This window comes from Tyto alba, unplaced genomic scaffold (assembly GCF_018691265.1).
Source record: "Tyto alba isolate M040663 unplaced genomic scaffold, T.alba_DEE_v4.0 Super-Scaffold_6, whole genome shotgun sequence".
Lineage (NCBI taxonomy): Eukaryota > Metazoa > Chordata > Aves > Strigiformes > Tytonidae > Tyto > Tyto alba.
The window spans coordinates 25,905,438-25,977,526 of NW_024881327.1; the positions used below are offsets into that span (position 1 = coordinate 25,905,438).

The 72,089-nt window shown below is 39.4% G+C and overlaps 1 protein-coding gene across 1 annotated transcript; it reads left to right on the forward strand.

The window, feature by feature from the left end:
* The first annotated feature begins 7,768 nt into the window (after positions 1 to 7,768).
* On the forward strand, positions 7,769 to 39,508 carry CHIC2 (cysteine rich hydrophobic domain 2). Its single transcript, XM_042807778.1, has 6 exons — positions 7,769 to 8,070; positions 15,432 to 15,486; positions 15,635 to 15,790; positions 29,208 to 29,264; positions 29,431 to 29,490; positions 32,310 to 39,508. Exons 1-6 carry the CDS (start codon positions 7,952 to 7,954, stop codon positions 32,358 to 32,360), a joined length of 498 nt encoding a protein of 165 aa, XP_042663712.1. The 5' UTR covers positions 7,769 to 7,951; the 3' UTR covers positions 32,361 to 39,508.
* Positions 39,509 to 72,089: the final 32,581 nt, after the last annotated feature.

The following is a 72,089-nucleotide window of genomic DNA, read 5'->3' on the forward strand; positions in this document are numbered from 1 at the left end:
CAAAGAACTATTACTCCTATTAAAACACCTATATGTCTAGAATACAATTAACACTACAGTCTACAAGAGGTATGACTGTCTGCACTTTCAGACATACTGAGACAAACTTGTTACAAGTTAGAAGACTGAAAGGTTTGGGTAAAATACTACTCTCAGTTACGGAGCTGTAAGACAGAGTTACACGGCAGCTATTCTGAATGGTGCAGTGGGAGTAGAATTTGGCCTGGTGTTTTCAAAGGTTAGTTAAACAAAATATGACCTCTTTCAGGCTAGGGGAACAAAAGAGGTCAGCTCATTCTCCAGAGCTACAAAAGGTCTTTCAAGGGTACCAAAGAAATAAAAATAAAAGCCATGATCGCACTTCCTAGATGCACACATAGAAACAACACTTGTATGTTAAGGTATCACCCAGTGGGAAAGACCCTGGGAGCTTCCCAGTCAATGAGAGTCCTGCCAGTAATTCACCCACTATGGGAAAGGTGTACAGATTCAAAGAATTACTTTTGTCCAGGGTCCTAGAGCAAGATAGTTGTGGAACTGGGATTTGACCCAAAGTCTCCTATCTTTCAGCATCTTATAATAAATAAAAGGGCTTCATGAGGGATCTTGCAGAATTGCAGAGTCTGCTGAATCTGATTGCACTTAATTAACTCCCAGGGCAAAGGAAACCTAATGCAGCTTCCCCACTCCTTTGTGGGAAAGAGTTTATACAGTTTATTCTCCTGCTTGCAAGGACATTCTGGTACAAGTTGTCCACTGTGTACAAACACATCAGTTACCCAAACTTCACTGATTTCATTCTCTGCTGGAGGTTGGAATTGTTACTCCAGTGTATTCAAGGAGAGAAAACAACTCTTCTCCAATGTCTTAACAAATCTGCAGTGAGATTTACAAACCTCATCACCAAGTGCCTTTGAATCATGTGTGCAATCCTTTCCTCTGCTGCTTCTTCACGTCAAGAAATTGTAGCATTCATAGGGTGATGGGATAAAGCACAGATTTTCACTCTGCTATGTCAGGCCTGATGCTTACAGCAAGGCTGCTAGCAGCCAAAAATGAACCCAAGGAAGAAATGGATCCTGAAGAGACATAATTCCCTTCCAATCTCTCTCTTGCTTTGAAAGGAAAGTAAGTTTCTTTTCAGGTTGCAGATGACTTCCATCTCTCATGCTGTACCACAGAAGTTGGAATTGTTATTTGTTCTTTACCTTCCTTGAAGACCTCATGTGCTAGAAATTTAATATATTCCACTATATGTGCTTTTGTCACACTTTAAACAACTTCTTATAACAAGAACATCTATTTTTTTTTTTTATTTTTTTGTGCTTTGTGCCTTATACTATCAGAGAGAAAAATATCTACTTGGAAGCAGAGATGATGTTATTTTAAAGATGTTCAAAATAAGGAAATAAAATTGTCATATCTGAAAGAGACAGGTGCAAGAAATCTGTTTATACACAATAGGAATGAACATGTTAGCATGCCCAAATATTAATGAATGTTAAAGTGTTCAGAGGAAATCTCAATTGCTCATGTTTTGATGATTATAAATGAAAGACATCCTTCCCTGTTCTCTTTAGATCAACATTTGTCACAGTAATTAATGAGGAAGTAATTATAATGTAATTTGTCAGAATAATCTGACAGGCAAAGAATTATGTTCTCAATCCTAAAGGAATACATAGTTCTAGTTTTTCCACAGATTGGGTACATGTGGGTGGCATAGCAGAGGGTATTTGCCTTTAAGTAGGATAAAAACTTTGGCACTTCCTGTTCTCAAGCAAAAATGGACAGAGGCATCGTCTAATTCTCTAAAATATGTTACATGAAAGCATTTTATCTTAACAACAGATTAGTCAATCTGATTTTAACAGTTTCTTGATATAAAAGCTACTTCTTTTTATAGTGACTTTGAGATCTGAAGTTCAGTTGCAGTAGTTAAGCAGCCACTCACTGTTTCTTTAAGGTGGTGAGTAAACAACTTAGTCATTCAGTCATATTTACCAAGAGAAAAATGACTGTCCTCAAAATAAATATAAACTATGAGATGATGCATTAAAGGATGGAAACACAAAGAAACAAGGAAAAATAAAGACATTAAATTAAAATCCCTGCTCATGTTCAGGGCGGTCTGATTGTTCACTCCAATAGCAGCTAGAAGAGCCCCATAGTTGTCACTGGATTTTTTTGCTTGTTTTGTTTGATTTTTTTTTTTTTTTAAGGATAGAAGTTGACCACAGCTTTACCCAACTAACAGCATTTGTACCTGTAACAGCTACAGCAGAAGATTCAGCCCACAGTGTTCCCTGATACTTGTTTTCAGCACTTCCAACAGGTATTGTTCTTAGGGGTGATCTGAAGAAAAGTTTGATATTGTACATTTGCCATTTTAAAAATGTCTTAAAAACCTAGAACTTGCTGTTCCACTTGTATGTTTATGTCACTTTGTTTATGTCTGGTTTTAGTGGTCTTTATGCTTTTGTACTTGTGGCATTGAAAATCCCCATTGATTTCAGTGCTACATCCGTCTCACATAAAATGAAAACCAGAGGGGTTTTGTGTGTTTCTGTTTAATTGATGTGATTATAGAACAACAACAACAACAAGCAGCAGGGATTCTGCTATATAATATTCTTATATTGATGAGAAGGGACAAAACAAGTGACCATACATATTTCCTATATGAGTGAGTCCTACAAGGAAAAAACTCCAATGTCATGGCTAAAACCTGCCAAGAGTTCTTCTTGCCTTTAGGTTACATGGAACACAAGTAGGTCTTTAAATCAAGCACATCAGAAATTCTTTTTGTATTAGCAGATTCTGCCTTCAGTAACATGTTGTCATGTGCTCCTTGGAAGAGCAGGACTATCCAACTGCACCCGTCCACATTTTCAACTGACTTGAAACTACAAGGACTCTAGTCTTCATTTTGTTATATGCTAAGGAAATTCTGAAAACGAAGTATCTGCTTTTCTCTGTACATGAGATCTATGCCTTCTCTACTTTACTTATGACTTATAAAGAGTCTCATTCATAAATACTATCAAGAGGTATCTCTTGATCTCTCGTCATTAACCTCGTATAAATGCAATATAGGGAGCTGGACCAAAAGGAAAACAAAATAAAATGCTTGACAGGAGGAAAAAACGCTAATAAAAATTGAAGTGAATTGGAATTATTCAACATATCTTTCTACTCTAAGAGCTCACTCAATTCCACGTCATAAAGTAAGCAACACAACTCTGAGTTACTTTAATGGTTTGGTGTCAAGACTTCTTTTTGCTTTTCACACAGAAAACCTTGCTTAGTTTACCTGTGGTTTTACAGATCACTCAATCAGCAAGAAACAACGCAATACTGGTCAGAGAAACAAATGCAATCCTGTGGCTCTAACAGTAAGTTCTGCTGTGTTATTTGTAGCTACCTACCTGTTCCTGACTTTGCCTTTCCATATTTCTGCAATACCATAACTAAACCATAATTTTTAGGTTTTGTTTTGTTTTATTTTGTTTTGTTTTGTTGAAACTCCAGAGGGGGTGGTGGTGACTGATGCGATTAGCAGGAACATTTACATTATCAGTAGCACTTCAGCCAGGCTTCCCGAGAGCAATGGGACATCTAAGCAAGACAGAGGAGCCAACCCAGAGATGAGAGGCTCTGTGCCAATGGAAGGGACTGATGTGAGAGGAGGTCTTGGGACAGAAAAAGCCAAGTGCAGCCTGTTGTGAGTATCCTCGATGTTTGCTACAGTTCTGAAGCTTTGCTAAACTCCCTCTGTGGTCAATGAATGTGTGTTACAGTCTATTATTTCTATCTTCTTCTCTCTGGCTTCTGTGCCCTCCCATCCTCCCCTGCTTGCCCTTTTCCCTTGCTATCACCACCCACTCCCGTTTCCTTCTTACTACCTCTCTTCTCTTAATTAATCAGGGAAAGAAAAAGAGAAGCTGTTCCTGCCAGCTTTGCTTTGCTGTCAAGTGGTAGTAGGAGTTCAAAGAACAAGGTTACTCCTGCACCTGCTGCTTGTTCTTTGATGCCCTGTTGTGTGAAACAGTTTCCTTCAGAAGTCCAACAACGTACTAATTAACAAAGGAAAAGACAGGGAGAAACAAGCCAAAGACTGTGGGAGGAATGAGGTGAGTGGCAATGGAGAAGATGTTAGAGGGAAGCAAAGGGGAGAAGCAGTGACAAAGGGGCAGCCGGGAAAGAAATGCACAGAAAAAGGAGAGGGACAAACAATGAAAGAGAGGAAAATAAATAAAGCAGCTGGCAAAAGAGAAGGAGACGGAACTGAAATAAAGGGATACGGAAGAAGAAACGTGACAATGATTTAAAACCCCTTTTAGATTACAGTACGCAGTCCTTACAGAGCAACTCTGAGGACAGCGAGTACTTTGGTCAGAGAGAGTTTTGTGTGGCACCGGTTCTCTCCCATGGAGCTGCTAGGCACAGCAAGCATGGGGAGGGCACTCCTACCTGCAACAACAGCACAGTGCTCTTCAGGCTGGACTTTAGGCCTATCTTCTTTTATTTAGATATAAAGAGAGTAAGTGGCTTAAAAATACAGTTCGTACGAGCCCAGCATTTCACTCACTGTTCCCAGACAAAGGACAATGCACCGTAAACAGGAGAGGTGTCCCACCACGTTGGGTCAGAGTACACACCAAAACAGGCACAAGCAAGCGCTGTGATGTGAAGGCATGGGCTCAAGAGTGTGTGGCTGGTGGGGGGTCCGGCACATGGCAGTGAGGTGACAGCAGTGATACTCCTTGAACCAGAGGAGAGGCCTGTGGCAAGACCCTCTTCAGTGTGTGGTAGGGTGCCAGCTGCACAAATCAGGGAGTTTACTTACTGCCTCTGAGGGTGGTCCAGTACTGCTGAGACCAGTACTGAAAGTGTTGGCACCAATGAGACAGAGAGATGCAGCAATATCAAGATTAGGGCTGTTAATATCTGCCTGAAAAACAAGATTCTAGCAGTGCCTATGTGAGAAGATGAAAACATTACTTAAACTGAATTTTTCATAGATGGCTGCTGGCTGTACTTCAGTTTTAGTGCCTGTCCCAGAAGCCTGATGTGCCGAAGTGCCTTGCATTCACCCCTGGAGCCAGTTGCAGTGCTTTGAGCACACCGGGTGCTGCATAACACATGCTGAAACGTCATGGGTGCCTCAACCTAGAAACTCAGCGCTTCCGCCTAACACCTGCCACGGCTCTTCATCTGCTAAAGCCTATCACGTACTGAACAGCTGGAAACAGCAGGCCATGGAACAGGTATTTGTTAGGCAAGTAACATACACCTAGTGCAGTGAACTAACGGAGGGTCCTGGGACTGCCTTTCCCCTTGTCTTCCCTCAAACCCACCAAGCGAGCTAACGAAGCTTGTCATGTGTCTTGGTTTGGGCTGAAATAGAGTTAATATTCCTCTTCAGGGACTAGATGAGTGCTGTGTTTTGGATTTAGCTTTGGGTTTGGTATGAGAAGAATGCTGATAGCACACTGATGTTTTCAGCTGCTACCGAGACTTCAAGGACTCTCCGACTCCCCATGTCCTGCCCGTGCGCCAGGGCACAGGGAGCAGGGAGGGAGCACGGCCAGAGCACCTGACCCTAACTGGCCAGTGAAATATTCCATATCATGGAACACCATGCTTACTATATAGAGGAGGGGCGGTTGGGAAGGTTGTCTCTCGCTTCCAGGATTGTGATTGTGGGATCTTGGTATCTCGGGGTCGCCGGCCGGGAACGGGCTGGATATTGGTTAGCGGGTGGTGAGCAATTATGCTGTACATTGCCTGTTTATATATTTCTTTTTTTTTTTTTTCCCCATCATCGCCATTGTTCTCATTTTATTGCCATTATTAAACTGTTCCTATCTCAGCCTGCGAGTCTCCCTTCACCCCTCTAATTCCCTCCCCCATTCCCAGGTGGGGAGGGGGAAGGGAGGGTGACCAGCTGCGTTGTGGCTGGCTGCCGACCAGGCCCAAACCACGACATCATGCCATGCAGCACAGGGATCTCCGACCTCAGACAGGATAGCTGGCCCCTGCAGCGCTGCTACGAGGCTGGTAAGCTCACCCTTTCAACGTCACTTCCAAGATTCCTGCACAGCATTAACTCTGTTTACCTGTCTGCTACTGTGAAACAGTCATCTGAAAACAAACAGGTTACCAAATTCATCTGTAGAGTGAGCTAGCACAAGGAGGCATAGCTTCACTGAAAACAGCGGGTTTCCTCTTGCTTTTGCCCGTATTGAATTTGGTCCATTTTTTCATTTTCAGGACTGTTAGACAGAAGCAGTGAATCATCAGCCCTGCTAAATCCAATTTCAATGTGTGAGACACATATGCAAGAACAGTAACTAGGTAAAAAAAAAAAAAAAACACGTGTAAGCATACTAGTATGAAAGCAAGCTATTACTCAGGGGAATTCTCTGGTATTCTGTAGAATTCTGTTATTTGGGAAATGAAACCTGTTACCTGTAGTTCATGTTAGAAATACTGTCACACTTTTCCAGGGTGACAGTAAAAGATGCTGCTTTTTTCCTTTACAGCAAAGACAGTGTCATGAACTATCTTGCAGCCACACTGTTTCTACCCTGGTTTTACATAGAGCAGTAAGCGTCATCACAGCTTTGTATACGCTTTATTCCTGAGAAATACACCACAAGGATCGTTGTGAGTAATGGAGATTAAGTGGCACGGTAGTCTTTCAGAAAATAAGCTGATATATACTCTAACAAGATAGGAAAAAAGAACTGCAGGTTTCAGAAGAAAAATGACCGAGAAAGGGACTATTGTAATTAAGCTATACCAAGTAAAGCACTAGGAAAGAAAAGGGGAATGTAGAATTCTCTTCACACTCACGAAAAGCAGACTCAGCCCAAAACAGTTCCTTGACTTTTTGGGGCTGAACCCCGTAACTGACATTATCTATACATTAAATACTGCCACATGATCCCCTAGTCCACTATGTCCAATAAAAATTACCTGCTCTCCCTTTTTAAAACGCTACCCCGCTACCGCTAAATGCCATGTCAGGGCTGGCTTCCCCTGTTAACACAACAGCCAGGGGCCTACCCATTCCTAAGGCCATTATGCTTGCACTGGCATTTTCCAGCCTTTGCTCTAGGTTTTGGTTGTGACAGATACCAAAACTGCTGAGAGGCAAGAGCCCCATTCATTTTTTTGGGTTTTCTGGTTAGCTTTCATACATAGCCCTAAAAGGGGCCATTCCTCTGCGATTTCATTGCTTGTTTGCTCTGCACTCCATGCAAACGCTCTCCGCATGGTGCTTTCCATGGAGGTATGAAAGCTCCATGGGAAGCTTTCCATGGAAGGCTACAGAGGGGGTTGGCAGACCCAGGCACCAAAGGGACACGCGAACATTCGGACCCAGCCTTCACCAGCACAGGCCGGCCTTGGCTAGAGGGGCCGCTTCCCTCACGTCCTGCTGTCTTCCAGGCGGCCCAAGGGGCAACTCCTCAGCTAACAGCAAGCCCCCAAGCCCCGCCGCTGTTTTCACGGATGCCCAGAAAGGGGGTAAAACGCGGGGAAAGAATCCAGCCGGTTCAAACAAACGAAAAAAAAAAAGCCCTCCTCTCCCCGCCCACGGCAAAGCAGCACCGCGGGTCCCGGCGCCACAGCGCCCTGAGGGCGGCCCCGCTCCGCCGCGCGCGCCTCCCGCCTCAGCAGCGGCCGCGCGCGGCGGGGGCGGGGCGCGCCCCGCGGCCGGATGTTGTTGTTGTTGTTCCTGCCCCGCCCCTCGCCCCCTCCCCCCGCGGAGGGTGACGGGCGCTTCCTCGCCCGGAGCCGCCGCCGCCGCCTCAGCCGCCGCCGCCCGCCCCGGCACCGCGGCGTCCCCCGCCCCTTCCCCTCCCGCCCGTTCTCCGCCGCCGGCCCCGTCGCGTCGCCCCGGCTCCTCTCTCTCGCTGTCAGCGGACGCCCCGGCCCGGCCATGGCGGACTTTGACGAGATCTACGAGGAGGAGGAGGACGAGGAGCGGGCGCTGGAGGAGCAGCTCCTCAAGTACTCCCCCGACCCGGTGGTGGTGCACGGCTCCGGCCATGTCACCGTGTAAGGGCCGCGCCGGGGCCTGCGCGGCCGGGGCGGGCGGTGGAGGCCCGGGCGGTGGGACGGGGGCGGCGGCGGCCGGTGGGGCCAGGCGGGGAGGTGGGCGGCGGGAGCACCGGGCCGGGGCTGCTTCCTTCCTTCCTTCCTTTCTTCCTTCCGCCCTTCCTTCCTTCCTTCCTTCCGTCCTTCCTTCCTTGCCCCACCTGGCCCCCCGGCGCTCGTGGGACCGCGGGAGGGCTCTCCCCGGCCCCGCCGGGCGGCTGGCCGGGGGCCGCCTGGGGCTCGCAGGCGGGTGCAGCTCTCCAGCGAGGCGCTGAGCGAACAAGGCTGGTTCGGGCTGTGACTGGCAGAGGAATGTGAAGTATTTGTCCAAAGTGATGAGCTGTCAGGAAGTAAGGTGCCCGTGTTCCTGCGTGTAACAGGTATGTGCCGGCACATGACCGGCTGGACTGTTGCTTAGGGTTGTTTGTGTATCTGTTGCCCACTCCCACATAGCGTGCGGCAGCTAATACAGCTATGAGGACTTTTAAGAAAGAAAAGGCGTCCGTGAGTCAGATAGGTACGTGTAAAATCACGTTAAGTTGTGATTGATACGCGTTGTTCCACTGTGTTTAACATAGGAGTGACTGGGTTTTGTTTTGTGGATGTTTGGGACCTCTGGCGATCTAGCAGCAAGTGACTGTGAGTTAGTGTAGTACTTCTCACTAATGTAACAGATGAGGGTGTCTTTCTTTCGGTCGGTTCTGTCAGGCTCACTCTACTGGAATGTAGCTGTCATTTATGATGTAGTTTCAGAGGCTGAATTATCAACCTGGAGACAAAATGTAGCAGTGCAAACTTTTTTTTTTTTGGTTAGCATTTACTGTTCAGCAGGACTAGGCTTGCAGTAGAAGCATAAAAGTTGAAGGTATTGCAGTCTGTTTCTCTGAGTCCTGTGAACTCTGCTGATTTTTGGATACTAACTTGTGCAGAAATCCGGGGTTAAATTTAGAGTAGTTTTGTGGCATTACTGCTTTAATATTTGGTTGACATTAAGTGATACTAACAGCTGGGCAGTGCTGTTTGCTGTCTGGTTAAAAACAGGAAGGCATGATAGATTGAGAGAGTTTTGGAGGGTTGGAAGGATGTGGACGGGCAGGAGGCTGAGGAGGCCCCATAAAGGAACAGGAGCATTCAGCATATGACTGCTTATTGTGAACAAAAGTTATCACCATCTGGTGACTTCTTTAAAAATAAGATGGTAGCCTTAACCTGTTTCTGGAAAACAGAGCAAACCCACAATTAGATAGTTTTCATATTAGCAAATGCAAAAGTATAGAGAACTGAAATGGAGGCAAACACTGGTTTCTTCTCCAATAGTGGAAGATAGGTTGTGCCAGACAAGATCAAGGCCCGTTAGTGGAATCGTGAGGAAGCTTGCGTAGTGTGTCTATGACTAGTGAGAGCTTTGTGGTTGAAGAAGAATGCTTGCCTCATTAATTGTTCATTAATGGTCACTAGCTCATTATTACTTTGAGATCTTCCTTAAAATATTTGTTCTTTAGGTTTTGGATGAACAACAAAATAGGAACGTGTACCTCCAAAATTAGACAGTTGGTCTTTATCTGTCTTTCTTTATCATACCAGGTGTGAACAGTTCACTAAACAGCATCAGCCACTTTTACCTTTGTACAGCCTATAACTTTTTTTTTGTCGTTGATCGAAAAACTTATTATTAAAAGTTAGATCACTGTCAGAACATTCACTTAACAGATTTAAGGAATAGGTTGAGTCCTATATATATGATGAATTAGTCTTGCCTGGTGTAAAAGCATGCATGTGTTTTGAAGGTCTGACAAAAATTATCATCAGTTAAGCAAATACTGGATTGATCTGTCTCTAGCTCTGCAATTTAAAGTGTTGCTGATTGCTTCTGCCATGTGTATATTTAAACAGAAGCTCTCTTTTCATTGTCTATTGTCATATCCTCTCTGATCTTACATAGGAGTCATAATGTTGAATTTGAAATATGTCATTTCCATGACTACAGATTAATGTCAGAAAGACACTTACTATTACTTGATTTCATCCAACAGACAATGGAAGCATGCGAGAGTCCTTTCTAAGCTGAGTAGTTAAAACTAATTAAAGAAAAGCAGGTAAATATTATCCAGATAAAACATACAATGGGCTTGCCTTTCCAGGATGTGGGGCTTTTGGTTAGCACTAAGAGTTTAAGAAGAAAACTCACTGTTTGGAATGCGCTGCACACAATCCTAAAACGCCTTTTTTTTAAACATTGTTTTTTTTTAATATTCAGTTAAACTGTTTTCACACCAGCAGTTTAGATAGCTCGGTAGTCGGGTGCAATGTTTGACCTGGTTTCTGATAACTTGTGATCTCTTCTAATGGCAGGAAACTTGAAAGCTGAGAAAATATAGAACTTTACTTACAACTGAATTGAAAGTCCAAGGTATTTCATACTTGTTTCTAAAATTGTATTAGGGTGGAAATAGAGGTATGTGATGAGTTTGAAATCACGAAGAGAATATTTGTGATAGGTGTCTGACTGTATTTTTCAGTGACTGTTTTCCTGCGCTTTCCTGTTCCTTGACTAGTTGAGACATGTGCCTTATATATACACCAGACTGTATTAGCTAGTAATAATGGATTTATTAGTCTTTTGCAGTGCTGGAATGATGTAGAGCTATTGTGATGTGCTAGTGAGTGCCTTTCTGTGCTGTTTGTCATCTTAGCACATTGAGTATTGATGCAAGATAGCTGTATGGAGTGGGAAAAACCCTCACAAAATATATTTTCATCAAAGTCAGTTTATTTAATATTAAACTTAAGTCTGCTTACATATTTTTGAACCTTACTCTGTATGAGGGACATGTGAGTGAAAACAGGGCTGTGTGGGGATTATGGATAGGGAATGTTAAGATTTGTGGAATATATATTTGTTTTGGAAGGGTTGTGAACATGTGGAACTGAAGAGTATGGTTGAGAGCACTGAAAAAATGGTTTGGTATCCCTGTAAGAGAGGACAAAGAGGAAGAGGATAGTGTGCGTCAGTTTTACATGTTAGGAAGATCTGAGCTGCAAGCTGAGAAAACCCTTCAGGTTGACTGCCCTATACCGTAAACTTCTGTACTTTGAAGTTTCCACCTCTCGCCACTTCTTTCTGCATTGTACACAAGGGCTAGGAACTCAGCTGAACCCTTCAAGCAGAGTCATCTTCAAGAAACACTTTTTCAGGTTCCTGGAAGGTTAAAGAAAGTACTTATGCATGGGGTGAGCATGGATCTCTTGAAGACATGATGTAGAACGGGAAAGGCATAGAGTAAGCAGAGAAGAGTACGTGTCACTGAAGATGGAGTATTGTACAAAGTAATCTAGTGCTATATGAGGACAGCTGTCTGAGGAAATGCATCTCCAAAATACTGATTTCCAGTGTTTGATTTTTAAGACACTTCCTGCTGCTTTTTTGTCAGAGCTGTTATGACTTTACAGTGGATATGTAATAGTGTTCTGTGGAGTTTCTGATATTTTAATTTCCAAATTGCAGCTTATAGTCAAGAGCAATAATACTGGGATCACATAATTACTTACCAAAGCTTTTAATGTATGGAGCCACTCCTTTTCACTGCCTATGTATGGTGACAAAACTGTAATGCGGAAAGCTCAGAATGATGTTGATAGCTGGTTGAGTTAGCTTTGATGTTTCATTTTCACTACCCCACCGTGGTTTATTGCCACAAGCCTTGAGTACAGAGTCTCAGTCTCATTTGCTTATAACTTCACCAAAGTGCGACTGTACTCGTCAGAAGTTTCTGTGCCTCTCTCTGCCTCAGTGTGTTTGCAAATTCAGGTATCTCTAGAGCTTTTTCAGTAGGGTTGTCTTTGTCAAGCATGGCTTTTGCAATCTCCATGAATATTTGCTTGTGTTTGATGAAGCTGTCAACATTTGAATACTTCTGGATCATGCATTCACCAAAAAATAAAGAAACCCCCCCCCCAAAAAAAAACACACCAAAAAACCCAAAGCCTTTTTTTTTTTTTTTTTCCTGCAATTACATTTTTTGTGACTTAACTGAGAGCAGGGGGAGTTGCTTGTGCCTTTGACTTACCTGCTCATGCCTCAGAGTAAAGGGCTTCCTTAGTATGCTGGGTAGAGGGAAAGCTGAAATTCTGTCTCATCTCTTGGTCAGGGGCCCAGTTTCATTTTAGTTCTTGCAACAAGAGCTGCTTTGGACTGAATTATCCTTGTAGTTGGCCACTCCCTTATTGCTCAATTTTATATTTAATTCCATTATTCATAGTAGATTACTTCTGGATGTTGAAGCATGAAGTACGTGAAGATAATTCTTTGGAGAGGCATCTCTTTAGACATCTGTCTGATTTGATGAATTAATTATATAGTCTAGTGGTGTTACATTTTATTTTGAGGCTTCTAATGGCAACTGTGCATCGTGAGTTTTGAGTCTTTAGTCTTGGCTGTTTATGAAATGTATACGGGTCCAAGGGATTTTTTCAGGCTTTGGTTTCCACTTCAACCTACTGGCAGTTCTAAGTAGCTTAACTGATAGGGCATGACACTTCTTTCTGACATTTACATAACTTTTGACTCGGCACTTGGTTTCACTCAGGATTTTGGGGAAAGGGTGGATGGTGTTCCTCCTGTTGTCGAGTATTCAACAGGATTTTCAATGGCAGAGGTATGTTTCCAATAGGTATGGGTTTTCTTTGTTCTGTGCTGAAGTGGTAAACTTGCCATATATTTCTCTGGTTAACAGTTTTCGTTTGTTACTTTACCAGTTTTGAGGGATATGTAGGAGTGGCAGAGCTACTATTCTAATTAGAAATATTAAAATATGCTTGGTAACTTATATGTGAGTAAGGTCTCCAGGGAGACCTTATTGCGGCCTTTCAATATATAAAGAAGGCTTATAGGAAACATGGAGAGACTTTTTACTAGGGCCTTTAGTGACAGGACAAGGGGAAATGGTTTTAAACAGAAAGAGCATAGATTTAGTTGGATATAAGGAGGATGTTTTTTAAGATGAGGGTGGTGAGACACTGGAACAGGTAGCCCAGAGAAGTTGTGGATGTCCCATTATGGGAAATGTTCAAGGTCAGATTGGACGGGGCTTTGGGCAACCTGATCTAGTGGCAGGGGGGTTGGACTAGATGATCTTTGATGGTCCCTTCCAACCCGAATCATTCAACGTTTCTATGACTCTACTGCCTGCAGTCAATGATAGGGAGATGACTTGTTTACTGTTCCTTAAGACCATATATAAAAATAACCCACAGCTTCAAATTAATAAACTACCTAGTCCAGCGTGCTGTTGCAAACTGTGGCAACAGGCATTGCTACTTATGGGTTGCATGCAAGTCTAGCTGTTCCTGGTGTCTACTCTCCCTGTACTCTCTGGCATTGGCAGTTTTGTGAGGTGATGTATACTTCAACATCATCTTTCCTTTAGTGTCTGTTTGTCAGGCAACTTGTGTAATCTCTCTTAAAATCTGACGCACAGTCTGCGTCACTAATCTCTTGTGGAAACAAACCCAGAATTTTGCTACTTGCAGCTTAAAGAAGCACTTTCTTTCATCTGTTTTAAACCAATCTCCAACTATATTCAGTGAGTGCCCTCTGTTGCGGGATTTGGTGATTAACAGTTAATCATTCACCTTGTCCACTGCTTTTCTGAATCTTTGTACATTGATCATATACCATTCTCAGTCTTCTCTTTTGCAAGTTAATGTCAGCCTTGTTGGTCTCCTAAGGCAGCTGCTTTATTGCCTTAATTATATCAGTTTTCCTTCTTTGCTTTCTCTTAATTCCAAGTTCTCCGTGAAATGTGGATGCCAGAACTGCACCCAGTACTGAATATGTGGGTATATGAGGGTTTTATGGAGAGTCAAAATGATGCCCTCTGTCGCATCTTAGTCACCTTCCTAGTGGCGCCCAGTATTTTATTGCTATTTCTGGCAGCTGCTGCTTGCATTGAGCTGATATTTAAGAGAATGATGAGTGGTGATAAAAGATATCTCTCTCTTGAGCTGTAGATTCCAAACTTTAGTTGAATGTCACATAAGCACAGTTTAACTTTCCCAAGATTCACCAGCTTTTATTGATCCATGTAGAAGCTCATCTGTCACCTTTTGTCCACTGGGTTTTGTGAGGCCTTTCCACAGCAGCTCGCCATTGGTGCAGCACTTATCTGCCCATTTGATTACTTGGACAAAGTTCTCCATTGGCATGCAGATCATTCAGTTCAGTAAGGAAAAAAACCCAAACCAAACCCCTGAGAAATACCTAGCTGCTTAATAAACATACTGTCAGAGCAAATTATGTCTTTAAAATCGTCAGCTATCAAGTCTCAGGTAAGCTTTTCTGCATACAACAAAGCAATGTCTGATATGTTTGCTGCTAATATTCAAGCCTTGAGCAGCTTTATTTTCAGTTTGGGGTTGTAGTATCTGATGGTAAGGCTGCTTTGTTTTATATTCAGAAGGTTATTAATTACAACTTAAATTTTACACTGACTGTTGCTTACCAAATTAGTAGTCAGTCATACAGTTTTATTAATTACTTGGTTAGACTGTGTAGTCCCTATTAGAAGTTATTGACCAGACCACATGCCAGAAAATATTTGAATTTTCTTTGAGGTTTGTCCATTCATGAACCCAACCAGGCAACTGCAAGATAGAATTTTTTTTTTTTTTTATAGACTATGTGAAACTCTTCTAATCTTTAGATCTTCTGAAATGCAAAATAATTAGTAATTTCTGCTCATCTCAAACTGCCTCACAGCTTTACATTCATATTTGTTTCTTTCAAATTAGATATCATTTAAATCGTGTTTTGTCAGGTTGTATTTTGTGTTCTGAAAATTATTAGAGTATTTTTCTGAATAAACAAGCTGGTATTGATTCCATTTTTATGCTTACAACAGTTATTTAGCATGGCCTGAGTGGAATAACACTGGATAAGGTTTTTTTTCAAGATACAATCTGTACTGATGGAGAAGTGGGGTAATTAAAACTGTGACCTTAACTTACTTCCTCTCTCCCCTTAAGTACTTCACTTTTCACACTTGCCACTATTTCTTATAAAGAGTATGCTGAGCTTGGGGAAGAGTCGACAGTAGCAACAGAACTTTAAGAAGGGACTGTAGGCAAGATGGATTTCAAACTGTGTACAAGGGTGTACTTTTGTCTGCTAGGATAATTCTAGGAATTACTTTTAGTAAGTGTCCTCTTCCTGAAAATAATGCTGTTGTGATACAAATCCTGAGAGTATTATGAGGTGCTTGTAACTTGTGGCATGGATTGGGTTTATTTATAATTTTGGTATGATCTTCATCTTGTTTTTGCAGGTTTGGACTAAGCAACAAATTTGAAGCAGAGTTTCCGTCTTCTTTAACTGGAAAGGTAAGTATCTGTGAATAGGAATTTGGAATTAGAGTCAAGATTTTATTATGAAAACAAGAGTTCCAGGTGTAGACCATTGTAAGAGCAATAAATAGCACTGCTGTGGTACTAGTTTGTTGCTTTTTTTTTGTTCTTTTTCCTCTTGTAGGTTGCACCCGAAGAATTTAAAGCCAGCATCAGTAGAGTTAACAGTTGTCTTAAGAAGAACCTTCCAGTTAATGTACGATGGCTACTATGTGGATGCCTTTGCTGCTGCTGCACTTTAGGTTGTAGTATGTGGCCAGTTATCTGCCTCAGTAAAAGAGTAAGTTGAACTATTCATATAATTTTTGATAGAGTTGTACTGGGTTTGTTCTCATTTTGTTGTTTGTATTTTTTTTTTTTTTTTTTCTCCCCACCTTTAAAAACTCTGTGCTAGAACTTACTTAAATCAGTTTGTTTTCATACATATTGGTATCAGTCGTCTATCATACTAGATAAAGTTACAACAGACACCAGTCAGAACTTTGACCTTGTAACTCAGTGAGTGGTAGTATAGCTCAGTGTGTCTGCTAGAACCACGTACTGCACAGAACTTACTATTATTGGAGTAACTTTCAATGTACTTTTTAAATAGTTGCATCTCCTCTGTAATACACTGTTTGGGATTATCAGAATTTGGCAGTGATTGAGTGGCAGTTTGTTTTGAGGAGCTTCTGATTACACTGTGGCCCAAATAGCCATACATTTTTGTTTAAAAAGGCAATTTTAAAAAAGATGATTGATTGATTTTTTTTTTTTTTTTTTTTTTTTTTTTTTTTTTTTTTTTTTTTTGGATTTTCCATCCAAGATGTAGATGAGTAAGGTGTGGGTTATGTTTGTGTTTTTACATTAAGAACTACAAAGTAGTGTTTTGTCTGCATACACTTGGTACTTAGTGTATTGTTCACAACAGAAAGCTCATTGCACATGCCTGTTTTTCACTTCCTTTCCCTCAGTGCACTTAACTAGGTTACCCTACCATCTCTTCTGTTTTCATGTGCATGAAAATTGTCTTTGGCTAGTCCTGTTTCACTACTTTGCAGGAAGTTTCTGTGCTTTGCCATCCTCTTCTCACTATCAGTACTGTTTATCTTCCCATTTCGTGACAAGACTTGTGTATGTTCTCTCTTGTGTAATATTTCTTAATGCTGCAATCATTGTGTGTGATACAGTACAATGAACATCATCATGATTTTTTTTAAGTCCTCATTTTAAAGGATCAGTAAATCAAGGCATTCTAAAAATATTTATAGAATGAACGTTGATCATAACAAAACCTCTACTCATTTTTGTATAATCTAGTTTTCTATGTTAAGATCGTAATGCTTAGTCCCTCTGAGAGATTACTTAAGGTTAGTTTTAATTCTATACAAAATAGGTAGAAAAGCCTCCTGGTAACGTTGGAGTCTGTGGAGGAAAAAAAAAATGGTGGCATCAGTGTGAATTATATCAAACCTAGGTTTCCTGTCTTTAAGGTGACACAAACTCATAAATCTCCTTGGATTATATATTCGTGTCCTGAAAGTCTGTTAGAAGAAATCAGAGTTTGCTGATTGTTTCAACATATAAGTTGGTGACTTAACTAGACCTAGCTCTGTTCATTACAATCACAAGGGAAGTTTGCATTGCTACTGTCCATGTTTAACTTGTAAAGGAGAAAGCTTCTGGTGCTCTTCAGTTTGACCCATTTTTCTCACATAATATGCTGTTGTAGCAGGAAATGATAGCAGGATGTAACATGGTAGGGGCTGATGCCACAAGCCCTCATCTTCTAAATAGGGGCCTCTTAATCTATTATCAGAAGTCACAAGTTATCAACTCTTTATACATTGTTAAACAGTCAGGAAAAAGGTAAGGGCTGTAAGCCTACAAGTATCTGGGGCCAGAAAACCGTCTGAAGCTGAGGACGGAGGTTCTGTGTGGGAACCCAGTGAAGCAACAGTTAAGAGAAGTGCTTCTGTTGAAGTTTGTGGGAGTTAACATAAGCTCCCTTCCAAAAGGGATAAATCTGAAAGGAAAATGCATGGATACTCTCTGCAGAGGAGGTTGGAAAGAGGTTCGTGGTGTAATTGTTGCTGTAATATACAGACTGCATAAAGAGTCTTGGAAAGAGAATGAGCAGCAGGAGCAAGGACAGAAACTTGAGGTTGAAGTTCCAGAAGTCATCCTAGAAGAATGGCTCAGACTGTCAGTAAACGTTGCATTTGTCCTGTGAAAATTTGTACCAGGAGACATTCAAGGACCTTTACACCTTTTTCTGCAGTTAAGATGGATGACTCAAGCTCAAGCTTGGATGTCCAGCACTGTTGAAATTGAGGTTAGGACTCAGCTGCCTAAACACAGTAGCTTGTGCCACTGTGGATGGCACAGTGGTGCTAGACACTGATGGCACTGAATACCTGTGTTTAAGCAGTTTGATTATTCCTCCAGAATGAAAATTGTTTAAGTCAATCTGGAGACTTCAGATCTTGTGACATCATCATTTGTCCGTGTCAGCAGCTCAGCAAATGGATGCCTGCTTAGAGGGCTGTCTGTCAGAGAACCCAGAAGTTGGTGTTGCTTGTGCATCTGGAGATTATAAAATAGAGAAGAATTAATTTAACTTGTGTTCTTAAAGACAAACTGAAAGAGACAAGAATGGTTTCCCAAACTATAACTCCTAATCCTGGACCTGCCTGGGAAAGACTTTTTTTTCCTGGTAGAGGAGGTAAGGAGGAAAGCTCTGGAATATTTTCAAGGACATATTTGCAAATTCTAGTATAGGAAACAAGCAGAAGAATTTGTAATGATTCTAGTCAGGGCTACTGCTCATGGAAGAGCAGTGAAAAGTTACTGCCACTTGAGTTGCTTGAATAGGTATGGGTGGATTCAACTTTATTTTTTGGTTGACCCAGATCAGAAAAGTACAAAGTGATTTAAATCCTTTAAATCCCTCTTACCTGGAGTTATAAGTTTTGTACCCTTTAAGATCTCAGTACTGAACTGAGTACCCAAGCTTGTAAGATTTCTTTTATGCAGGACTTCCCATCAGTTTGTCAGAGTGCTATGACAAGTACAGGAAACTATCATATGTATTTTACTGGAAGTGGGAAAAGTGAGAGACAGTGCATGATGTGAATTACCTGGAGCTGCTCAGCAAATTGACAGCACTTGTAAATACAACCTGGTTCATCTATGTTCCAATCTGTAATTTGCTTAGTAGATTCCAGTAGAACTGTGACAAGAAGCAACTTCACATTCTTCCACTAAAAAAAATTGAAATCCATAAACTCTTTTGATTTGCTGCTAGTGGCACAGTTTTGCTGATACACAGCAGACTAATGTATTTGGTGTGAAGTAATCACATTTTGAACTCTTGTACTGCTCATCGCTGACTCTGTTGCATCTTGGAAGAGGGTTGTGTTGATCAAATGATCTTCCGTGCTTTGACTTCTTCAGAGCTACTTTCGCTGGTCATACTCCAGCCATAGGTATAGTCACAAGAGCCAGGATTCACTTCTTGAGGAAACAGGGATCCAGGATGACATGTGCCTGTTCCTTCCCTTCAACTTTTAGATACAGTGGATTCTTTCCCACTGGCACTCATAATGTAAAACATTTATGACAAGTGAACAGTAATAAAAGGTTACTTATTTTACAGTACCTGCACATGCCTGAGAAATGTTGCCTAGAGAGTTTTGCTAATTCAGCCCTGTCCTAAGTGATTCCTGGTGAAAGGACAGTTACTTGGAATTTTGCTGCAGTGATCACAAAAGATTCCCAGGACCATATAATTAGAGTTTGATTTCTGAAAGCAGCATGGGAGTGTTCCTGTGTAGAACTGAAATTTGTGTAGAATATGTTTTAATTGCACAATAAAAATATACCAGCCTTACTCTTTGCTCTTTTCTACTGAAATAGAAGACTAACAAATCTGTTTTGTTAAATTACATTTACAGTGAGCTAACAGGTGGGAGTGTTTCTCAAATTAAGGAGTTTTAAATTAACTGTTTCAACTATACAATTGCTTACTTTTAATACAAAAGAGTAATTTTTCTCAGAATGACCAATTAAGAAATGCCTGTTTTAATGAGGATGAATCAATCTACCATGCTGTTAAATTGCTGGTATACTTCACAGCTGTTTGTCAGAGAAACATTTTTTAAGGTTCATGTAGATAAAATGAAAGCTTCAGTGTTTATGAGGTTACAATAATTCTCTTAATCTTTCTCTGTATTCTGTATTTTAAATCTTTCATTGACTTTTAAAGTTCTAATGGAATATTATCACAAATGTAAATATGATTTTTTAAATTACTGACAATTATTGAAAGTTTGTGGGTAATGGAAATACGTGCTTATTTTTGTGCAGTGAAAAATAAGTTATGGGTTTGGCTGCTTAAATCAGCAGGTGCTTCAAACTAGGAATTTATTAAGTCACAGACATTTGTAAGCTTAATTGTTAATTATATCACTTTAATGCATTTCAATGCAATGAAAGCGTTCCCTTCACTGTATTTTTCTTTTCAGTGCTTTGTTCAGTGCTAGTTTTGGAAGTCTTTGTATAGTATTGTTTTCTTCTTTTGCACTGAGGTATTTGAGAAAAAGCCTGCTACTCTTCGCCAGTAGAATAAATGTTTAATTTGATTCAATATCTTATTGCCTCTCTCCTTTTATGTGGTCTTGATTCAATTTTAATGAATAAAAGCTGCAAGAACGTTACAGGAAATACAGTCCCTCATTTGCAGATCTAGATCGTCAGTGATCTTCAGCAGTTTTACTCATAGATTGTACCATCCTTCCTGGGACAAGTTCCAGATTGTACAAATGAACATTAAGTCTATAAGTTATTGTTCTTTAAACAAAAAGAATGACATAGTGAATTATAATTCAAAAAGCACTACAGGCTGAGGTGCCCGTTTGAAGCCACTTTTTCAAATGAATTGACACTCATTTTCAGTGTTAACTAAATGCTGTAGTTCCTGATGTGTAAATAGGATAAATAATTTCAACAGAAATGGTAACAATGAAAGCTGATAGAATTGCAGTACTGCTAGATTTCTTAAAAGCTGGTATTGTACATGTAAATTGCATGTTTCAGAAGGTTCATGGGCAATTTCTTAAAATGAATAGAATGAGATTTAATAGTCATCTGTACTAATAATTTCAAGAGCTACTTGTTTGTTTGTGAACTCACACAAAGCTGATGAATGCTGCTTAAGCCTCATCATTAGTTGTCACTTACGTAGCAGTTTACATCTTCAGAGTGCTGTATAAACATAAGCTAATTACAACTTCCAAAGTATTGATTAAATTAAATATGTGGTGGAGGAGCTGGAATGAATTTTCTTAAATACAGTAGTCTTGCATGTCAGTGGATGATACTGATGTTAAAATACATTAGCTCAGTTTATTGAAGCTATAAATACATTACATTTATTTTCAAAACTGAAGAAAATATATATTTTTCTCCTCTGCCTATCTGCCAGGGACTTGGCACTGGAGATACTCTAATACCATAATGCTTTTCCAAGCAGTTCTTCAAGGCAACTCTGTAAGATGGAAGGTGCCTTGTTTTTGAAGGCTCTGTTGTGACAACTTACATTGCAATTCCATTTGGAAGAATCTTTAAAATTGTAATGTATTTATTATGTTTATCCCAACCAGAACACTCGTGATCTTTATTGGTTCCAGTCAGCTTCATAAAACTTTTAAGTAGGGTTTGTATGTATCAAATGTATTCAGAGGTCTTTAAAATCGTATATTTTTTTAGTACTATCCATGAAATGAAAACTTTAAAAGAATCAGAAGATTCAGACCTGGTATATTTTTCTTTAAAAATTGTTCACTATAATTTTGGTCAGAAGAGTCACTATGTCTTCCACATAGTGAACTTGAAGTGGCAAATCTTGTAGAACACTGTAAATATGAAATCATCATGTCTATAGCTCTGAATGTTTTTTTCTTTATCTCTGAAATAAGATTTTATTTCCTTCAGAGCACCCTGTAAAGGTTTATCAGGTTTTCATGTGCTTTCCTGAAGGGTAGAGTATTGAGTTAGTGCATAACGAGGTGTGGGAGCAAATAGTTCTGTTATGTCTCTTAATTTGAAAACCTGCTTGGGAGGGCAGAGCAATAAGATTGGTATGAAGAATACTTACAAATACAAATAAATCACAAAATATTAGTTTGTGTCTTTATAGGTCAAGTGCAAGTCTTTTAGTGCTTCAAAAATATGTATTCTAAAGTGAAGATTGTAATTTCATGTACTCTTAATAGGTTTTATATTAATGTAAAATGCAGCATAGGTCTTTGGTTTCTATAGCGAATAGTCTAAAAGCTATTTAAAATTTAATTGCATTTTTAATTAGAATATCTCTGAACATTCTAATACTAATGAAAATAATACATATAGGATTAATATTTCCATGTTATAGCACCTTTTGCATTGTGATGATTAAGCTATGTAGAGGGAGCCGTAGATCATGGAGTGATTTGGTTTTAATACTGCTTTTTGTATTGCTTTTCATGTCCAAATTTGACATGTTTCTGAAAAAAACAAATGTGAGCTAGTTAAAATTTGCGTAGAGTTATTTTGAATGAGCATGCTAAAAATTGTCTAGCTAGTTGTTAGATTTGGAAATCAGGTTAGGAAGGGTCGTTTTTAGGATTCTGTCTTTAGCAGCTTGTGGATGATGCAAATAAGGAGCATATGCAAACACTGTTGAGGAAAGAATTAAAATGCAAAATTATCTGAAATTTATATGGCGAAATTAACATAAGTAGAAAGCACTTCACTGAAGAAAAACTTCTTAGGCTGTGTTACTGTAAAACAAACATAAAACTAGAACGGGCTGCTGGTAAATGTGAGAGAGTGACACTTCTATGCCTCTTCCCTTGCTTTTCCTCTGCAATGTATTCACTCTTCTATTTTATTAAACAAACCAGGATAAAACATTATTTTCTGCATAAGTGACATACTCTCAGTAACTCAAGCATTATGTATAAATAAAGTAACCTGTTATTTAACAAAAAAAAAGTAGTTCAGGAAACATGACTAATGACAAAACCAGTGGAGAGGATGGGGGCTGTGTCACAGTTCTACAAAAGGGAAGACTGAAGGAGTTGATAAGTCTTCTGCCATACCAAACGTACACGTAAAGTGGAAAATGATTGGATACTTTTCGTTTTGTTCCCCATAAAAATTATTTTTGCTGAATTTTGTAATAAATTGCTGAGTTTGGAACAGTAATTATGATGGTGATGGAAAATATTTTTTAAGTAGCCAGATTTATTTTTTCTAAACTGGTTCCCTAGGTACAGGATCAACTTACTTGGGATTCTGTAATTTTCTGGTTCAATCCTAAATGGGCAAGGCACTGTAGAGGCTGTCCCTTTCAGAGGGATCATTCTCTTCAGCATGCACATTAGCATAGCATTGGATTTTACAGGGCCTTCTAGAGTTATTCTGTTAAGTTGTGCTGCCTTTCAGTCTTTCTGGCCATGTAGCTTCTCTTCCATTCTTGGCCGCTGCCCTTAGACACTTGTAACAGCAGGAGTCAAAGGCTTCCTACATACTAATAAATTAAACCTGGGAGTGTTCCTAGGAATTGGCGCTTTATAATTTGTGCTCTTACAGAGGTCCTTGGCAGGCTCTGGGTCTGTATTGTGTAACAATTCCTAGGCATTGTCAGAATGCTCCAGGCACTATGAGTGGTTTGGAGGTTATGAAAACTTACTGATATAGATATAAGCTGTTCCCTGCCAGCTGGCTTCAAGTGAATGAGAATGTTTCTGGGCACAATTTCATTTCCTAATAGAGATGTAACCATGTAACCTGAGATTCTTTAATTTTTCCACCTGCACTGGCCTTGAACTATGTTCCATAGCATACTACTGGGTATTTTGGAAAGAAACAATGGAGACCCAAATTAACATCTCTGTAATCTTAAAAGAGAAGATGGAGGTGGAGTTTTCCTCCATATTCAGTTTATAATTTACCACAGTGGATGACACCAGATGAGTTATTTAATGGAGATTCAATCATATTTTCATCCTTGTTATAGTCAATTCCATCTTGCATCTTCATTTTTTGTGATACTTTCTGTGAAAATGTCCTTCAGCAGGAGGTGGATACTTTAGATTGTCATGGCCAGATTTGAGTAATTTGTTTGGAGGGAGCAGAGCTTCATGGTTTTTGGTTCCTTATAATGACAGAGAATCAGAGCTAGAATTTAATCCTAGAATAAGAGTTGGAAATCTTTATTTACAAATTTGAGAAACAATATTAATTATAATCGTGATACTTCATGGATCAGTTCAACATCTGTCTGCTTGTGAAATGTGTTTTTTCCCCATTTCGATTAGGCCTTCTCAAGGGAAGCATGTTATTTTTGCCAGGGTCAAGATCATTTCTTCTACAAAGCTTCTCCATAGTATGAAGTTTCCACAACAGTTGGCTCTAGTTGCTGTCACCTCATTACAGAAAGTAGCTAGCTACACTTGTTTGGTGACTTAGCTCTTATAGGACAGCTGAAATATCCAGTGGCTAAAGTATCAAGTTAGCATCTCGAGTCTTTTGGATTGTTTATATTTGAGAGAAGATTTACGTAAGAATTTTGTAATCAACTTTTAGGAACTTTACTTGATAACTTTTCTCTACCACATGTTTCTTCTGCAAACCAAGATGGCTTTGGAAAACACTTATCCAGTATCGATCAGTTAATACGGTGATGATAATACTATAAGATATTCTCCATTGTACTTGTGGATAATGTACACAGAGTGTATGTTCTGTACACTTTCTCCATTCTCCACATATTTCATGGCTTTAGTGCTTTCTTAAGCAGTCTAAGAGTTTGAGAATCAAGGTAACCAGAGTGTCTGAGGAATTGTCTTTGGCTTCCATATTAAAAATTGTTACATGCAGTGATGTCAAATAACGCTGCTCTCTTCTTTATATCAGCAGACAGTGTGGTGGAAGAAACCTTTACAGAAGGTAGTTGATTCATTAAGCTTTAAATGAATCTCTCTGTGATGTACCAACCCAGGCTTGAGACCCATAAAAATTAGGTCAGTTTATGGATCATGTGAGGATATGGGACAATATCCTCAGAGCTATCTTTTAGAACAGGAAGTTTCCTGAGACCAACTTGATGTTGTCAGTTCTTCTGCTGCGGAATTCTGCTGATTTTATTTCTCTTTGCCTGATCAGAAGCTTTGGTCTGTGCTTTGGTCTGGGCTCACTTTCTGCCCAGAATCATCTGGAAGGTAAGACGGATGCTGCAGTAACTTCTGGGATGAGGACCCTTACAATAGTCTCTAGTAAGAAATACTCTAGCTACTAATAGGGAAGATGATCCAAATACACCTGTGTGTCTGGACACCTTTTCAAACTGCGTGCTGAAGTAGGTATTCCAGGATGTCAGGACCTGAAATCAACTCAGGTTTTACCTCTGTTGTCTTTGCCCTTCACAAATAGAGAATTCCTCAGCAAGATGGGAATCTTACCAATTTACAGTTTCTAAAGGATTTATTTGTCATGCAGTGTTCAAGGTGGGGACTTTCTCAGCACAGATAAAGATATATGTAATTCAGTTATGTGGATTCTGAGTACAGCTTTGACATTTTCCTGGCACCAATATGGTTCTGGCGTGTTGAAAGTGAGCGTACAGTTGTGTGACTCAGTTATCTTTTAACTTTATATTTCATTGTTTGTGCTGGTAACTAAATTACTTGGGTATAAGTTTTGTAGTCAGCTATATCTTTGGAGAATGAACAGAAATTCCTGCTTCCATCATTTTTCTCTTTGAGTGAGTGAAGATGGTATGGTTCACACCTCTGATAGGATCCTTTGCCTCTCTTCGATGGGGTATAATACACACTCTGGCCATATGAAAATCAATAAAAATCTGCTTAAATTGGCTTCTTTGTATTTTGAAATTTGAGTATAATTATTAATACTTGATTGTGGTAAAGTTTTACGTGAAGGGATTTGGAAATCTCCATACTGTTTATTGGACTAATATTGTACTATATTTACATATGTTTGGAAGTTTTCAGATGAGAAGTCAAAGATCAAATGCAAGTAGTGGGATATTCTTCTGTTGTTCCCATACAACTATGAATAAAATTGGTAGTGGAGGATCTTGTTGTTACTGTCCATGTTGTTTCCCCACTTAAATGAAGACAAAGGGAGGTACTCAAATTAGCACCGTTTTGGGAGTCATGTAAGATCCTTTTGTTTAATATTGTACCAGTCATTCACTGATTTACAGCAGGAGTTGAAGGGGCTTTGGCCCATTCACTAGTACGGTTTAGTGTAGTGTGCTTGTTCCACGTCATGCACTGCAAGAGGGGGCCCTGTGGCTGCACAGCCTCTCAGTCCACATCATAACTGCATCTGGAATTGTAAGCTAACTTCACTACGCACTGCAAAGATGTAACAGAAAGGTCTTGCAGTTGGTAATACAGGTAACACACTATTTGTATTCGGTACTGCCTTGTTTCTGCATTAAAAGTGAATACATGGTCTTCCTATATTTTTTCTTTCTTCTATGTTTAAGGGCAAAACCTTATTTTACTTAACTGGGAGCAATAAGCATTGGTGAAAGTGTGCTCTGAGTTGGGTTCTTTTGGTAGTCTGATTTTTTAAAAGACACTGCCAAACATGAATATCTTTAAAGAATCAGTTATGTTACAGGAATGTTTCGTTAAACATCGCATCTAGATCATTGACTAAAGAGGTCTATTTCACAGAATTCTGTGGATAACATTAAAGCCTATCTGCTTTTTTCATGGAGTATGTTACAAAGCATACTTTCTTATAATTGGTATGCTAAAAAGTGTGCTTAAGTTGCAGTTTTAGCTTTGCTCAAATATTGGATTGTTTTTTTTAAGAAAAAAATTTTAAAAAGCTGTATAGTATTAAATCTTCCTAATAAGCAAGTCTCGCTTCCACTTAATTTGTGCTTTTGTTGCGGCTAACAAATAATTTGCTGTATGGGTTTTTCTGTACACCATTGATAGAATATATAAGCTTGTCATCCTAGTGTGCTGGAAATGCTACACTCAAATCAAGTGTTCCTTTCTGGTTTTGTATATCCTCACCTGCTCCTCACTGTAAATCATTGAGATGTCAAGAGCAGTGATTAATTAAGCTGCACGTGCAAGTGCTTTTTTTCACCTGTCAAGTAGGAAGAAAACTTACTATAGTGAATTGTGTGATGCTGTTTAATGCATTTCTTTTTATTCCAAGCTCTGAGGTTTGCAGAAATATTTTACAGTCTAATTTTCGTTAACACTTCTGTATTGATAATATGACATGATTCGGGAGCTATGACTATCCCAAATTGTACTACAGGAAGGATTGTATTTAAGGCTCTGGGAATATAAATAATTGTGGTCTTGAGGCTGCATATGTTTGTGTTTTTATCTCACGCTAATCAAATAACTTTAAACTGGCTTCTTATTTAAATAAACCAATTAATAGTCCATAACTACCTATCAATTTCTTATTTAGGTGTATGTATTGTAATATATGTGTAATTTTATTGGAATTTGAAAAGCTTGGATGTTTTGCACACTCTTTTGGGCAAACAATGAAATTAAATGGTATAGTGATCTTAATCTATTATTAAAAGATCCTGGAAAGGAAGATTACAAGGTAGATTCAGGTTTTGAATCAGTTTTGCCATTGGTTTAGCAGCGGGTGGGCAGGCAGATGCCTGCTCAGAGTAGAACCTATTGCCATTTTTCACCATTGATAGAGTAGCCTTTCAGAGTCAATGAGCTCTGTCAATGTGAGCTTGTCAAGGCTACAACTTCATAGACCTGAGAGGCGGTTTGAGAGGTCAGCCCTTTTCAGGTTTGCTGTGATGCAAATGAACTTTAATGCTTAAACAACTATTGGAATTTTTATGTCTGCTCCTTGTTCTTTTTTCTTCACAAAGTCATTGACGAGACATTCAGTGCTTTTTAAATTGGAAGTTGCATTGTGCTAAAGACCTAGTACAGATTTACGGAGGGCTGAAAGCAGTTAGATCATGTTCTTTTCATGGTGCGATTAGAATCAAATCGATTTCCCTACAGCCTTCAGCATTCAGATGGCAATTTTAACAAAGCTTGGGGGCTAGACAAGGGACAAAACGACTGAACTGAATGTTAATTACACTCTGCAGCCTTATTTTCTTTTGATTTGGAGCTGACTGGCAACTAAATTAACAAAAGTGTGACCATAACTGCTGCCCTATTTTCATTTAAAAGGAGAGCAGACTCTAAAAGGCTATCTTTACAAAGAAACAAGTGAGGTCTACTGATTATTGTTAAAGGGCACTGTCTTTAAAAACATAATAATAACAATAACCCCAAAAATACTCAATTCCCAGTTGATGTGATAAATTAGTCACTGGCACATCCACCTTCTGATAATTCCTTGACTTGTGCTTTTTAAAATAAAACATAATAAAAATTCAGTGTAATGATTGCTCCTAGATAGCAATGATCTAATTTTTAATCATGTGACCACAGTACATGCTTAGACGTGTTTCCCCACAACCACTTCGGTATTAAACTAGAGAGAAACTGATGTTTGAAAACCAAGGTGTTAATGTTTGGTGGGAAATGAATAATTTGTCTGATTTTTATCTTACTCAGACATTCTTGTTTCTCATGACAGCATTTAGTTTCCTTTGTTAAGGTTCATTTACAGTACTTGTAGTTTGTAGTAATAACAGCAAGATGCCTTCTCATCCCTTCCCCTCACCCCTCTCTGCCTTGTAAGGAAGCTGCAGCTGCACTAAGTTGTATTTGATCCTTGTCACTGCTCCGTCCTTTTGCACCTGCAGCTCTGTTGGTCTCATCTTAACACCTGGCACCATGAATTATCCTCTTTTTATTCATAGTCAGTAGCAAATCCCATTTAGAGCTAAGCAGTATATATTCTGGCAGGCAAATGACCATAAACGTCAGAATGTATTTCTCAAATGTAAATATAACTGAATAATTATATTCAAAATGCTGTGAAACTTTACAGCACAGAATGTCCTTTCATACTAGCATGCATAATCTTATAAAGCTGTGCAGAACAGCTTTCAGGATTCTCCATCTGAAGTGTCAAGTGTGGACAACATAGGCAATAAAACTTTACTTTAGAACCCTAAATATTGGGTTTGCTTTTTATACAAATCACAGATTTAGTAATACTCATTTGGGCAATTTACTGTAACTTGCTGCATTTGGTTTTCAGTCTCTAAAATGTAGATATAAAAGTTAACAAAAATTTCTCTTTTGTTTAGAGTATTGTGTATCTGTACTTGACTTACAGCGTTGCAAAATAGTTTGCAGCGTTTGTCAGTTTAGATGCTGACCTTCTTAGAAGCAGTGCATTTAGACTGCTGATACTGGGGGAGCAGTGTTCCTGCTTTTATACTTAGATCACTTCAAATTTTCTATAGTTTTGAAGTTATAACTGCTGTAAGAACCAGAAAACATATATATGAACACTTTTTGTTCCAAAATGGTTGAAGGTAGTTATCTGGATGTCACAAAAAGTTGTTTCTGTTCCACTTACTATTTAATACCAGAGAAGTTTTAGTAGTACTACAGACCACCCTGTACTCAGTCACTGTCCTGTACCTCTCTCCTTTTCACACAAAAGCAGCTGCAAAACAAAGTTTTTCTAAAACCAGTCAAGAGTAAAATTCTTTCTCATTTGTCTTCCAGACACGAAGATCGATTGAGAAGTTATTAGAATGGGAAAACAATAGGTTATACCACAAGGTGAGTGCCGCAGGGAGCAGCTTCGTACTGTTGGAGTTTGAATTGCACAGTATGGAAACAGATGCTTTTGTTGAACGAAAAATATGAAAGGTGGACAAATGGGCTAGTCTGTGTGCTGCAATGAAATACAGCTCATTTTTCTTCTTTTTCTTTCCTCCTTGTCTAGCTGTGCTTGCATTGGCGACTAAGCAAAAGGAAATGTGAAACGAATAACATGATGGAATATGTAAGTTAAAGGGCTGTTTTGTGAGTTTCTCTATTAAATGATCATTTATTTTGCTTCTGATCTTATTCTTTTCATGATTATTAATCAGTAAAGGTGTCAGGAGCTTAATCGCCTGAGTGCAAGGATTTTCTACGGTTCACAGATGCATGGTTTCATGTGCAGGACTGATTTATAAAGTTATGAATGACTTGAAAACAAGGCTTCACTGTGTTCTGAAAAATAATAAATTAATTGCCAAGATAAAATAGCTTGAACATGTGCTGATGGAGTGTGAAATTTTAGATGCTGTATAAAGAATAACCACAACTTTGGTTACGCAGCAAGTCAGATATGGCTGTTTTATATAATGCTAATCAAGTCTAAAAGTATGGAAGAAGACCTTTCAACTAAGCTGTTGGAGCTTAAGAAACCTTTAGCCTTTTTAGATTTTAACTGCCCCTTACCTCAACTGTTCTGAAAGTATCTTTATCTCCAATCGATGTTACTAAAATATTTTTAAGTCAGTCTCTGGAGTTTTAACTTACTTCAGTCTTTGACTGAGACTCAATAATCCCTTCTTGGAAATATACAGTGAGAAGTTACATGTAGTTTAAAGTGAATGATGTCCAGTGTGGGATTTCAGTTTGTTCAGCTTGCAACACTCTTGCTCTTTTTCGGTGCTGTTCTTATCTCCATTTGCAAAATATCTTGGAGGTACAGAGAATAGGTTGAAATTAAGCTGCTAAAATGTAAGAAACGTTAGAATTTGCCTAATTTTTTTTAATGCTCTAGGAAGTAGGTGTTAGGAAGGGTTAACTTTTTAAAAATAAAGATCAACCTTTGAGAAGTATCTACTCTGAGTTCTAACTTACCTGTGATCTTTCATTACATGATATTTTGTTCTTTGAAACAACAAAGCTATCACGCATATAAAAATTTTGAAAGCGATTAAAGAGTTGGAAATTATATTAAAAGAATGTTCTTCTTTTAGCCTTCTCCTTTTTCCCGTTTCTACATTAGATCTTATTTCTAGCCTGAAACATAAGACCTTTAAAATGTGTTTTTTACAGAATTGCTTTATTCAGATCACTGAATAAAGAGACTTTTTGTAACATCTATTCTACAGATTTTTTTGGTTTAGGTGTATGAGGTGTGACTGAAAGTGGAATAAAGCAAATTTCAGAAAGTAGATTTGAGCTTTACTGAAATGTTGTCACATCCAGTGTTTTGCAAATTCAGTTGAAAAAAACACATAAAATGCTAGTTTGTAAATACTGTGGCCCAGCAACATTTACAGATGAACATTCATTCTATTAAATAAAATTTAAAATCAGTTGACCTGTTTACATTAATATAATGTAAGCATGGGCATATAGTTTTACAGGATAAAGGTCTAAGATTTTATTTTCAATATGTGAAATATCTAATGTAATATCTCTGGATATATTTAATGAAAATTTTTTTACAAAACTTCTCTGTACCAGTTTCTTATTTTCAGTGAACTGATTTGCTCATCTTTTAAAAACTGCCCTTAATGTTGTGTTCACGATTTAAATAATAAACACCCTCAATTTTTTTTCAAAACAGGCAATTTAAACTAGACTCTTGTACCCAAAATTTGGTGCTTTGACAGCCTGAGATTCTAAATCCGCTGTCGTAGATTAAATAAAGACAAGATAGTCTTACACCTTTGGCATAAATAGAGTGTTTCAGCTTTACTACGTGCTCCTTTTTTGAAACCTTGCCTGTATATTAGAAGCCCCAGTATCTCTGATGCATCCGGTGGTTGACTCATGTCAGTGATCAATGGATTTTGAGCAGTTTGCATCACTTCTGAAAATAAGTCAGTTCTGAGTATCTCTAAACTTACACACCTGTTTTTGTATTAATTATTTAAACTGTTTGCCTTACAAATACAATCAGACTTCTTTTCTGATGTTCAGTATTCTGTCAGAGATAGAAGTGTTTACTCTCTAAGCAGACAAGTTGTGTTCTCCTTTGCAATCAAAAGCATTTAGAAATTATTTTTTAACTTCTAAGCAAAGCAAGCTCCCCTTAAATAGAATCCTGTTATGCTACCAGATGCATTTATTTGTTTATGAATACAATCATGCTTCTGTATTATAACTGTAAAGAAAACGCACAAGTGAACGTTTTCTTTAAGCTTTCTATTTAAAGTAGGATCAATATTTGGACTGTATTCTGGAGCGTACCCTACCCTGTGTACGTAGCTCAGAAACACATAATTTAAGTTTGAATCGGGACCATAAGAATAATCACGGAAAAACATTAGCCAAGTTTCTTGTTGACTGCTTGCAGATTTGTTAGATATGGGAACTTTGCAAAGGTTGATAAACATTTCTATACAAGTTCTGATATATAAACATGATTTAACATCCTATATTAAATGGAAACAATTTCAAAGTAAAAGGAATTGCATATGTAATTGAAAATTAACTTTGCATACATTGTGCCTTCTGTTTTTAAATGAATATGTCTATTTCTTTCATAATTTTTTCCTAATAAAGTAAATTAATTATGGTAAGGAATAGCTATATAGTAGCTTATTTCAGTTTGTTTAGATGTGTTGGGTATTGGTAGGTAAACTTTTCCAATTGAATTTAGTTCCTTAAAAGTTTTGGTCTTCTACTCCCAAACAATTATATCAGACATGACTCTTGTAACGGTTTCCTACTTAAGAAAAGCACTGTGATCTTTGATCATCATCACAACTTGATGTACTTTAAAAATAAAAAAAAAAAAAGTGAATTGTCATTGTGATAGATAGTAGGATTGCTGCCATCTTTCATTTAATATATATTTGTTTTCTTTTCATACAGGTCATCCTTATAGAATTTTTACCAAAGACACCGATTTTTCGACCAGATTAACATTTGATTTATTTATAGAGACTTATTCAAGTATGTTGTCTTTCCAATGGTGCCTTGCTTGGTGCTCTCCTGGTGGTGACATAGTATTGGTTCTACTGAATCTTGTGGTGTTTTCATTCTTTTTTGTTTGGTTGGGTTTTTTTGTTTTGTTTTGTTTTTTTTTCTGTGGTTTTTTTTTTTTTTTTTCTTTCTAATAAGAGCATGTTCTAAGTGCATTTGGTCAAACTTTGCAAAGTAATTTCACACAAATGTTAACTGCTACTTAAGTTATTGTTACTTTTACTACTTCTGTTTATTAATGTATCTTGATTTTCAAAGAGTCTTTTATATGTGTGCGGGCGTGTGTGTACATACATATATTACTATAAATACACAGCTGAAAATGGTATACAAGTGAGTAGGTATTTTTTTATCCCCAAATGACACAACTGATTGACTGTACATTGTGTAAGTCATTTTAATCGTTCATTTCCATGCTGAAGTACCTTCTAAGATCTTCCTAAACTTTTGTCAGTGACTAGTCAATTGTAAATATTTTTATTGGGGTACTGGCTAGCCTCTTCCAATAAGAGAAGGAGTTAAAGTTCTTTCTGGAACCCAAATGTCATTGCATTAGTAGAAATCTTTGTGCTTTTCATGAAGAAGTCCTGTCAGCTGGGTCTGAAAAGGTTATAATTTAAAGGTTAAAGGAAAAAAAAAAAGCAACAAACCAGAATTATTTTACTCAGACTAAAAGAATTGCTGAGAGAATTGCATGCATCTGGTTAGTAGAACTCAAGGTGACAAAAATGTATTAGTATGGCAGTTTATAATGTAGCTGTTTTAATTCAGGCTAATGCCATGTATCAGCTTTATTCTTACAGTTTGAAATCCTGTACACAGGGGCGCAGAAGGACTTGTTTTACTAAAATTTGTCACCCAAGAGGACCTTTCAGAGTGGTTTTTCTTTTTTTTGTTTTTTTAAAGCCACATAAGCAGAAAAAAAGAAGTTATTGAAGAAATTTTGAACAGTACAGTTCCAGATGCAAATGCAGATGCCGTGTATTAAAAGTAATCTAATCAGGGTACACTGGGCAGCAGTGTAAGTTTAAATGTTTTAGATAATTATTTATTGCACCCTTGCTTTTGCTCATTTGGTTTACAAAGCTTATTTTCTGCACAAGTATAAGACTTTTTTTTAACTGGATATATGATGTATGCATGGGTCAGGCCAGTTGTGTTTCATTTCTTTTACTTATATCTTATTTGTACATATCTTCACACATAGGTTGTTTTTTTTTGTTGTTTTTTTTGTTTTTGTTTTTGTTTTTTTTAATTGCAACTCAATCATATTTTAAAATTTACTTTAGGTATCTAAAATTACTGTACATGAACATTAATGTAAGCTAAGAATATGTTCCTTGTACAGTTGTGGTAGCAAGCAATAATGTGAATATATGAAAAACCAGATATACTCTGCTTAATATTTGTATGAATGAAAAGTTGATACCACTACAAGAATAATCTTCTCTTTTTAATCTTTTAAATACAAGTTTTATTTCAAGGTAATATATTACAGGTACCTTGATGCCATGAACTATTTTTCTATGTCTTCAAAATATTTATTCTCTGTAAAATATTCTCTAGTGAGTATTATATTCCTAAATTGTTCATAGTGGGAGTGGTCTAGAAAGTTTAAAGTTTTCTTAAATTTAAGCCTTCTGTATCTGTTCCCAGAACTCATCCTTTGCTCAGCTTTTGTCTGTGGATTCCTGCTGTTTACTTTGAAAATAGCTCAGCTATGCTTTTCATACAAGCCTACAAGTGTGTTTCTTTACCTTGATGGAATATGATTTTTAATTAACAATACCAGTTTTATGCTGCCTCAGTCTTCTGGGTCCCACAGTGGTTTCTCTCCAAAGTAATTGGTGATAATTTCTTTAAAATTAATTTCAGCCACTTTAGTACAAATCTGGGTCTAGCAGCACTCCTCCTCTCACCCAGAAGTATTAGTTACAATCTCAGACCAGTTTCAGCCTGTGAGGGAGGCCAGCAGCCTAGCACTGATGGCAGATGAGGTTGTGGAGGGTGGTGGTGCAGTGGAGAGGTTGGAATTGAACAAGAAATTATAACTGGTGATAAATACTGATGACCAGAAATATATGTTGATTTCTTCAAGTGTCAGTTTTCAATAAAATGAATATTGAATCATGCAAGGCTTAGATCTTGTTATCAAAATTCTCAGTTGACTGTGTCTAGGTAGGTTTGTGTCGTGGATGCACTGGTAGTTCATTAGGGAGACGATAGGTTGGATGTGGCTTGTGATGTGTTCATAGCAGCACCACATTCAGTGTGAGCTATTTGCCGTAGTTTACTACCCAAACTGCTGCATTTTGTGACACCACAACTACCTTGCCAGCAGCACCCAAACCTACCTACAGTAAAGCCAGTTTGAGCATGATGTGTGCTGAAACCAGAGGAGTGAATAGTGTGGCTTACAGGTTTACAAAGAGTATCTTGTTAGTAAAGCTTCCACATAAGCAGTAGTGCTGGTTAGGGTCTTGTCTAATTTTAGGTGCATCTGCTGTCAGCTACTTGGTTAGCAGGCATTTTGTATTTCAAATATGACTTTCTCTCTTAAGAATTCTAATGTAGGCGTCCAGACTAGAGCTCTGCACAAATAAAAAGCTAACTCTCCCATTAAGGAGGCCAGACTAGTTGCCTCTTAAAGCATTTCTGATATTTTATTAAAACAATGTCTCCGACTTAAAGTACAACCAGGAAACTTGAGAAACTGCATATCTATATAGATAAGTTTTGCTGAAAAGTGTTACTCTCTTGATGAGGTAGTACACTCTCCTAGTAGGAATGCTTATAAAATATTTTCATACAATCCCTTTCAATTCATTAATTACAATGATAGAAATGGAACATGGCAGGAACTTTAATCAACTGTTTAATGTCTGCAGCAATCATCAGGATTTTGCTTTGATGTTTCTAAAATACTAGATCTATTTATTTTGTGTGCTAGTGAGAAGACGTATATTACCTTTTTCTGTACAACTGGCAAAGAGTGAAGCTGCAATAGTTTAAGCAGGGTGGAAGCTATAGTAGAACTTCCAGGACACAGAGTCTTTGCTAAAATAAATATTGCTGATATTAGTACAATAAATTGTACCAACTTGTTTAGCTTCTTGCAACTCAGCAATTCCTACAAATAATCTTAGCTATTTCCAATTTCCTTGAGTAGGAAAAGTTAGGTACCCACTTGATATTCATCATTTAACAAACGATGCTGATTATGTCTATTTCACCTTTAGCCTGAAAAGCTAATGGTAACAGCATCAATGAATCCCTGTGAAAGCAAATTATTATTTTTAGATATAGTAGCCCTTAGCTGTCCAATAAAAGTTTATTTTTTACAGTAATATAATAAAAATAATTTTTTAATGTTTTAAAGATAGGTAGAAATAAGTCCTGAGTGAGAAAAGCTTTCTGTCTGACCCTGCGTGAAGAATTCTGTAGAGCTCATCTGTTGTTTAATAGCTATGATTGGGAGTTTATACTGGGATTGGCAAACTTCACCAGAAATTAAAATGTTTGTGGAGATAGGTTACATGAAGTCAGTGAAGGTTTTTGTAATAGCTTAGTAAGAGGCATTTTAATAAACTGCGTATGCAAACCTCAAGTTTGCCATGATACTCAAACCCAAATGGAGTAGATTGTAAAAACTTTTTACAGTACTTAAGAGGTAAATTATAATCTCTAAATCAATTTGTTAAATGATACCTTTTTGTAAATCTCAAGACCATGGTGTTTACATGTAATGCTCTCTGAGTATAAGCATATCTCTGAGATACACTTACTTAAAAGTCAGTTTTCATTTTTTTTTTTCTTAGCCCTGAAGATTCAGCAAGAGCTTTAAAATGCAATCTGTAACTGCTCAGAAGCCAGAAGACAAAGAAAAAGAACTTGTCTTTATTGCCTTCCCTCCACCCCCCACCCCAAAGTCTTAATTTTAAATTGTTCCCCTTGTTTTGGGAGCCCTAGCTTATGGTTTTTGAGCAGCTGGCAATAATGCAAATTGCCCACCAAAAACCCCCATTTGAATTCTGAACAATTTAAAGAGATCACTTTAATTGAAGAGGCAAAAGACTTGTTAAGCAAAGAAAATCCCTCGTTCTTTTAAGTTCTCCCAGCACTGCTGTTGAGTAATTAAAAGAAGGAACATGATGACCCTACATTAGGTGAAAATCCAGACGATTTTATGTAAAGGAAATGCTCAATTAGAGAGGTCTCAGAGCCCCAAATGTCTTGGATTCACAGTAGCAAATTATTAGGGGGAAGTGGCACTGGCTAGTTTTGTGTCGGTGACTAAAATCATTTATGTTGCTCTTCAGCAACTTTGCTTATGAAAAGAAAGCATTTTTGAAATAAGATCTGTATTATTCATCACTGCTAATTTGCTGTAATTTCTGTGCTGCTTCTCCGTAAAGCCACATGGCATTTCCATCACAAACAGCTAAGTGTATGATCGTTATAATGCCTTTAATAGCCATATTGTAGGTAGAAATATTAACTTCTCAGGGACTAATAGGAAATATCAAAATGGAGTTAATGAGCTGAATTGCTTATCTGCATGAAGGCTTACTTTGCAAACAACACCCTAGAAAACTTCTGATTGTAATATGCATGACCATTATGAATGTTATCAATATACAGCTATAAGAACTCCCTTTACCCTGTATTATTAGTCTGCTGAATGTCAAAGTATGTCAGATAAGGATAAATGAAGTTGTTTTGCTGATTTGGCAAGAGTGATTCTTTCTAATGGTGCTACCTTCTTAATTCCTGTGTTTATTCTTTCTAAAGTTCTCTCTGTAGGCTGGGTGAATCAGGGGCTACTGATATAATGAAAAAATAGTATTGTTCTTAAGGAAGTGGAAAAATTTCAAGGGGAGAAGTACTCTAGGAGGAACAAATTTCACTGCTGAAAACATCATGCATTTATTCTTCATTAGTTAGATATCCATTTGGGTTGTTTTGTTGGTAACAGTAGGTTTCAGTTCATTAATTTTTGAACTTCATCTTTTTGCACACTGATGTTTCAGTCAGCATGGAGTGAATTAGAGACTGTTTTTGAAAATTAAAGAAAAATTAGTCCTTTCATGACGATTCATATGTTGACATTTGTGCTGGTATATGTATCTCCACCACATGGCACCTGGGTAATACATCTTTCCTAAACTACATGTTACTGTTTTCATAGATGTCCTTTTAAAAAAATTCTTCCGCTTCATTTAGCTCATTAATATTTCATTGAGATTTATTTTCTTGAAAAAGGTTTCATAAATGCTTGACCACTCAGAATACAACAGACCATGAGGAAAGATTTAATGAGGCAAAAGATGAAACATAGGAATTAGGAGAAACAACATCCAAAAGATTTTTGGAATTCTCGGAGTGTGATGGAAAATAGTTTTGAAGTAAATGAAATAGTATTGAATAATGAAAGTTAAGGCTAGCAATCCATTTCAGTAGTTATGTAGACTGTCTTAATTGGTATTATTTTATTTTATTTTAACAAGTATGTTGTTAATTTATTTTGGTTATGCCCTAATTCATAGATAATTCTGCTATTAGGCAGATTTTGAGGTAAGCTTCCTTCTAATCTCAGCATCTCTTAGTTTAAAATATCCAGACCAAAACCGAATCGCTGATGAGAACTGCTCAGTGAGTACAGAACAGTCTTTTCCTAAGCTGGAGCCTGTAATGCATGGCTAATTGTTTCCAAAGAAAATTCTTGACTTGTCCAGACAGCTCCTGTCATGTGACAGTATATCTGAGGCTCAGGAGTAGGATCCAGTTAGGGTAACTTAAGTTCAGGTAAGTAAGAGAGACTTCTGTATGTAGTTGTAGCTTTTATGGAAAAGGGAACCATTGACAAATGCTCGCTTTTGGAGGGGAGGTAGTGGATTTTATGTTTATTGGAACAAACTTCCTTCCCCCACCTTTTATAACTCCTCATTGAAAGTTGCTTTGCCTCATGTTGAAAACTAGACTTGGTAGTTACCTGAAGATTTTTTTCTGTTACAGTGTTTTAGGTTTGTGACTCCATTTTTAAAATAATGTTTAAAAATTTTTCAAAAAGTCAGATATCTTGATACAATATAACTGATATTTTTAGTGGCTCTGTGTTTAAACTGATTTAATTGTACCAATATAAATGTTTTGCTCATCCACTCTAAATGTTTATTTCAGCCTGTTGCAAGCACAGAAGGATCGAAATGCTAGGATGTGCAGTATACTTACTTGTTAATATTGTCAATTTGGTTCAGTGAGGTGAAAAGGAATGCAGAGTAGTTCCTGATTTGAAAAGTGTAAGTTGGATTCTTGTTTAAGTAAAAGGCTGAGTACAGCAATCAAAATACAAAACTAATTCCAAACATAAATTTTGAAGAGAACAGTAAGCTACAAAACAGTGCCTACATGTTGTGTGCTAAATTAGTCCTGTCTAATTCATGTTGCTTTAAAAGAATTTGCAGAGAATTGCATTGGATTGCATGTGCTTAGGAAAAACCTGTTAAGCGTACAAAGCAGTAGTGGTAAATATGTCACTGAAAGGTTGTTATCTTTCAAGAACTTAAACCCCAGTATTTTAGACTATGTTAAAAATCCATTTCAGGCAGAAAATGCATAAGCAATAATTTAACCTAGAACTGGATATTAAGGAAGCTGCTATTTATAGGGAGGCTTGATGGTAATTTTGCCTGTTGGGCATCTCCTCTCATAAAGAGTTTAGAAAGATAGGGTTGCTGCGACTTCCACTATTGTAACATTCCTCTTCAAATATTTGAAGTCTGGGTGAGAGACTGAAAGATTAGAGGCCAGTACTGTGTTCACAGGGCGCACGGCTTTGGGAGGAGAAGATAGGAAGAAAAGGACTTTTTTAAGGGTGCACAATTGTATATATGCATATTTAAGAGTATTTAACCATGTCTGCTAAATTACTGAAGTTAATCTATTGTTGAATTATAGGATATTATTTAATACATCAGCATTGTTTTTTCCTGACCTGACCCAGAATTGAAATGGACTCCAATATAATTTTTTTTAAAACATTTCTTAAGTTGTATGTATTATAAACTAATAAAATAATTGTTAACCTATCTACTAAGCCTTACCGTTTTTCATCTACCCAATATGTTGGGGGGGGGGGGGGGGGGCAGAGGGGGCAGTAGAGAGAGAAAGAAAAAGGAAGAAAAAACACAGAAACTTCTGCCTGACCTTACAGTGGTCTCTCTTAATTTCCAGTTGATATTTCTAGTGTAAACTGGGGGGGGAGAAATAAAATGTTTTGGGTAATTTAGATCACTCCAGGATTAGAGTTAGAGACATTGCCTGCCTTCAGTGCTTCAAACTGGCTTTTCATTAAGTCCACATTTGGAGTTCTTTAGGCTTTTAAAGCCCTAATAGTAGTAGGATTTATTATATGTATTACCATTATGGTTGAATAGTAATGTTGAAGCTGTTTGTACACTTTTTAAGACACTCGCTCTCTCAAACAAGATACACTGGCCGTCTAGTTAAGGCAGACATCACTTATTCAGAAAGGAATCATTCCTGTCTATGTAATTCATGTATTTTTAAGATAGTCCAGTACGAAATGCTGTTAACCAGAACCTTATGAACGAAAACTAATCCTGTGCTCTGCGGCGCTGCGAGGACGGTCTCGGTTCTCATCATCCAGCTGCTTTTCTTTGCGTGGAACATTTTACAGCTCTGTGGTTACTCTAGTATGGAAATCTTAACAGCCTCTTTATAATGTGTGTGTATAATGTATATAATATATATCTGTGTGTGTGTGTTCTGTATGCACACGTATAAAAAAGTGTGCGTGGGGAGGAGGGGGGCTCCTTCGAGGCGCTGTGAAGCATTCCGGGTGTTGTAATTTGGGCTTGCAAAGCGGTATGATACAATGTTGCTGAGCAGAAAAGCGCACGATAGATTTAATGTAGCCAATTGTGTACTTTTGAAAAAAAGAGTAACTGTTCAGTGTGAGTTAATTTTGGATTTTTTCAGCATCTCTCTTTTAGGCTTTGTGCTGCATTCTTCTAGACAAATGCGTATTCCATGTGGGCCACTGTTCTGCTAAATGCTCTCAGTTCTCCTTTTGCAATCAAGATTATGTTGCTAAGGAGATTTTGCTTTTATTGGTGCCATTGATTTGTGTTAATACGTTTTGAATACCTCTCGGTATTCTTCCGCAGACAAGGCCAAAAGAAAAACTTCCCTGAGTTTCCCGATTTACATTACAAATGGCGCGGTGGTGTAATGAAGCCGATATAAAGTGGGCAGTTGAAAGGGAACTAAAGAAGAGCACTCAAGTGAGAAATGAAGAAATGTGCCGAGAGCGGTCTGCGGGCCGCCTCCGGCCCAGCTGCGGGAGCGGGAGCGGGCCGGGCCCGGCGCAGGGGCCGCGGGGAGAGCCCAAGCCTCCGGCCGCCCGGACCACCCACTCGCTGCGGCCTGGCTCCGCGGATTACCCCGCTGCTTCCGACCGCCTGCCCGCCACAAAGCGCACCCCGCTGCCGGGGGGTACGGCGGGGTGTCCCGTCCCCCCCCGCCCGCCAGGCCCCCACTCTTCGCCTCTGTGACCGGCACGGCAGGCCCAGGGGAGCTGGACGAGCGCGGCCTGGGCGCCTGTGCCGCCTCTGGGGCTCCCTGCGCCCTCCGGGCCGGGGCGCCTTGCGCGACACCCCGGCTCCCCGCGGCGCTCGGATGGGGCACGGGAGCGCAGCGGGGCCTGCCTTACTGATGCACTGCCACGGCCGGGCAAGGCCGAGGCCCCGCTCTCAGCCAGACCAGCTGCATGGTGCCCTTGGCGAGGGGGCAGAGGGGCTGCCTGGGCACTACCTGATTGCCTTCAAGGCCGCCTGTGCTTTGAAAACAACCAGCCACCCCTGCCCCCTCCAAACAAAAAACAAAAAAAACCAAAAACAGCCGAACAAAAAAGAAAACACTTTAAAACAAAAAATGAATTTAAAACCACCCAGAGCCTTTTAAGCTTGTGTTTATAGATGGCTCCACTGAAGACAAACCCCAGGAGGACATCAGGCCTCCTGCCCTCATGGACGTGGACAAGGACGTCTCTCTTGGCTGCTCTCGCTCTTCCATGTTGCATGGACAAGCTCCTGAAGTGCTCGAAGACCTGGTAGTTTTTTATATAAAAAGACTATTCAGAGAACATTCACACCAAAAAGCCAAAGAGCATTCCTGTCTTCCAGGATTTGTTGTCACAGAAATCTTCTGCCTCTGATGATCTAGATCCCTGCCCCCTGCTTGACTTCAGGATGGTACAGAGAAGGCCTGGGTCTGTGTTCACAAACAAGATAAAGGAGCCTTTGCTGAGTGATGGCTGTAGCTGCAAAACACTTTGGTGGTTGCACTGCAGAGAGTCTGAGGTGAGGACTTCTCTTATGCAGCTCCCGGTGCCACAGGGAAGGGATGCGAGCCAGGGGCTAGCAAACGAGCTGGGATATTAACTGGCTTCAAGCACCTCATTTAGGTTTTGGTTTTCCCTTGACATGGGGAGGTGACCCAAAGTCGCGGTATTGCCTGACTTCAGAGCCAAAGGAGCAAGCGCGTTTCGAAATAGAAAGGGTTGCTCTACCTTTTGCCTCAGGACCAGCAGTCTGCTTTATGTTGTTTATTGCCTACTGTGAAAATGTCCCATTGCATTTATGTAGGCTCAGCTTGCCGCTCCTCATTGCTCTGTGCTGTTCAAGCCAGAAGTCTTCATTCTTAGGCTATCGATCATGTTATGTGTAGCATAAACTTTTCCTTCTTGCACTCACTCTCTGCGGTATTAAGCCCCTGACAGTAGAATGGGAATTTAGGCTTGCTGAATAGATGGGAGGACTAGAAAAACTCAGCTTCGTTACTTGTTCTCTACGTGACCTTTTGAGGACTCCAGGTATTGACTTATTCCTATTTGTGTGCCTTTGAAGATTTGGATCTTGAGTAGTCATTTAATAAAATGAAAGAAATGTGTAAGGATAGCTATTCTATCAAAATTATGCAAAGATCATTTTAGCAGTGGGTCTTAGGAATTTGTGCTATTCTGTATTAATTTCACAGTTCTGAGAAAAATCTTTCATGTTTCAAGAGTGTGTGCCCAAACACATCTTTAGTATGCTTTCTCATACCTTTTCCAACACTCTCTATGGAAAGGGCCTGTTTTTATATGAGATAATGAGTTCTGAGGTTAATGAGGATAGGGCCCAGAATTCCTACTGTATTGTGTGCCACTGAGTATACAGTAGAAATAAATTAAGAGAGGCAGACAGCGTTTTAAAATCCTCTTTTATTTACGCATTTTGTTTAGCATTCAGAACACAGCTACATTACATGATTAGCTGATTTTAATGAGTGTCCTCTAATCAGTTAAATGAAAGTGTGTGGAAAACCTAAAAAGATTACTTTATATTTTCAGAGACCGTCTGTTTACATTGTTATACCTCGGCTAAGAGGATACTTGGCATGTATGATGCATCTAAGAGAAAAATGTGGAAGGCCAAAGAAACCTTAAGACAATTGGATCCAGCCCATTCTCTCTCTCTCCACAATGCAAGCTCTGATGACTTAGTATTTTAATTAATGTCAACCCTTACCATCAGTGCTCATGGGAACAATCATTAAACCAACACAAAAACATTTTAAATGGCTGGCAACCTACCAGATACTGAGCTAAGCATTCCCATGGTAGAGTGGACGGTTTCATAGCCAATTCTGCACTGGGTTAAATACGTTCTCTAATAGTACTGGCTCGAAAGGCTATTATTTTCATACTAAACAATGCAGTATGGTTTCTAAGTTCTCCTATTTTAAAATGTTTTTATATTTACTTCCCAGCACTAGTATCAATGTTATTTATATGAATGTGGTTGAATTTTACTCTTTGTTGTTACTAAGGCTTGTTTTTCTTTTTCCTCCTGTTCCCCCCTTTTTTGGTTTCCTTGCTGCTAAACCAAAACCATTTTTTTTTTTTCCGCCCCCCCTTGGATAATTCACATGATCAGACACAGACTAAACCAACAATCAGTTTCCTATGTAGTTCTAAAAATTGCTGGCTGAGTGAATTTCAGAATTGGACAACTTACATATTTTTGGCTTCCTATTACATTACTTTTGCATAGTAGGAACTGGGTCATGTCTCAGACTACCTAGTAGGTACTCTGCTGTCCTCACCACTGCAATATTTGCTTGCCAAGTATACTAAGTAGGCTGATCTTTCTTATTCCTCGAAGGCTTTTTTTTCCCTCCTCCCATCTTCTGTGTTTGGTGTTTGCTCAAATTGTTTAAACATGGAGCTCAATGACAGGCTATTAGCGCTGACTGGAGCCACACATAATGTGGCCACATGTTGTGTAAGCTTCACAACTTGTCTGCTAATTCGCCTCAGGCCTGACCTGAAATACCCTTGCTATTCTAGCTCTTAGCCCTTCTGCAGCAGACGCAGACACTCATGCTAACTCGTATGACACATCGGTGAGGTCTTGTATTTGGGGCCAAATCCCGCCTCGGACTCTGTTGTGGCAGTCGGTGAATCTGCCTGAGGAGGAGAAGAGGACGGGGTCAGCCGGGTTGTAAGGATGGGGATGAGGATGAGAACTCTTCTCTCTACTGGTGTGACCCTTCGGGAGTGAAAGCCTGCGGTTGCAGCGCATCCGGCAGGCAGTGTGAGAGGCTCTGCTCTCCTCTGCCCGCAGCCCTGTCAATCCCACTGATGGCTCCCGAGGGAAAATATGATCTCCATAGAAAGTCCACAAGCTATGAGGAGGGAACACGGCAGGGGAAGCCCAGGCTGGCAAGCAGAGAGTGTTCTCCATTTCATTCTTGTCATCAGGATCTTTGAGGCCACTGTGACGGGTACGGAAAGGAGGGAGATTTTGGTCAAGTGGGCAGAAAGAAAAGGGCAGCCCATTTAGGAAGAAGATGAGAATAATGAAATACATAGTAAGGAGCTAAGAGAATTTACTTATTAGAAGAGGTGCTTATTGGACAGAAAATAAATGAACCTGGAAAGATCCGAGCAGAGGAAAGTCAAAAGATCAGTGCAGGTGTGTAGCACTGGTATCCAAACACAAATGGAGTTGGTGAAATGGATTTCAGATGATGAGGTAGATTGATTAGGAAGAAGGATGCATGGTAGAATTGGCTATAGGATTGATGGGTTGATACAGCTTTATCAGAAAATGGAAATAAATAGAGGAAACCTTTAAAAGGCCATGGAAACCCCAGCAACAGTGTATAAACAGTGTTAAAATTTACTGTAAATCCAAGAACAGACTAGAAGAGGAGAACAAGAAAGTTTTGGGAGGGTGGAACTTAAGAGAATGTGGAAAAGTAAAGCTTAGTGAAAATTAGTGAATTATGAGCAAGGGAAGCCAATAGCACAGAAACAAGAAGTAAAAGAGGAAATTCCAAAGACCAGGAGGGAAAGGATTTAGAGGTGAAAAGGGGAGAGTTATGTGAATTAAAACCATGGGGGAAAAAAATTAGGTGGTCACAGAGAAAAGGGGGAAAAAAAGGAACAGGAGGGATATACACAGAATTTACAGTTTGCATACAGTCTCTTTAGGAATACCTTTAAAACTTCTGAAATGTGGACAGCTTTGGAAACAGCAAACCACATGATCACCAGCTATGTTTTGGTGTATCTCTCTTCATCCTATAGGATGAAAAACTGGGGAGTTCCTTACCGTTCCCATTTAATGAATGCACTTTCACACTCCTGTGGTTTTTAAGATAGAGGAAGAACTCTTGCCCTATTTTATTCTGCCTTCTGCATCCTGTCACCCTGAAATGTTTCCAATATTCAATATCTCAGAGATCCAGTCCCACAACATGCTTTTTTGCCGTGCTTTCAGATTGTTACCGAGCTTTTCCTCATTCACAACCTGAATTCTCTGACACTGGGAGATACGAATAGCAGGGGAATCTGCATTTTACCTTTAATAAGCTGCTGCAAACATCTTTCCTCATGAAACTGTGATTTTTTTTTGTTTTTCTGAAGATGAAGTGTTGTTTTCAAAAGCACTGTAATGAACTAAGGTTTTTTTTTTTCCTTCAATTCAGTTTATGACCCATATTACAAATGTAGGTTGTAAAACCTTCAGTTACTGTAATGTCCAGAAAGTCTCTGGCAAAGTCATCATCTGTTTCATAAAGGTGAAATTTGCTGCAGACAGATGAATCGAGTTTCTCTAACTGAGGCATATAATTAGACCAACAGAATTTTCATGCAAATTCCTCCCCTAGGAATAATGAACAAATACACAGAATTTAGCATGGCATGCCAGACTGTGGGCTAAGGACAGATGTTCAAAGGATCTATAAAAAATTGAAGCCAGGCAGCTAAAACCAATTTAAAGTTGATGTAAATAGATCTGCAACTAAGATCTTGTCTTCTCTTGAAATGCATATATGAAGTGTGCGGTGCTCTAATTTACATAGCAAATGGGTATTCTTATTTATATAGTAAAGCTTAAAAGTTCAAATTAGGATAGTAAGCTTGTTTTCCTCTGTGCTATACAAATATGTGTGCTAGAGATGGACCTTATTTCAAAGAATGTGCAAGTAGTTAAACAAGAGGCAAACAGAAAAGCTGAATACAAGCAAAATATCTTGTTAGTTCCCTTAGAAAGAATGGTGGTGCTTCATCATTTCCCCCTACTCATTTCAACCATGGCAAAGCTAGCCCTGCCTGTCACTACTAATGCATACCAAGCATCCTCTGTCACCCCCACAGCAAGGATTTAGTTGGGGGGGAGGTGTGTGTTAATCAACAGGATTCTTCTGTGGTTTTTTTTTTTTTTTTTTTTTTTTTACCCTTCTGAGAAGTGATTGTCTTTCTCAGGTCTGGTATGAATAAAAAGAAAGAGTAAAACCAGCATAGCTGACACAAAAACCTTAAGACAATTTGGTTTTCTTCCCAAAATACAAGGCATCTCACCCCTGAAAAGTTTTGCTTCAGTCTAGCAGCATATAGATGTCTTGCTTTTTCCCATTCAGGTTAGTTGAATGTTAAAACTGATTTTCAAAGATTCTTTTTCTTTCACCCTAGTCAGCAGAGAACTGACTCAGCATCCCAACAACAATACATTTAGAGCAGGCATTAGTTTTGAAAATGTTGTTTCAACTCTGTGAGAGACCATGGCAACAAAGATAGGATGAAGACCTTTGAAGAAACCTTTGAATACTGTTTAGAAGAAGGAGAATGGATAGGAAAACAGAGGGAAAGAGAGTAGGATTCATTTGCTTCTTAGTGATGCTACCATTTTAAGGGGCAATACTAATTCCTATAATAGATTTCACTCCTGGGCAAAGAATGCTACCAAAAAGCCCCGAATGAGTGCCACTTCCCATTGAGATAATGTCTAGGGTTGTACTGAGCGTTTTTTTCCCCCGTGTTTGTTTTGACAAGTAGATTCTTTTGCTTTATCTCTCTTAAACAAGAGAAGTTTTAAGGCTTAAAGATTTGAGCCTTCTGAGAAATCAAAACTTCAGTCTTTGAGATTGTGCTAAGTATATTTACTCAAGATTTATGACAAATCCCACAGAAGCAAGGAGAATGCTTAATACAATTCAAATAGGCTGGAACTTACCATCTAAATAAGGACTAATCTACTGCCTGCCTGTGCTTCCCTAGGAAGAGACACCACTACTCCCAGTGTAAAACAAAAGAGGACTTTAGGGAAATAGAAAGTCTGAAAATCCTCATAGCCTATTCATGGGTTGTCTCCTTTTAACTGACATTTCAAAAGTTATGCCCGCTCATGACAAATGCACTTTTCAGGTTTTGCAAGTTGCATTCTTTGTATGATTTTTAGTCCATGCTAAGAAAATCCTATAATACTTTATCTTGCTCTAGCTATAAACTCGGAAGAATTTTGATCAAAGGAGACTATTTTAACAGCTGTCTTTCAAGGTAACATGTGCAGCTCTCCTGGCAGATTCAGCTAGTAAGGTTTGAAGAAAACAGAAGTCTTAGCAAAGACTTTGCGTGTTTGAGGTGTCAAAAATATTGAATATATTACCTTTGCTTAGTGCTTTCTGGGATCTCAAAGCCATGGTCAGGCAATAAAAAAGCCCTGCAGCAGGAACCTTTAATTTAGTTCAAAATGAGCAGAATGTTTGCTTTTGTTTGCTTTTTTGGGGTTTCTTTTGTTTGTTTGGTTGGTTGGTTGTTTTTTTCATATTCATAATCTGCCTTATCCAGCTATTTGTCAGCAGAAATAGAATTTTATTTTCTTAGATAAATATGGTCTGGGATTACTTACAGGAGAAACGGAGGGACTATTGCTCTTTTTGCCAAAACAGAGAAGAGGGACTCCCTTCCCATTACCTTTTCACAGCCAGGGAAATGAACACTTCTATTATGCTGGACAATGAGGAGCAGAAGTAGCAGGTGGTGACTGCTACTAATCAGGAAGTTAAGTAATAGCTGTACTTGAGCACTTTCTAAAGGATTACTGTTTATGGGAAGACTTGTCCCCTATCTGGGCAGCATTAGAAAGAAAACAGTGGGAAAGATGAAAAGATGCCTATTAGTTACAGATTTTTCATCCCTTCCTCAGCTCCACACACACGTACACCCCGCCTGCTGCCCTCCCTTCACTGCCCCAACCTGTTCAAATCACTCCAGCAGACAGCTAGTAAACCTAGAAGAACAGATCCTTTATTTAATCGTGTCCCTGCTCCTATTTTCCTGATTAGAAATAGGCCAGACCTTGCCTGGGCACACCGGCTGGTGCCCCTGCGAGCTGTCATTTGGATGGCCAAAAGGAATATTATTTCTTCTGGGGTAGGTTTTTAAATCTAAGTCCTCTTAGATTTTTTCCCCTTCTTTGTAGGGATGGGAAAGGAAGCTATTATTGCCATTTTTACTCCAGGAATTACTCATTTATTATCTGACAGATGCCAATAAGGAGGCTTAGATTTGCTGAAGAGATGTCAACAGTGTGTCTCAAACCCTTCTCCATAAGGTACCACAATGCTAATTCTCCAACATGAAAAGAATCACAGAAACACAGAATGGTTTGGGTTGGAAGGGATCTTAAAGATCATCATGTTCCACCCCCCCTGCCACGGGCAGGGACACCTTCCACCAGACCAGGTTGCTCAAAGCCCCGTCCAGCCTGGCCTTGAACCCTGCCAGGGAGGGGGCAGCCACAGCTGCTCTGGGCAAACTGTGCCAGTCCCTCACCATCCTCACAGTAAAGAATTTCTTCCTTATATCCAATCTAAATCTACCCTCTTTCAGTCTGTCCCACTGATCACCAAATCTTGCCGGCTTCATTGTTGAAGACAGGAGGTGTTTTCCAAATCCTCAGGTGGGTCACAGTTGGAGTGACATTGTTACAAACCTTTAATTTTTCTGTCTCTCACACTTTTCTCTGATCTTGAGTCCACAATGACATGTCACCCAGACATACATATGCAAAAATAGATCAAATGTGATATATGAATCCAGGCCCTGGAACTGCAGAAGTCATGAGCCTCATCAGTCTCCTAACATCTCACAGGCTGGGACCCAGGGAGCGATTAGGAGCCCAGGTACTTTGCTGAGCCAGGACCCAGCAGCTGTCCTGTTAAATTCAGTGCTTGTAATGCAGGGAGGAGAGTAAGTGGTAGACACAAAGTGGTACAGCACTGCCCCACGTCTTGCAAGGAGAGGCTGGCTTGCATATTTTTGTGCCTTCTTGAATTTGTCCACAGGTCAAAGCTACCTCAACAGTGTTTTATAGTTTTGTTTGGTTTGGGCTCTTTTTTGTTTGTTTGTTTGTTTGTTTGGAGGGGGGTGTCTTTTTGCACTGTGTAGGGCTGACATTTAAAAATTTTTAGATCTATACAGTGCATGTCATTCCTTCACGCTATGAACTGCAGTTTTTCAGGTCTCCCCTCTGGACTAATACGATTAATACAAATTAGGTATGACCCCTGGACTTTGCTATACTGCCAGCATGCCCTGGAAGCATAAAAGAATATCCTAAAGATCAGCAAGTACAGACCCCTCTGAATTTTCCACAACTTCTCCAGGACAAAACCTTCTTTTAAATATCATTTGCTCCAGTCATTTCTGTACCACTGTTTGCTTTCTTATCTGTTGACATGGTGGCTTAGCTTCCTCAGAACATTTTTGTCTGAAAGATCATTATTTTCTTTTCCAAGCGTCCCATGAACAGACCAATTGTACTTCATCAATTTTAAATTTTGACTGTCTGCCAATTGCTTTCAAATCTAAAGCCAATCAAAATTTAAGGAGATTCAGAGAACAGTGAAAGAGAAGCACATCCACTTCAAAAAGGTTACCCAACTGTTTGTTGTTGTTGTTTCATTTTGTCTCAGGCTTTATAATGATGGCTTTCAGCATCTTGGCTCTGTTTATGTGTCCTTGTTTAAAAGTCAGGGCTGTGCCTGCCCTTCGCCAGGCTACAGACACACAAGCGGGCTGCTGTGCGGTTCGTCATTCACATTTGAGCCTCTGCTGACTCCAGAGTCCAGTCTGATGAATAACTGCCAAGAAAGATGCCTTCTGCATTTATGCAGAGAGACTTCACTTTCACAGCTGTTGATTATCATAAATAATGTGGCTTGGAAGCACCACATAATGTCTGTGGGTTTTTATGGGCGTCTAAATTTTCTTGTTTTAACAGACTACAGATAAGCCTTATAGTTGGTTACAGATATTTTACGAGTAAGGCTCTAACCTAGCTGTATGCCAGGGAACCAATAAATGCCATTAGTACCTAGAATAGTTAAGGCCCAATGCTACTTAGCTTCTCAGGACTGAAATAATTCATGCTATAACACCTCTGACATCAATATGATCCCTGAAGGATGAATTTGCTGAAGTTTTGTTCTAAAAACTGGAAACTTCAACAGAAATCTTAAGAAACGATGTAAAAACCTACTGCTGTATCTCATGTTTTCAGGCTGTGCTCCTTTACTGACTGCAGGGTCTATATCTTCCGAGGCCATCGCCTGCATGAGCAGACCTGCTGACCTCCATGGTCATCAGGAAACCATGTACCAGCAGGAGGTGGGGGCAGACGGCTTCCCGCTTTACGGTGACACCCTGATTTCTCTGCTCTCCCGTATTGGCATCCTACCCAAGAATGTGAAAAATGAATGCTTCACTGCAATGACTTGTGGTTGGTTTTCATTATCCAAACTAAGACAAAAATGTTTCATATGGACAGCTTAGATTTTTTTCAAAGCTGTTCGTCTTCATACTTGTGATTGCTTTGTTATATACGAATCAATTCAGCGTTATTCACTTGAGATTGAAAACTTTAGAAAAACACTGGGTTTTGAAGTTTATAGAGTTACTTTCCTCCTCCTATCAATAATAGGAATGGTTTGGAAGGTATTTTGGCTGTAGAAGAGAAAACAAATAGTAAAATGGAGTTGCTGCTTATGTAAGACAGGCTTTTGCCATACTCTTCATGTTGAATAGAAGAGTTTGGCAACATACAAAAGACTAACATTACTAGCAGTTTACTAATGAACAGTACAGATAATGAATGCTGGCATTACTACAGTAGTCGAAGGTAACAACACACATTTATGGGGTTCCTTTTCGGGGCCATAGGAAATAAAAAGTAACTAAGGCAAATGGGCTCACTCTGTGCTCTGTGTACTTGGGTAGTAGCAAGGCAAAAGGAATGCTAGGAGACAGTCTCAGCTCTGGTAAATCAGGTTTTGTACACAGAAGGTGGGCATGCATGCTGAAAGAGTGGAATCAAAATGGAAAATTAAATTTCAGAAATCAGATTAATCTATAAGACTGCCTCTGTGTCCTGTGGGGGGAGGAAGGAAGAGCCGCATCCCACTGCTTTTCTTCTGCCAAACTTGCAATGAGAAATGTTGCCCAGGTGACAGAGTCCAGAGGAGAATTTCCAGGCTGTGAATCTCAGCCACAGAGAGAGGAGGTGAACTCAAGGTGCAAGAAAGAGCCTGTGTCTCAGAGAGGGCTGAATTGCAACCGTACTTCTCTCTTTGGTGTTCCCAGGGTGTTGTCTTCAGCTTCACTCCAGTCAGTGTGCTGGTGGTTCCAAGTCCCATTCAAATACTCCTAACTCTCCCTTTACAATGTGTTACGTTATTTTCTGCAGGAACTATGGTGACTAACTCGGGAATTTAACTGTGGAAAACATAAGCTGAAAGTTATAAGTGGCAATGAAGAATATAACCCTTGTGGTTCAGGCTATAACCCAAGGTAGATCTGCTGTGACCACGTGGTTCATTTTCCTAGGAAATCAGTCTAACTCTCCTTATTTTTTCTTAGTGTTGACAAAGTTTAAAAGAGAAATAGTGGAAGAGTACAAAATACCTAGCAAAGTGAAGGGCATATGATTTTAGTTGTAAAGTAATTTTTAGTATAATAAATGAAATATGATCACAAAGTATCTCCTCAGTAAGTATTTTTATATTTAAATTGATAGTTTGTGGGATGCCATTTTGAAGTGCTAAGGTGAAAAGATGACTACAGTGGTAAAGTGTTTAAGGTAGTGATTTATATAGGTCTAAAAAACACCCAGAAGGAGACAACTGCTTTCATAGTATTAATGAACCTCAACTGGGGGTAAAGAAGGCTTTATTTCTCTTCACAAAGCTTTGTGTAACGTGAACAGATTTTGTATAGACAAGGCAAACCGCTGGAGGAATAGAAAGGTTGGGTTTGTTTTCTTTGGAAGAGTCAGTTTCAGCCTGCCTCCAACAGAAAACAACCAGATTGTTTCAGCTCTTGTTCACTTATTTCACTGTTGGGGTTTTGTACTCTTGCCCTCCTGGGAGAGCTCTTGCTCTTGTTCCCTTCCCTATTGCAGTCTCTCAGGCTGTCAATGGCATCATTAAGCACAATAACATGGTCTAGAAAAATTAGCGGTGAAGTACCAATTGCTGCAAAAATCAGATATGAATCTATAATGTTCCAAGCAGTGTAGGGTTCTTGTCTAACTGCATTGCCAAGCTAACCGACAAGATATAGCTTTTAAGTTTTAAATGCAGGGCTATTTTTAATCAATATTCAATATATCCTTGTTAAATTATGTTTTGCAATACTGTCTGGGAGAGTATCTACCCTCTAAAGTGACTTTATAAACATTAATAGTAACTATATGAGAAATCTTAGCCTGCTTTTACTTTTGTGTGAAGTACAAAATACACTTTTAGATGTGGTTTAGGTAGTTAATGAGCATGGCATATCTGATGGTGATGTACGATGACACAAGCTCTCATTAGTATTCACACATTAAGAAAAAAAAATGTGTGAATCCTACACCTACAACCGTAATTGAAGTTAAAGGTTGCTAGCCTGCATGGACCACCAGTATCATGTAAAGAAGAAAAAAGAAGCAAATGTTTAAACCATTGAGCATCCCACCCACACTTCCACTCATTAGTTCCACTCAGCCTGTACTAACACTGCAGTTGTGCATCAGTCGTGCGCTATGACCATCTGGCTAACCCCAGAAAGACATGTGGGCAGCTTATCTTCAAAGATGAATACCGGCTTTTAGCAACAGCACTAACAGCTGTATCAAGCCAAGGAATGGAAAATAGATCTCCTAAGTTCATCTTCTTCCATAAAGGACCGAATGTCGTGGGTTTGACAGTGCTGTTTTGAATGAAGACACTTGGTCAGATTTGCATGTACTTCCCTATCTCTCTGTAAAATGTGCTATACAGCTCATTATAGTTAAAAAACATCAATTATGGCATGAATCTATAGGAGATATTAGCAAATGGATATTTTTTCCTTACCTAGTGGAAATGAGGAATCCTCTATGGAGATAAAAGATGGGAAAATTACCCATAACAGTTCATATGATCTTCAGGTTTGTCTTCCTAGTAAGCACTACATAATTACTGTGAGTTGTTTGAAACTCTTTTTGGAGATACTCCAAAGTTTAACTTCTTTAACTCTTGCAAGTCTTTTCCAATAGTTTTGGACAGAGAGGTAGAATATTTCTATTTCAAATCAAGGCCATGTATCCCATCCAGCAATGAGAAGGGTTGCATTGCTTCCTGCATTACTCAGTGTCTTCACTTCCTGCTTACCTGTTGTGAAACTAATGTGTTCCAGAAAGGATAGAGTTACTTGAGCATCTGAATTCCTACAAGGAGCATGACGATGAAGTACTTTTTAATCGTTTTGACTCTACAAATGATGCAAAACCAAGTACATGGAGGAAAGACTTACATGTTGGGAAGTATGCTGCTTCATTCATCACCCTAAGAATGAATCGTGAATCATGCATACAAACTGAGATTTGATTCTTTCCGTCTCTTGGCCATGATATTATTTTTCCCCATTCATTTTATGTTAAACAGGAAATGACTTGTCTTCTCCCTTGAGAGAGCACCTTCACGTCATCTGCTTTTTAAAATGATTCCGTAAGATTGTCTCCTTGTGAAAGTGTAGCCATTATAAAGATGCTGAATGCATACTTACCCCTAGCAAAGAATAAGGATCATGCAGAATAGTCATATTTAAAATAGAAAGAAAACTGTTTCTCACTTTTTAAATCAGAATCCCACTGTTATCTGCCTGTATGTGACCGTGGTATCATATGGTTCTGAATGGGTTGTAGTGCTGTGAGCTTGCAGTGGCTTTACAATTACCTGGTCAGCCTCTCTACAGAAGTGTACGTGCAAATATATAAATGTTGTTTGTACAAATTGTATTTCCAGTGACAAACTTGCAAACAGATCATTACGCAGGCAAGGCCACTCCCTGCACATAACCAAGAGACAGAAAAAGAAGATGAACATTCATAATACTTTGCTAAGCAATTCTTTTCATCTCAACCCATTCACTTTCTTCTAAGCTCCTTTATTAGCAATACACATGGCAACTACAGATATAAGACCGTGTGCTAGGAAGATAAAGGGCAGGTAGAAAAAGTTCCTCTGATCTTTTCTTATCCCCCCATCTGCAGGGAGCTCTGGAAGAAGCAGATGGAATAAACAAAATACACAGATCCACCTCTAGACTGGCTTTTCACAGTCTTGACTATCACCAGGCTCTTGCTGGTGTTTCCCAAAGAAACCATGCTTAGCTGTGATAACACATTTTTTTTTTTTTTTTTAACTGAGGATTTCAGTAACTAACCACAGGGCCTTTTACACAGATTGTTCAACTATCACACTGACAGCCTTTTAACTCTACACCTTCCTCCAGCATCACTTGTTCTCCCACCACCCCCAACCCCACTTAATTATATAAGACTCTAAAGACCCTCCCTCTCCTTGTTTGCTTTGTAAAGATGAACTGGGAACAGAACCCAGCTGCTTCTCATTTCTGAGGTAATTGCTGGCATTTCTACAGCTGATTCAGGGCTGGTGATAGGGGTGGGTTTTTTTTTCCTCCCCTGTGCTCAGTTTTTGACCTTGTATGCTGATACCTACTGGCAAAGCAATGAGTGTCTCACTGACAATTCGAAAATACCTTGGCCCTAAGCACCACTTCTTTTTCCGAAAGCAGGAAGGGATTCATCACATCTGCAGCAGAAAAGGTACAGATTAAAGGCTGGGTTTTATCTGTGAGGTGTATATATTAACTTGTAATCAGACACAGATGGCACGTTCGTATTCAGAAGGTTAACTCGCAAGTATTTTTATTACTTCAATTTGCTTTAGCAAGCTTTTGGTCACCATATAGAAACAAAAGAGGCAGTTAAACTCTATCTGAATAACACTGGGGAAACTACTACCTGATTATCAATATACGCTATGTGGTTTAAGTTGCATAAAATGTGAGTTGAAAGAGCTATATCAAAGCTGCAAAGCCAAGCAGTTAAAAGACTGGCTTAAAATTGCTTAAGTTGGCTTCTGCGTGCATACTTGCTGTAGTGCTCTCTAGTGATTTATGACTACATACTGTTTATTTTCTAGTTCATCCTTGCTCAGAACACTTAAAAAAAAATACTTTAAGCTGTTTAGTATGAAATCTTGTTTCATGTCAGGACTTTAGAGCAGAGACAAAATCTGGTGTTCCCAGCAATATTCAGTAGCTCTGACTGTATGACTATCTTTGCTCTGGTACTTGTCTCACTTATGACAGCTACTTTAGCAGGGGGGTTCTGCTGTGCTGCTTGAGAGTGCATCCCGTGCACTGGAGGGAGGCCAGGATCCTGTGGATTAAAAATCAAGACTGTCACTACAGATTGAATGCAACAGGCACATTGAAACTTCTAAATGATTCTGTATTAGAAATGGCTTGTGCTCTGCTGATCTAGAATATGGACAAATCTGTTGCATAGCTCTGCATCTTTGTCCAGCAGAATTCTTGGCCAGGACATGGGATGCTGCAGGGCTGATTATGTGAAGAAGCTTCACTTACCTAGAACTATGCCTACATCTGCAGCTGCAACTGCTGTCTTTGTTTGGCTTTGTAAAAATAAAGATATGTTAACTTTCTTCTGCAGACATGCTCCCTGACTCTCCCTGAGTCTTTCATTCTTGAAGACTAGATCACAGGGAGGTTATTGTTTAAGAGCCACAGGCAGAGCTTTTGCGGGGGGGGACACGACACACAAATTGCAGTTAGGGTGCTATTACACCTGGATGCAAGCTGAATCGACAGAACTACACGTGTGCCCTGTTGTAGACTCACATGGGTGTCTGCCTGCCTTAAGGGTGGGAAGTGGGAGAACTGCAAAGAGCAAATGCTCCTGTGGCTCACTGGTCTGACACAGGGGAGAATTAGCTGTGCACCTTTGATGTTTGACTTCTGGTTTTCTTCTGTCCTTGTTATCTTTTTTTTTTTTTTTTTTTTTTTAATTAAAGAAAGTAGGGCATGTTTGATTGTAGGAGTTAACTGTTCCTAAGGGAATGGTATTTGGGTGAATACAGCAGAGCTATGCATGCCCTGAGAAATGGCTTTGGTTTGAGGGAGTTACTGAATATCAAAGTAAAGAGCTACCATGGGTGGTTTTGTGGAAGACCCATATGCTGTGCTCAATCACAAATACAAAGGATCAGAGGTATAGACCTGGTTGCTTCCTTCTATGTATTAACTGAAAGGTGCTTGATGCACTCAGTTTTTATGGCATTGACAGGATGGAGATTGCTGTGGGTTTAAATACCATCGCAGGGTTGGCTGCCTAATAATTCTACCAATTTGAAAAATTAACCCTGATGGTGAAATGCAATAATTTTACTGAGAAATTCTGATAGAGGGAGAAGGATTTTTTTTTTTTTTTTCCTTTTAAAATACCTAAGTCTCTCGTGGTCTTTTTTCCCTCTTATTACCTCTGTGTATTGATGTGTCTACTTTGGAAAAGAGAAGGGTAAAACGAGTGTTCAAACAGGAGGTCACAAGGGAGCTTATGTACGAGTACTTTTTCTTAAATACTGAATAGTAAGAAATACTTCTATTGACTTTAAGTGATTACTACCAATTTTCTGTGCATGGTCTTGGGAAGGAATATTTTCTGCAGATCCCTTAATTCTCAGTGGCTTGTGACTGTGTAATTTTGTCTTCTCTTCTTTTCACAATAGAACACAAAATTGGTATTGAACTCCTGACACTTGTTGCGCTGACTTATAGATAACTTTTTGTACTAGAATCTTTTTTAAGAAGAGTGCTTCTTTAAGCTGAAGCATTTCTGGAAGGAAATTATAGCAACTGTCTGGTTTTGTGCATTGGTCCAGAAAAGGTCTGACTGGAGGTGTGGGGCAGGTGTGTTACCCTCCTTTAGTAGAGGGGAAAAAAGGACTATTTACTGCCTGGTTTTAGGATGGTGTCTTTTTTTTTACTTTCACATCCCTCAAAGTATGTTTCATTTTCCCCCAATAATTGGGAACATAGTCTAGTAGATTCTTTAGTTGCTATCTGTGAACTTGCTGCTTTGTGATACTTTAAAAGATAAAGGGGAAGGAAATCTTCAGTAGGTAGACAAGTGTTGCCTATGAAAAAAACACTTTAAATTCTGGATTATTTAAACATAACTTGGTCATGTATTTAAGTTGGTGCAAACCAATGGAAATTTCACTGCAATGTGTGTGTGTGTATATATATATATATATATATAAGTCACAACATAATTTAGCACTCAAGTTTCTCTTCTGTATGACTGTTTGTAAAGACTCTAGCTAGTTTAAGGTACTAAAAGTTACTTTCCAATGTATGTTTTAAAAGTCTTGTTTTACACTTTGAAACTTTAACAAATGAGTATTAATACTGTGAAAAGTAGTGATTATATATTAGTCTTACCTGAAAGCACAGAGTAAAGTACATCCATAGGGGTATCTAGTGCAACTTGTCACCTACTGTCTATGCATATGTGTGGATCACATAGCTTGAAGTAAAAGGCTTCCTTTCTCCAGACATATGCCTCTGTGTACGTTAGACAAATTCACCACTGGGGAGAAAAGGGAATTAATCTCCAATATCAAAACATGAGTAATTTTGCTCTCAAGCAGAGTGTGCATTTGACTAGTGAGTAATTCTTAGGTAAAAGCCTACTTGGGAATATTGCAGAAAAAGGCCTTTAAAAAAAGCCCCAAACTCTGCAAATGGACTCAGTTTCTCCTATTTTTGAAATAAATTACTTCCACATGTGTTAAGAGAACCATTTCTAGGTGGATCTCCTGAAGTTATTCCAGTATAATACACTTCCAACTTATATAATACATTAAAAATATCTCATCTGTTAGTATATGTCCAAGCTGTCCCAGAATTGCACATTCAGGACCACTTCATAAGGAAAACTTGGTTGAGCAGAGAGAAACAGATGTTTCCTGCCTAGTAGCATGAAGCGAGTTGGTGTGTTGGAAAGCCAGTTAAAGTTAGTGGAAGGACATCCAGGGTTGCAGTTGCCATGATATTCTCTCCAAGCAGCTTCAGGACTAAAGATTTTAATTTTTAGCAGCTTTAGAAGGGGGCCAGCATCTACTTCAGATGCAATTGCAAAAGCAGAATGAGAGAGGGGAAGACGAGGATTGCTAGGTCAGGAATCAGCAAGAAGTGATTCTGAGTACATGGAGGTTTTGGCCTTGGTTTGTGTCAGTCCTTGGGGTGCCCACTTTACCAGATGGTGACATGGGCTCTTGGGTGGCACCAGAGCTTCAAGCACAGTGGCCCAGGTACCCGTGCTGTTGGGGTGCTGTGTTGTGGTGTCTCATCAGCTTGCTGCAGGCTGCCTTACATGTCTCTCCCTGACTGGAGGCATACTGAGAGTCCCTGAAAATACAGACTAAGGAGGTTTATAGCCACAGAAATAATATAAGAAGCTAAGGTGGGGAAGGGTGGGAAATGCAAAAGGCCACCTGTTTCTCTATAATGCAAGGCAGCTGTGGCCTCTTCTCTGGGTACATGTTTTCTTCTGCATAATGTCCCCTCCTTTGTAGGCTATTCTTTTTCCCAAGGCCACTTCTACTGCTCCTGGACTGCTGTTAATATCTCACCTGTAGGTTACTCTAGCAGCATCACCACAGCTTTCCAATTTCATCTTACGAGCTAGGGTGAGCGTTTGGAAACAGAGGTTGAAAACCTTTATGTATAGCACAGGTTGAAATCTGCATATCCCACTTGCATGGAGAGGGCCACGTGTGCCAGTTTATAAGCACCCCCTGATATATTCACTCTCCAACATCTCAGAGTACACAGAATAATATTCAGAGTTCCTCAGGCAACAAGACATGGAGATGTGCATTTGTCATGGAACGGAAAAAGGCTCATATTTTGCACCTACTTTTATGACTGTTTCTGTATTTAATTGCATGAATAATTCCAGAAAGAATTTATTTACCATCAAATTTACTTCTTAATTTAAAGAAGCCTATGCAGCTCTTTTTTTTTTTTTTTTTTTTTTTTTTTTCCTAGAGGGATTTTTTACATCCGATTATTTCTGTGACAGAATAGAGCAGAGGAGTGATGGGTTCAGAAAAGTTAAATCTTGGCTTCATCAGTGCTGTATGCAAACAGAGTGACTGGTGCAGTCTGGAGCTCTTTCCTGAAGGCATCACGCAGGAAGCTGGTTGCAGGAAATGGAAAAATTAATAGAAAGATAGTGGGCAGATCAGCACCCTATAATCACTGCCTGAGCTGATTTCAAATGGGTTTGGGATTTCTGTCAATCTTCTCTTCCCACAAGGCTTCCTGAGAGAGACTTTACAAAGTGAAACCAGGGAAGGAAAAAAGAAGTTACTGAAAGCCTACATGTGTGAGGGCTTTTAACTAATGATTGATTGTGTGGCTTGAAATTATACTTTGAAAATGGTGACAAGAAAAACTGATACAGTGGTTTTGTTTTATGGTCTCCATCCAGAATAGAGAGTAATGTACTTTGATTTTTTTTGCTATTACTATATTGGAAAAAACTCTTTCACTTTTATAAAGCATTGAGGCAACTATTACTTTCACAGATCTGTAGTCATTTCTGGTTCTAAGAGCTGAGCACTAGGTACATGGGGAAAATTGTACATTGCAACTATGTTATGTTGAAACTGTGTGACTTCAAAATAAAAATAAGGGTGTGTGTTTGTTTGTTTTATCTGTGAACACTGGAGTGCATGTGCTTTAGTCATGCTCCACTGCATAAGGAAGAAGAGGTTACAGTTGGGAAATTGCTTAGTGGTTTTAAGAGACTGGGAAACAGTTATTTTTAGACACAAGTTTTCTGTTTTTTCAATATTTTGTCTGGGCAAGAAAACTGGAAACTAATTGAACACTAGGGATTCATGAAGAGAGGAGGCTGCTTGTAACATCCTCATGGGACTGATGAAGTTTTGTTAATTGCTACCACTCATTTTACTTGTTTGAGTTTCTAAGGAAAGCCGATCGATGTGAATGCCCTTTTAACGGGCTGCAGCTCTCCACTGCTGTGACCTGCTGTGTGCATATGACCTCAAGGTCTCCCACCTCGTAATATGGAGATGGTTGCCTCCAAGGTAGCTGATCCGTGGCAGCTCCAGAACCATGTTAACTGGCAGATTTCTCTTTTCAACTATCCTGTAAAATAGGTGGGAGACGATGGGGCATCTTTCAGGTTATGGAGTAAGAAGGGGGTGAGGGAGCAGGTGGCAGGATAAGAAAATATGGACCTTTACTTCTAACACTGGCTTTTCAGTAGTGCAGTAAGCAACTGGATCCAGTAGACAGCAATTCTTAATTTATGACAAAAATTGCGAGCTTGAAATGATATAAATACAATAAAACTTTCTTACAGCTAAAAGAAAAATAAAGAACATTGTCTGTTAACTTCCATTTCCAAACCCTGAGCTTTTACTGTGATTGCACAGTCACTACTTGTTCTCAAAACAATCCTGTGTACTGTTATGTTAGATCTGTCACAGTCTGTTTTCTGCTTCTGATTTTCTTTGAGCCAGTGACTGAAGACATTGGTGGCTTTTGCCGGGAAAAGCGTGTATTTGGTAGAAATGCACTGTGCTTTCTCCCAGAAGTTTATTTCCAGGAGTTCCTGTGATGTATAAGCTTAGTATTGACAATATGGCTGTTACCTGGACAGATCTGAGGTGGCTCCACTTTGAAAGCCACCCTTTCTCCTGCCGTGGTTGGGGTAACTGTGGTGCTCTCTAGCTATTCTCTGCTCCTCTTTCTTAGGATGTGACAGCTCTTCTTTAGTAACTTTGGAGCTTATTTTCTCTTTTGATTCCTGAAGCTTCTTAAAGCATTTGTCACTTCTGCCCATAAGCCTGCTAAGGTGTTCCTAAAATACAGACAGAATTCATTTATTGAATTCCTAAATATTCCGGTGACTCTTTTACTAACTTTTTTACCTTGGCATGATAAAATACGTACATAACTAGAATGAAATGGTCCCCAAGTGCATTCTCCTGGCCTGTCTAAACCCCAGTTCACACTGAGGTTTGTATATTACTTCTCAACAGACTGTGCAGCAGCTTTGTTAGAAGTTCATTGCTATGGGGTGTGGTATGTATCATCCATCCTGGTGACTGACAGCCTAAGGTTTCTTTTCTATGTTGCTGGTGGTGTTTTTGTGGAGGTAGGGATACAAGCTTGATTCCACTTAAAACTGGAGGCAGTGGGCACGTGTGTCCATGGGAGTGGGGTGAGGGGGCTGCCTGGAGCACGGCTCAGCTCCATGTAGCGGCTGCCATCCAGTCGTCCTCCCCTTGCAGGTTGGGGCACCAGGCACCCCCCTAGTCCAGCACACACTGATCCAGGAGAGAAGAAACTCTTCCAGCAGCTCATGAGAATGTACCTGTGAAGCATAAATGTAGTGGTGGGAGGAGGAAAGGGTTGCCTAGCAGAAACTTTGCTTTTAAAAAGGTATCAGTGAAGGAAAGTAATGTTTTATATTAGACAGGGCACATGAAATCATTAAGTCTTATGCACCATCCACATTATACATCCCTAGACTCACGAGGGTTCTGGTCACTTAGCATGGTATTCATCCTGCATTATTTAGGAACAGTTTAAGCATGTAATGGAAAGCATTGCATTTATGACAGTTTTATAAATTCTTCAACAGATTACTGCAATTAAATGAAAACTGCTGCCACTTAATCTAGTCACAAAACTGAAAAATTATTCCAATACTTACCATAATTATGATGACATTAAGTCATTTCTGTTTGTTTTTGTTTCTTTGCAAATGAGATTGAAGTATTGTATCCTACGAAGATGACATATCTAGCTGCATGACTCCCAGGTGCATGAATTCTGTTTGTCTGCTAATCCCTCGCTGGCTCTGGGCTCTTTGGCAGCTAAGAATTTCCTGGAGTGCACTGTAATAACAGGCAGCTGTACTGTCAGCCCCACTGAAAAAAGAGATAATATGGCAGACAGTGTTCACTTTCTCCTAGACCTGTTCCTTACAGTTCTCCATACTGATTCAAGTAACTGCTCTTAGTTGATGATGTGGTCTGTGTAGAACCAGGATGGATTTTTAGGGAACAAATTTACAAATTATCTGCCGCAGAGGAGGCAATGTGCAGTAGTTTGCAATCAAAACACTTGTAAAGAGTCAGTGTGTTTGCGTGGAAGAATGGCTGTTTGTTTCAATACAGCTGAATTTTCCCACTGATTTTTATCTGAGAAGGCTCTGTGCAGTGATGAACAGGTCCTTCTGGATTCTGGCTTTTCATCTCTGCCCCAGTCATCTTGCCACCCCTGGGGATTGAAAATGAAGAGCATATCTAATGTGCTGTTGAGTTTTCTGGATATCATTTGACTTAATGTCTTGCCTGGAGTCTTTGGTATCTCCTCTGAGAGGCTGAACACCATCAGCAACCCCTGAGAGAACCCAGATTTTTTGTCCATAATGGAAGTTAACATTAATGCCCATGGTGGCACAGAGCTCTCTGCTGGGACATACTTTACCCACCATCATTCTGGCTTGAACTCCTCTTCTTGAACCACCCATGTGAAACAGAAAGTGCCCAAGGCTAATTAGAGCAATCTAGTGCTTTGATGTATCTAGATGTTAAGTGTTACAAGGAGACATAATTTCAAAAAGCTAAGTACTCTGAAGTTAGCCATTCTGGGTTTGATGTTGCATGGAATCAGTCCTTTGATTTATGAATCTTAAGTAGCTAATCCTGATTATAAAATTTTTTCTCAAGTAAATCCTTTCATTAAAAAAAAAACAGTCTCTATCTCTGTTTTCATCCACAGACACAAACAAAAGTATTTTAAGTGAAGAAATTGTGGTTTATTTGCAAAACATGTGTTTCCATATCCTAGTCCATATAGCTTTTATGTACCCCTCTAAATTTAACTATATTCCTTTGCACAGAAATGAGGTACCATTGCATTATCTCCTGGGCCGTACCTAGTGACTTTGGAAGAATTATATCCAAGCCCAGCTCATTTCCAGGGCTGCAGTGTAACAGCTGACTTCTTAGGACTGCACATGGCTAAACTACTGCTTTAAGTACCCTTGGATCACTGGGATGGAAACCATCTGATTAACTGTTACTTACCGTTTATCTTTTTATCAGCTCTTTTGATGCTTGCACTTTTATCTATTTACTGCTCTTCTCTGAGTGTAATGTGTAGGATGGTGTTCAGTATCATTGTAAGCTAGAGTTATGCGGTACCTGAATCCTGTAAAGCAATGCATGTCAGCCCTGTATTTATTCAGCAGGAAAGCAGTTCTCTTCTTTGGAAATTAAAGCCTATCTTCATAAGGAATTAACTTGTCTTTCCCTAACATGGACTTAATTTTGTCCTGGAAAGTTAATAAAAATTAAGCATTGTGGGATTTCTTCATCCAAATGTTTAGGACTACTTCTCTATTCTTTACCTTTTTCCATCCAACTTAAGTTAACTAGCACTCAAGGTCTGAAAAATAGATACCTATAAGCATACCTGTGCGCAGGATATAATTCATAAGGGGGAAAGAGTGGAATTTCAGCCAGATATGACAAACTGGTGGAGAAGGGAAGCACAGCTGACTTGCCAGCTACTGAAGTCCTTGAAGCTGATTTAATCCTGATGTCAGGCACTCTTTCCAATGTGGGCAACCAGCCCATAATGTAAACTCTGGGGATGAAACTGAAATTGGTGGTCACTTGCATGTCTTGCGGCGTGAAAGTAAACTTGTGGTTAAAGCATCTGTCAGGGGATTAGGAAGGTCTAAAGTTGAAAGCAATGATCTTCTAGGGAAAAAATAACAAGCATGCACTTAGTAGAGAACATGTATAGCTGCTCTGCTAAACACTGGCGGTACAAAAAATTACCTCATAATGAATGGGTCAGACCCTTGGGTGGTGTAATGTGACTCTTCTGGCTCCCATGTAGCAATACCGATTTACACCACCTGAAGGCCAGTCCACTGCATACTACTAAACATGGGTCTGGCATGGGCTGGGGAATAGGTTTCATCTTTCTATTAGTACTGCAGCAGGCTACCCTCTCTAACAGTATCCTTGTCTGATCAGAGACTGCAAGACCACATAATTCAGTTTTGGATAGGAAAGTTGTCTGATAGTAGCTCACTGGTTCCCAAAGAGCGCAGAAATGCGGTAGTGAAGTCTTCTTGTCCCTGAAGCCCAGAGTGTATCGCCTCCTCCCATCATGTAGACAGCCTTTGAGGTCTGCTTGTAACTCTACCCATGGCTCAAACGTGGAGCTGAAACTCACTTTTTTTGAGAGCCTGTTTCCATTTTGTTTTGTCAAGCTTTTGGTGGAGTTGAAAAACAACTTAGAAAAAAAAAATACACCTGAAGCTTCCAGGACTTTGGTCTCAATATGAAGTGAAGCCAAGATGATCCTAGGTACCTCAAACTTGCATGCTTATCTTGGGTTATATAAAACATGCTTAATAACATGGACTGAAACCTCTCTGTGCTTCAATCTTGCTCCTGTATGAGCTGGAGCTCTCTGTTCCTCAATTTTACAGTTAAAAGTTCTTGTAGACCTCACAGTGAAATACATGATGCTGCTGTTACCTGCTCCAATACTCTGGGGAACAAGAGTGGAACAGCTAAGATGGACTTCTCAGGGATTTCTCTCCAGCAGAAGAGCTGACAGCAGTGGTGACAGTGGGTTTGAGACCGAGAAACACAGAATAAGGATTTCCTTGGTTTTTAACTTTTTGTGACTATTCATGCACAGGTGCTGGTCAAAATCCACCTTGGGATTTTAGTATCCTCTCCAACTATCCAGCAAGATTGCATACGCTTGTTAATTTGTTGATACCACGCTCTCTGGCTCTTATGAAATAATGAACACCTTTTAGCTTGTCTGCACAACTTCCAATGGAAATCTTAGAGCCAGAGAAACTCTAATGTACTAAAGTGCATGGATCTTGTTTCAAATATCCCAGCCAAGCTTCATTAGGAGCAATTATCTTTCTTTTAACCATCTAATTTTCCAGACTATTCCTGTAAAACATGGTATGTGTAATGTTGTGTTTCCTCAGTTCATTTTCCCCAGATGAAATTAAAATATTTTGATATCATCTGAGTCTCACAGCTGTAAGAGAAGACCGAGATAGAAATAAATGAATCTACTTACTGTGAAGATTTGTTACAGAATAGAGCTTTCCATCATGTATCAGAATATTGCATGAGTGTTGTGAGCAGTTGTGATACTGCTAACATAAAATTTTTCCCTTCCAAATCATACTGTTGATATTGAAATTCATCCAGAACAGAACCTAGCCCAGCACCCTCATGACCAGTGTGTCACAGCCTCCAGCAACCAAAGGGTTAATCTTCAGTCCAAAGACAGCACCTTCAACAGCCGTGTCATCTGCCATTGCACTGGGTGACTTACCACTGGTATAAAAGGAAGAATGCTTATCTAGGGAAATTGCTGTGTTCAGCAGTGCCCACAAGCCTCCTGGGGATGTTTTATCCAGCAGCACCCTGTTTAGTTTGCAGGTGCTGAGATCATTACATCCACAACCCTGAAATTCTGGTGGGCAGCGCTTGCTGGTGGTTTCTCTTGAACTGGCTTGTCTGCATGTTTCCAGCTGTTGACTGCATTAGAGACAATTGAAAATTTATGGATGCTTTCCAACTATTACTTATCCATGTAAGACACTGCTCTGGTTGCCAAAAAGATGTACTGGGATCGTGAATAAATAGAGGTATGGTCTGTGCAAGTGGGATGGGAGATTTTCACAAAACAGGTTTGTGGCATTTTTTTTTATTAAGACATTGTCTACACACTATATAATGTTGGAAAATACCTATAGTAATAAACTGGGATATTAAAGGACTCTGTTGCAGGGATGCTGGTAGATAACATGCAGAGTCAGTTGGCTGGCCATTGTGTTATTAGTTCTCATTTGTTTTTATGATCCACTCTGTGGACTACCCAGTTACAATGATATTCTTTAGCAGAACTGCTCAAAAGCCCACTTGACCAAAAATGATACTTCTATCAATGTTTTCCCTAATGCACAAATCATTTTGCCTTCTTACAGTAAATAAATAAAAAAAAAAAGAACGTTTGTATTTTCCTGTTTTCTGGGCTTTTGTGAAGACTGAAGACTTTAAAGCATGCTGGAAGTTGCAAACTGATCCTGTGCTTTGATTCAACCTCAATTTAAAAAACGAAACAAATAAAAAACTGGTCACTGAAGGTTCTGGGAAGCATGCAGGCCTCCCCCTTTCTGTCTATCAGGTTCAGGCGTCCCTTATCCCAGGCTTTAGATTTCTGCTTGTTAGGATTTGAGTTTGGGAGAAGAGGTGTAGCCTTTGAAGGCTTTTTGACATGTTAGTTCTGGTGTGATCAGTCTATGGTTTTTTAAGATGGTGGCCCTGGTTGTTTCAAGTACTCTATCTAAATTGCCAATTGCCAGTTGATGGAAGCCAGAAATAACACTTTACTGAGTGAAGTTGCTGGAGAGATATTTCACAGAAGTAACTGCCTGATTTGAATTCTCTTGCTATTCCTCTCCAATTAGCTGGTTTCAGCATCAAAAGCAGCATGAAACTGCTGAGCTAAATTTATCTGCCTGTGTGACTCCAAATACGTATAGCAGTCTGGTGTTTGGCAATGGGACCTCTGGGCCAGCAGTATAAAAATGGCAGTAACAAAAAGAGTATGTCACAAGAGAATGATGGGCCTTCTAGCTGACTTCTAGTCCTTCGATTCTGTACCTTTCAATGAGGATGAAGGAATGCATAATAAGAAAGACTTGTGCAGGATGGGATGCTTCCCTGGATCACTCAGTAGTTAACTCTCCAAATGCAGAACTACATGGGTTGTACTAATTTAAAGCAGTCTGAGACGTTTTCCTCCAAAGAATAGACAAATGACAATCTAGATCTATGTAATACTACCTCTGATGCTGACAAATATTCAAAACACTTAAAGTAGGTTTTGTGCAAACCCAAGGTACTCTAAAGCAAGCTAACTGCACTATTTCATCTAAACTTCCCTGAACAGATAAGGCCTATGATCTCTTGCCATGGCTTCTGAAAGCCAACTGTGTTCATCCACATGCACTTCAACCAGTTTGGACTCATCTTGGGCTCTGGCTGGTGTTGATGGAGCTCTGTGTGGAGAGCTGATAAGATATGTCAGTCTCTTGTCTCCCTGGTTTACATCTGAAAGCATGTGATGAAGATGGCTTGTTAAGTCTATGGGAGAGCATTTGATTTTGCCAGATGCTTCACAGCAAAAGTAGAAGGGAGTTAGGGGTGTATCACATCATCTCAGCACTGCTGCTGAGGCCCCAAGAGTTCATAAATAGGTGAAATCACCTGAGACAGGCCTGGACACAGTATTGAGGTAGGAGTCTTGTGGACTTCCACCTGGGTAGAAAAAACGTCCAGTAAGTTTTTACAGGCTGGGACTAAAGTTTAATATGAGTGTTCTGCACAGCTGTAATATTGCTGTGGCCCAAAATTACCTGAGATGACCAACAAGTCAGTTGAGGAATATGAAAGTCACATGTGTGAATTGAGATTACATCACTCCACCAACAGAGTAGACGCTGAAATCTGGATCTGAATGTAGGAGCTGTTGTGTCTCTTGCTTTCATTATTTTGACTCAATTGCCACCTTTATTAGCTGTATGCTATATACAGTGTGTGTGCATATATATGTCACTGAGGAGAAAGTGGAAAGAATGAACTGTATTTCCATCTCAATTAATTTTGCTGGTAAGGCTGATATAATCCCCTGAAATTCAGGACCTAAGAAACAGTGAAGATTGTATCAACGTCTAGAGTAACAGGCAATTTTTCTGCTATAATGAAATCTGACTGTTGGAATAAAGTCTCAAAACAGTACTGAACTATTTATTAAATAATATCTATCCCCTAATGATGATTTCATTTTCAGTTAATAACAAGTCTTTGTAAAGTATAATGAAAAATACAGTGCCATGCATAGTAAACTGGCCTCTGTTTTCTTTGACAGCATGCCAGTTCCTCAGCTGCAGCACTACTATGCTATTCATCTCCATAAAGGGCTCTTTCGAAAGCATTATTAAACAGCAGGAAGGAATGGTGTATGACAGCTTCATTAGTCACTAGGAGCCAAACCTGGCCACTTTCTGCTGGGAATTATTAGCACATTACAAAACATCCCCGAGTTGATGGCATCCAAAAATTTTTTTCTTCCAAGTTTTGGAGTGTGGCCAAATCTGTTTGCAAATCCTATAATGGCATTTGTACTATCAAGTCCCGTTTGACTGAAGTTAGTTTCTATTTGCGAGGAGAACATGGACTTCTTAGTATTAGGAGTCCAGAAATATTTGCAGCAGATAATTTGGTTTGAAATATACAGACATAGGAAGTTCTCTATAAGTGCAGAATGTGGTCTTACTGAAACTGAAAATGCCGAAGAACCCTCACCGCAGGCAAGCCCCTATGTACCAGACACAAAACATGAAGATTTTTTTTTTTTTCACATTTCTGTGTAGTGTTGACAAAAGGTGTCCAGTAGTCAGTGTGCTCTGATCTGTTAAGAAGCTCACGGTCCCATTGAGACAAGTAAATGTGAGGTTCTGAGCTAACACAGTGTTTCAGGCTCTGTGTTGTTAGCCTGAGATCAACTGTATTTAAAGTGAGGCGCTTCTGAATCTTGCTCAACAAGAGCCTAAGCTACAGGATAAACACGAGGTGCAGAATCAAGCTCTTGAATAAATCTGTTACATGATTTACTGCTCATTTGAACATATCACAGGCTGTTTTTAAAGTGAATTAACTGTCAAAAAAATAAAATGAGCAAAGCCTGTGAAAATCCTGCTGTTAGCATGAATGCTTTAGCTAGCTTTGATTCCAAGAAAACACCACCAGTTCTTTGGTACTGGGGCTTTGCTGAACAGTGAAGTCCAAGGAATTGATGGAACTCATATTAAAAACACTGTATACAAAGAAGTATTTTACAGTCCAGCTGTTCTTAATTTCCTGTATATTTGTAAAAATAAAATTATCCCTTAGTACATAGTTATTTATGCTTTTCTACCCACATGGAGCCTTCTGTGAATATTTTACAGGTAATGCCATTCATAATTAACAACAAGCCAACAAATGCCTGGTGCTTGAGTGATGACTTAATGTACACTTGCAAGCTTAGCCAAGACTCTGATGTGATTTAGCCAAATGCAGGAGGGGAGACTGTGCATGGCTGTGCCTCCACATGCTATTGGAAATCCTGACTGCTGCTATCTCTATTGGTGTGACCATCCTGCTTGGACTGCTCAGTGGGCTCGAGCCCAAGAAACAAACTCACTTCAGAGTCTTTGGAGGTTCCAGCTCTTGCTGAGCTCCCCTTGCAGCATATACTGGGCAATTGTATTTGCACAAACATGCAAGCTTCAGCTTTGGAGTCTCCTGTTGCCATTAACAGCTGAGATCCTTCAACGCAGAGGAGGTCACAGGAGGAAATTCTCTTCCAACCTCTCTTTTTCTTTTTTTAATTTTTTTTTAACATAGAGTATTTGGTGCGAGAGTTCTCATGATTCTTGGGGGCTCTTCCTCGTTCCTGCTATCAGAATGACAGCCTTGAAGTTAATGTGCATTGGCCCACAAGCCTTGTAAGGGGTTTACTGGCAACAATAGCCGCAAAGCCGCAACTGAAAAGCCGTGTGCTTAATCTACAGGATTAACACAAACAAGATGTCCTTGAGCAGGATAGGTTTACAGCAGTCTAGCAGGAGTCATTTTCCCTGAGAACAGAAAACAAAACCTTTAAAGCCTGTGCCCAGGGAGACGGGAGCAGAGCAGACCCCCAGAGTGACCGTCAGCAGTGGGCTACTGGCTCTCTCTGCTGCTAATCCAAACGAGCAGCTCTCCGTTTTGGTAGCGTGCATCTCTGTGTGTGTGATTCTACAATGAGGAATCATTTCCAGTTCTCTGCAACTGGTGCCATTGCTGCAAATAGTTCTTAGTGTAGTTTGTTCTAGTGCACTGAGGTGCTGGAGAGTGCTTCTTGGGCATGGTCTATGAGATACTTCCCCCTACACGCTGAATTCACATGTGTCCTTTCTGGGTTCCCTCAGTGCATGGAAGCCAAACTCTGTTGAAATATAGGATTTGCTGCTGGTGGAAATAATGTTCTTCTACCGAGCACCAGAGGGTTGGAGAAGGGGGTCATGCCTACTTGTGAATGGCAGACAGTTAACTCCATCTCCCACCACAGCTTCCAGTTCCGCTCCAGCAATAACAACCCGTTTCTTCCCACACCTCATATTCATTTCTCCCCTTATGACTCTGCAGTTCATTTGTTCACTGGACTTTTGTTTGTGAATCTGTTTTCTTTGCCTTCGCCCATTTGTTCTTGCTGTTGGGCCTCACTGAAAGTCCTCTCTAAACATAAAGGGGAGCCAAGGAAGGGAAACGTTTGATATTTTTGTACTGTTTCCAAAGCTACCACTTAAAGTGAGCTCATCTAAAAACTAGTTTAAAAGTATTAGACCCTTTTCTAGTCCTCTCTGAAAAAAGATACCATCTCTTGTTGAGACTATTCATTGAATCTTTGCAGACTCAGAAAGTTATCCTGATTTATACTTTCAAGTCTGTATGCATCCAAGAGGACTAAAAAGCCTCTATTTATGAAAAATTTTGAGGCTAAATGAAGTCCCTAACATGCATGAACTAAACAAATTCATGCTCTCCAAAACAAGTGATTTTATCAAAATACCATATGAAGCATTTATTATATAATTATTCTTCATCAGTTGGAGGAACTATGCTTATTAGGCAAGTCAGTATTCACTGGGTTAGTATGGGTTTACAACAGCTTCCCTGGTAGCTGCTTTCTACAAGAATACAAAGGGGAAAGTACGTGTGCACAAAATGTAATCCTACCCCAGAAGTTTTAGTGGACTGTCTACGTGCTGCAGCTTTGCAGGTGTGATGGCTAAATTAAGTTTCACAGCACTCCCTTGGGATGGTGCCCAGGGGAAAAAAAAAAACTAGGCCTGGAGATTTGAAGCTAAATCCCTCTGAATAATTTTAAAGCAGATTGGTGGCACTCTGGAGAATAGTGAATGAAGCAGGGGAGGAAGGGAGGAGGCTGCTGCTATCCAAGCAGGACTGAATCAGAGGGGGAAGGAGGACACACCATTAAAGAGAGAAAAGACACAGGAGTCTGAATTAACAGGTAATATGGGTGATGTTAGGGAAAAGATTATTTGCTTTTTTAACGCTAGGGAAAAGACTGATCACTACCTAGTGCTGTGTGTAAAGGCAGATGGAGCAGTGGTGTGGAAAGACAGTGAGTTTCCCGTAAGTGTTTTACATCTTCCTGTCTCAGAAACTGTTTGTCAAAGACATCAGCAGAATCTGTATGCTCTTTTGAAAATGCTTCCAGCCTTCGATACTATAAATATAACTTAACTGCTTTGTATAGTGAAATAGTACCTTATGAAACAATTTTGGCTTCCCTCTTTGTGCATTATAATCTCCTTTCATTTACAGCACTCTGTCCAACATAGAAATTACTATCTACCTGTATCTGTTGAGTCTCAAGCAACAGGAGTGTAAAACCGTGCTTGTGAAAAATGTGGTGACTCTTGAGAGTCATCAGAATATTTCACTGGCAAGACCTCGATAGACGTAGGTTGCAGTTCTCATTAACTTGTGTAAGAAGACCACGTATTAGATTCGTTTTAAGAAATAGCAAGAAATAATGTTAGAAATGCTGCTCAAGAAGGATCCCACTTCATTCCAGATGTCTGGCAATAAGACTTCTGAGATGAGCTTATAGAAGATAAAAGTGATAATTCTATGAAGGATTCCTCCCACAGTCTCTGAAAGTACCAAGGTTGAGTTTGACCT

Coding starts and splice junctions, on each gene's coding strand:
- CHIC2 (XM_042807778.1), top strand. CDS start 7,952: ATGGCGGACTTTGACGAGATCTACGAGGAGGAGGAGGACGAGGAGCGG. Junction 8,071..15,431: donor GGCTCCGGCCATGTCACCGT/GTAAGGGCCGCG, acceptor TTGTTTTTGCAG/GTTTGGACTAAGCAACAAAT. Junction 29,265..29,430: donor ACAATAGGTTATACCACAAG/GTGAGTGCCGCA, acceptor CTCCTTGTCTAG/CTGTGCTTGCATTGGCGACT.